Genomic DNA, 71,856 nt, shown 5'->3' with positions numbered 1-71,856 from the left:
TTTGTTAATCTTTTTGACAACAACTTTGTTTCCACTGTGATGTGGAAAGGCCTGGATGGCATTTGGAAAGGCCCAAGTTGGGCCCTGGGGACATTCCTTCCTAGGTGCAGATCCAGCAGTAGAGTTCATCCCCACAAGAGACATTTGTAACCTGGGGATCCAAGAGAAGGACCAGACAACAGTCCAGAGAGACCAGCCAGATGTCCGCAGCCCTTCAGACGCTGATGACAGCGATGCCCCTCCTGACCGTGACACCAGAGACACTAGACACAGTTCCAGTGTTGCAGCTGAAATGGACTGTTTTGGGTGATACGCAATATAAAGACTGTAAATGGACAATGGGCCTGCTTGCTTCTCCCGTGGCTACTTGCCATATGGTGGCCTGGGGAGAGGCTTTGCCCTATGCTTTCTATTGAAGGACTATGCTTTTAAATTAGTGGGTGAAAAACCAACGCACCCACCTGCCGTTGTTATTGAGACAATGTTATTGGACATGACTTTGCTTATGTGCACCTGTGAAACTAGAATTGCTCTAGGATTGTGAAAAGTGCAATAGAGAATTGTGATAAGCTAGAATTGTTCTAGGATTGTGACAAGTGCAACAGAAAATTGTAAGAAACTAGAATTGGTCTAGAATTGTGATAAATGTAACTAGAATTGTGACAACCTACCTCACTGATATTTGTTAACTAGAATTGTGATGTTTTACCTTGTTGACTTCCCACCTCAGTGTTGACATCCTACCTCATTGGCATCCATCCTCTTTGGCTTATTATCTCGAGTATGACTTTGATGAATGGGTTGAACACTTGGGCCACTGTTGAGCCTGGTTCTCATTGTCATACTTCTGTTTACTGATCTGCTGCTTTGTACCTCCTTGGGCATAACACTCTGTCATCTCCTGGATCAAGTGAACTATAGCTGGTGCTAAAAATTTAGCTTGGTGAGATGGGCGGTTCCGGCAAAACAAGAGAAAGGGAATTGTAAGGGGCCTTTAAATGGGTGCCACAGAGCATCGGGAGATTGAGGCCCGGAAGTAATTTCTGTGGATATTAGGACTGCCCTTGGGCAGGATCCTGGCCATATTGAGATAGCTTCGTAATGGGTGACTCTCTCGCTGATTGGCTGTGTGTGTGACCTCACAGGCCCTATATAAGCCCACTGCAGGCAGCAAGCGCTCTCTTTAACCTGGCTTTCTTCACCTTGGCTTCCTAGCCTGGGTGGCCAAGCCAAGATGGGTAGCCAAAAGAGGTAAGGGTTTTGGTAGTGAACACGTGGGTCTTCTGACCAGGTGTTCACTCGGGAACCAACAAGTCAGGGCATCAGTCAGGGCATTATGTGAGTAGGTATAATAAAGGCTTTTAAGATTACACGTGGTTGTTCTTGAGTGCGTTACCGGTTATTAAGCTAGTAATTGTAACTGCCAGGAGAGCACGTTACACTTCAGTATAGTTAAACTTTTAAAAATATATATTATTTAGGGCAGCAAGGTGGTACAGTGGATAAAGCACCAGCCCTGAAGTCAGAAGGATCTGAGTTCAAATCTGATCTCAGACACTTAATACTTCCTAACTATGTGATCCTGGGCAAGTCACTTAACTCCAATTGCCCCAGCAAAAAATAAATAAATAAACATATATATAATTTTCCCCCAATTATATGTAAAAATAATTTTAACATTTATTTTTTCTCAATTTTGATTCACAAATTCTCTTTCCCTCCATCCCCTCTTCATTATAGTTAGTGTTTTATATTAATTTTATTAGTCATATATATTAATATAATATTTGTAATATATATTTTATAATTTATGATATATACTTATATTTTAGTGTTTATTTAATTTATATTATACTCATTTTAATATTTTTTCTTCAACAGTGGTGCAGCTCACAAGTTTACAATAACAGTATCCTTCCTATAGTAATAGTATTATAGTAATAATATTGTTACTATTATAAATATTAACTCCTAACTTATAATAGTATAACTTATATAACTAATAAAAATAGCTAAGTGGCACAGTGAATAAAGGGCTGGTCTTAGAGCCAGGAAGGTTCATCTTCCTAAGTTCAAATCTGGCCTCAGACACTTGTTAGCTGTGTGATCCTAGGAAAATCACTTAATTTCTGTTTATCTCAGTTTCCCTGTGTATTAAATGAGCTGGAGAAGGAAATGGGAAAGCCTTTCAGTATTTCTGCCAAAAAATGGGATCTGGAAGAACCGAACATGATTGAATGATAAACTAAAACTTATAATAGGAGCTAATAAATAAATAAATAAATTGAGTTACAATTGATATTCAAGATACTTGAAAGAAGCTATGTCTCTTCCCAAAAGTCACATCTTTGGGCTCAATATCACATCAATTTGTCCAATTAATTCTTATATAATATTTTTTGAGTTCCCTCTCTAGCTTGTTCTCCTCATACTAGACAAGCTTCTGTCTGCATATAGCCTCAAATATGGGACCCAGAATTAAACACAATACTTTAGGTGTGTTTTAATCAGGCAAGACACAGTTATGCTACTGTTGACAGAGAGTCAGATCATATTAGATCTTTTGGCTGCTATGCCATTCTGTTTAGCTGAAGCTTAAGCTTCAACAATGTCCTTAGGTTTTTGCATTTAAGTCTCATAGGAAAATAGTTATAGGATTGGAAAGGAACCTTTTTACATATGAGGAAACTGAGGTCCAGAGAAGTTAGAAGATTTCACCAAAGTCACACAGTTTAATAAAAGGCACGGCATGTATTCTCCAATTTCAAATCCAGCATGTTTTTCCACTACATCACACTCTCCCTCCCCAATGTGTTTCTCACACAAACCTTTTTTTTTTTTTTCAAAGCTTTTTATTTTCAAAACATATGCACAGATAATTTTTCAACATTGACCCTTGCATAGCCTTGTGTTTCAGATTTTCCCCTTTTCCCCCCACCCCCTCCACTAGATGGCAAGCAATCCAATATATATTATACATGTTAAAATATATGTTATATCCAATATGTCACACAAACTCTTAACATTATTCAGTTTCTCTTGGCATCAAGGCAATTGTATTTTTATTAAAAATGCCCTATATATGCTCAAGGAAAGGATGAAAAGTAAAGGGTTTAGTCATCTCGCAAAGCACCCCAAAACTTTCTAGCTTCTAGCACTGCCACAGGCTCCTGAACACCCAATTTATCTGTAGTTAAGAAAAACATAGTCTGTGAATTCTTCAGCAAAATAAGACAATATAATGATGGCATATTATTATGATATATGTTTATGCACTACTTAAAAATCTTATTGATGTAAGAATAAGGAATAAAGTTCTTACTAAAGTTTAAGTGAGATACCAAATACAGTAAAAAAAAATAATAATAAACTTGTATTCATAGACTTATTTGGTGGGTCATAATTCTTTCTCAGGAATTTAAGTTTATTTTATGCCAAAAGTATGACAATAGTTACTATACTTCAGTTGTAGACATTAGACCATTCTATGAGTTCCCACAACCAATGAGATTCGACCCCCATTGGTCATCCTTCTGAAGAAGAGCCCCTCTGTACTGAGCTGGCTGCTCTGAGGAATCCAGGTGACACTCTCCTGCCCCTCTGACCCATCACTCCTTCAGCTGTTCATCCCATCTGCTCTGGCTACATGCTAAGCCCAGCCCAGTCTCTGCTTCTCTACATTGTATGTATTTTGTACGTACACAGTTGTTTCCATATGGACCCTTCCCACCGAAATCTGAGTTCCTTGCAGTTAAGGACCTTGTTTTACTCATCTTTGTATCCATAGCATTAACTTCAGTACTTTGCATATAAATACTTACTGGCAAATTCAGTTTTCTTATCTATAAAATGAAGAGGTGAGACACAATGATCTCTTAGGTCTCTGCAGTCTCACATTTCTGCTGCTTGGAGCCTTCCCTTGTGTAGGACCCAAGTAAAGGTGAACTTGGCAGGTACACTTCTCTTACCCTCTGAAAGAGATAGGTAAAGACGAGATGATAATAAGACAAAGAAAAATTCACATTTGGGGCATATAAAAGACATGGTATAGATTCCATCAGTAGCAAAGTCTCAGATGATAAGGAATTCAGCTCAGGACCTCTGATTTTTCAAATGGACATGTATCCATGTGAGAAAGATGATAACTAAATAGTATGGTAATGAGAGAAACTGTCTAGGATGATATTCATTACAGACACCAGAGTACTAATAACACAAACATGGAAAACAAAGATTACTTTGTGCAAAAGTAATATTGCTTAACCAGACTGTTTATATAATTTCTTTACTAAGTACCACATAGAATGGTGGTAGAGGTGGTTGCCCTTTGTTTTCAAAGAGGACCAAAATATTATGTTAGAATAGAATTATAGTGAGTCTGATTATGGCTGATGAGACCAATACAAGCTAGGAATATTCTGCCACAGGTGGGACCCAAATAGACCCTATGAACATTTGGGGTGGATATTTCACCTTTCTTCTAAGCTAATTCAATTTTGTTTTGCTCATAGAGCATAACACCTTCTCTTAAGAGGGCACATCATGCTGTGCAATCCCATGCTAGTGTCTCCCATGTCATTTGATACTAATGTGTTAGGTTCTTACTAAGTGCTAAGTCGGTACTTGACAATTTTCTAGTTCCGGCCTTTCCTGGGAGTTTGACTTGTGAATTCCTGGGGAAGAGCTTGCGTGCTTGGGAGGAGCAAGTTCATTGGTTGAAGTGGTTCTTCCCAGAAGCCCTTGCATTATCCCACTCTCATTCTCTGGGAGGATAAAGAGGGCAGCACTCCAGAGATAGTCAGTCTCTGCTCTAGACCAGGCTTGACGCGGCTCTCTGCAGGAAGGGAAGTCACTTCTCTGGACGAGAGTTAATGGCAACTGTCTGGAGACAACGGTTTTCTATAGGAAGAAGAATCTGTCCAAGAGATTTGAGTTGACACAGCAGATCTCCCCCCAGAGAGTGATCGGCAGCTTCTGGAGACGACAGCATGTTACATTAATAGACTTCCAAAAGGTCCAAGGGCTAAGCACAGCTTCATTAGGAAGAACTGATATCATGACAATTTACTGTCAGGTCCTGGGTCAAGAGCAGATATTGATGACACTTTTGATCTGTCAGAAGGCATCAATCATCAGTTAATCTACTAAGCTGAAAAATGAATTGTTTCACTTCTCAGTACACTCTCACTATAGTAGACTATTCCTGGATAAATTAGCATCACAGATTTAGATTTTGCGGTCATCTAATTCAACACCTTCAGCAGAAGAAGAAATTCATGCTATCCTGTGTTGGCTCTAAATGGGCCTTGTATATACAAAATGTCTCCCTCTTAAAAACTCTTTTTTTTTTTTTTGCATACAAACTCCTTTTTTATATATTTTTAAAATCAATTTTATAATTATAAATTTTTTGACAGTATATATGTATGAGTAATTTTTTTATAACATTATCCCTTGTATTCATTTTTCCAAATTTTCCCCTCCCTCTTTCTACTCCCTCCCCCCAATGACAGGCAATCCCATACATTCTACATGTGTTACAATATAACCTAGATACAACATATGTGTGTAAATACCATTTTCTTGTTGCACATTAAGTATTAGATTCCGAAGGTGTAAGTAACCTGGGTAGATAGACAGTAGTGCTAACAATTTACATTCGCTTCCCAGTGTTTCTTCTCTGGGTGTAGTTATTTCTGTCCATCATTGATCAGCTGGAAGTGAGTTGGATCTTCTTTATGTTGAAGATTTCCACTTCCATCAGAATACATCCTCATACAGTATTGTTGTTGAAGTGTACAGAGATCTTCTGGTTCTGCTCATTTCACTCAGCATCAGTTGATGTAAGTCTCTCCAAGCCTCTCTGTATTCCTCCTGCTGGTCATTTCTTAGAGAACAATAATATTCCATAACATTCATATACCATAATTTACCCAACCATTCTCCAACTGATGGACATCCATTCATCTTCCAGTTTCTAGCTACAACAAAAAGGGCTGCCACAAACATTTTGGCACATACAGGTCCCTTTCCGCTCTTTAGTATTTCTTTGGGATATAAGCCCAATAGCAGCAATGATGGGTCAAAGGGTATGCACATTTTGATAACTTTTTGGGCATAGTTCCAAATTGCTCTCCAGAATGGTTGGATTCTTTCACAACTCCACCAACAATGCATCAGTGTCCCAGTTTTCCCACATCCCCTCCAACATTCATCATTATTTGTTCCTGTCATCTTAGCCAATCTCACAGGTGTGTAGTGGTATCTCAGAGTTGTCTTAATATGCATTTCTCTGATCAGTAGTGATTTGGAACACTCTTTCATGTGAGTGGATATAGTTTCAATTTCTTCCTCTGAGAATTGTCTGTTTATATCCTTTGACCATTTATCAATTGGAGAATGGTTCGGTTTCTTATAAATTAGGGTCAGTTCTCTATATATTTTGGAAATGACCTTTATCAGAACCTTTAATTATAAAAATATTTTCCCAATTTGTTACTTCCCTTCTAATCTTGTTTGCATTAGTATTGTTTGTACAGAAACTTTTTAGTTTGATGTAATCAAAATCTTCTATTTTGTGATCAATAATGATCTCTAGTTCTCCTCTGGTCATAAATTCCTTCCTCCTCCACAGGTCTGAGAGGTAGACTATCCTCTGTTCCTCTATTTATTATCTCCCTCTTTATGCCTAAATCATGGAACCATTTTGATCTTATCTTGGTATATGGTGTTAAGTGTGGATCCATATCTAATTTCTGGCATACTAATTTCCAGTTTTCCCAACAGTTTTAAAAACTCTCTAAAAAAATGAAATGTTCATGGTAGACCTGGGTTTAAATGTGGCCTCAAACACAAGTTGTGTGACGCTGGCCATTTCTAGGGAGCTTATGTAACTTGCATGAAATAAAATACAAGACTCATCAGAAGTGCTGTTAGGGTAAATATCAATCTTTGAGTCAGAGTTAATTGTGACAAGAAGTTGTAGTTCTGCTCCAACAGTAGACTTACCTGGACTCTTAGAATAGCCAAAAAATGTAATCACTGTAGCTGTGTTGAGAAATAAATTTAAACAAGCTGAAGAAACAGCTTTGTAGGCATATTTTAAATTTATGAATACAAACAAGTCATCAATAATACAGGGTTCAACTAGCCTCCCTCAAATTTTTCATTTTGTTACTGGACCACCTTCTATTATTAGCAGCCAAATCACCAGAGAACACAGTTTCACAGAAACATTATTAAATATTAATCATCAAGGAATTGTGGGAAAAGGCCTGAAATCCTAAGCCTCCAGGTTATAAAATCAAGCAGCTAAGTGGCACAGTGGATAGAACAGCAAGCCTCAAGTCAGGAAAGACTCATCCTCCTAAATTCAAATCCAACCTCAACTACTTCCTAGCGGGGTGACCTTGATGAGTCACTTAATCCTGTCTGCCTTAAAAAAAAAAAAAAAAAGAGCTAAAAATGAAAATGACATTTCACCCTAATATCTTTGTCAAACTCCCATATGAGGTTATAAAGAATTGGAAATGGAGTAACAAAAAAAAAAAAAAAAAAAAAAAGGCACTATATATACTCCAGCCAGAATTTGTTTTTTACATCTTAGACAGATATTTGTTTGACTATTTGAATATATTTTATGACAAATTGATATCAACAAAACAACAGTGTGGGTGCAGATTGTTCTATCAGCAGCTAGTTTCTGGATATAGAGATTAGAGATTAATTAGAAATATTTCATAGGTGAGATTATGATTAGTTTTTAAATACAGCATTGGAATACCCCTTTTATTTATTTATTTTTTAAATCACTACTTTTATCGCTTACTCAAGTTTCATCTCTGTGGCTGTTACCTAATTTAGCAATCACAGAATCAGAAATAGGTCTAATCCAGCTAATTTCTGAAGCATAAATCTCTCTGTCTTGATAAGTGTTTAGAGTTAACTAAACTTTCCCAGAAGGCCTCCAATGATGAGAATCTTCCAGCCTTCCTAAGCAGCCCATTTCTTGGAGTCAGGGCAATCCAAGGGGAGTTTTCCCTGAGCTAAAACTTGTTCTTTTTAGTCCTTTCTAGTTAGTGCTACCTGCTAGAACCATGTACAATAAGTTTCATCTTATTTCCATGTACCAGTTCTTCAATAGTGGAAGTCTATTCCACATCAACTTTCTTGTCTGTCACTATACCATTTATTCTGGTATTTTATCACTTTTAAGTATAACAAAATAGCAAAAAATAGATAGTGGAAAGTGCAATGAAATCACAAAAAGACAATGTCATATTGGGTTGAAGGCCCTGCTCTGACACTTCCTACCTACATAAATGTCAATTAATTTAAGTTTACTTACTCATATTTATTTACTTATCTTACATATACCATAACTGTTGGCGGGCACAAGGCTGGTGTAGACTGAGTGCAAGGATTCCATTTTTTAGAACTTCCTTTTATACATAATTAGGGTCATAAAAACAACGTTTGCACAGAGATGTTATCCAAGAGGTTCCGCAGATATTTGTAAATAAGACAGGAATTTCTCTTAATCATTTGTGTCTCAAGTTATCTCCTTTTACCCCTCCTCAGACAAGAATTTCCTGTTAATTATTTTTATCTTGAACTATCTCTTTTTTGACCTTATCGATATCTACATGCTTTATCTTCTAATACCATAATAATTCAGATTTCTTTTCATGTGTGAAGGGATGGCACACATACCTAAACCCCTTGATGTAGAAGGAATAACTATATTGAGTATTGCAAAAAAAGCTGATCTGTTTGGATAATAGAGTGTGTGAAGGATGGTGATATCTAATAAGGCTGGAAAGATAGGCTGGAGTCTGCTGTGAAGATCTCTTTACATGTCAGTGATTTTATTGAGTGCTATATTACTACTGTTGTCACTTCACTGCCGGGCTCACCTTCAACCTGCTCGAAAGCAGCCTTTTTCTACTTTCCCCCTATCCCAGCCATTTCAAATCTCTTATGTTTTGTCTTATTTTTTTTTAGGATCCTTCAAATGGGAACCACCTTGTTTTCTTGTATTTTATACCCAAATACTTGGCAATCTCTGGCACAAAGGACTTAAAAATGCTTTAACTGAGAAGACAAAGACAGATGCAACAGAGGCCAGTCTCTAATCTAATGGGCTTTGCTATTAATGTGAATTCATCAAGGGCAACACCCATGTCTTCCAATTCAATTCTACAAGTATTCATTAAGCTTCCAAAAAGTGTTAAGCATTAGGAAAAGAAGATAGAAAAATGTTCCAGACTCTGCCCTCAAGGAGTTTAAATAGGATGATAAGTTACTTGCATAAATAAAAGTTAGAAAAAGAAAAGTGCAGAAAAGAAGACTGGAAGGATTTAGCCTTTAGCTCTAAGCTTCACTTGCTGACCAGAGACAGCTTCTCAGAGCTCCAGGGTAATTATGGACACAGTTTGTTCTGGCTGTGATCCTTATTGAAGCTCTCACACGTATAGTTTGTGGAAGATGTCCCCTTCTAATACTGAGATTCTGGAGGCTAGAAAAAAGGTTTTTTGGGGGGGAAAGAACTCATGACACATTTATAAGTTTAATCTGCTTTGTTATCATTTCTCCATTTCAATCAAAAAGTCAATCAAAAAAAAAAAAAAACAAAATTAAACCTTGATTTGTTGCTTTGGGTGGTTTTTGAGGTGTAAATGCTCACAATGAAAATTTAAAAACCAATCCTGAGGAGCTAGTCTGAGCTGGCTGCAGTATACTCTTGATTTTAATATGCTCTTCATTTTAACGAATCTCTCCATGTTGATCAAAGCTGCTTCTGATTTGTCTATATTTCCAGGCTTGAATTTGAAGCCAAGAGGTTGGTGTTCTGCAAAGAGATCTGGCCTGAAATTTGGGAAGCCTGAGGTCTAGCCCCGATGTTGTCACAGACTCAATTTCTTTACCTGTAAAATGGAATAGATACTATTTAATGTCTCAGCTCAAATTTCTTTGATCTGTGATTGCGTCTTAAGGACAAAGTTCTCTCCTTTCCTTGTCTTTAAAAAAGAGTCACAGATGGATTTTTATTCTTTATTTTTCATTTTCTTTTTACCCTCTAGATTCCATATCTTGTTCCTGATTTCTGATGCAATGCTTAGAGAGAGGACTGTGTATCACAACATAGTCTTTTCACTTTTTTTGTTCGCTTGCATTTTGTTTTCTTTCTCATTCTTTTCCTTTTTGGTTTGATTTTTCTTGTGGAAATATGTATAGAATGGCAGGAAAATAAAAGCCAGGTTGTAAGTGGGTAAAGGCTTATATGACTGCTGATGGATCTTCCCCTATACCAGTCTCAATAGATACACAGAAAGAAGAGGAAGAAATGGCTTAGAAATAGCAGAAAGATAGCAAAAAACAAAAAGCTAAAGAACTATTGTTGTTGATCCAAGAACATCAATAATCATAATGCCTTTTAAAAAGAAAATATAGGTCCTCTACTGATTCATGGAGTAAAGATGGTTGTTTGGTATCTGGGCCAGAGTTTTCTGAGGAAACAAGGACAGCTTTAACTCTGGCTCATTTTGTCCATGTGGCCTCTCTGTGGGATTAGAAAGAAAAATTTTAAAAAGATGTGTTCATTTGGGGAGTAAATTGGTTCTTTTGCCAATCTTTTATGTATATGAGATCACCAGATTGGTAAAGATGGTTAGGTATCTTATTACTAGGCCCAGATAAAATTGAGTTGTTTGAGTTGGGAAGCTGAAAGATATAGATATAAGGATAAGATTCTATAGGCCTCAGCCCTCAGTTTCCCTCCATAACCATAGAGTAATTACAGTACAGTGAACTATTATTCACTCCTGTTTTGCAGCTGTTGAATAACCCTGGGAACAAACATAGCTTACAGAAAAACATCCTGGGTAGATTCTGGTCAAATCCACCAAGGACACATTATCTGTGTACTGGAGCTAGCCACTCCAGTAACAATTTTCTCACCCATGACAGGCTCTGGAAGAACTGGCCCCCCCTTCTAGTTTTGCTCAAGAAAGTGAAATTAGTCTTGCTGGCATGAAGCCTTCTTTGTTCCTATTTAAGTTACTTTAGGCTAATCCACAAATTGGAATCTCACCCATGGAGAGGAGGACACTCTGCCTGGGACTCTCCCTGTAGGGACTTTCAGAGCTGGGATTCCCCAGCCATAGATCTGCAATGTTGGTGCTTCCCGATTCAGTGATGTATTCTTTCTTCTTTTCTCCCTTTGTCTATATATTACTTTGTGTTATGGTAGTTATATTATGTATTAAGTGCTTTTGTTGTAAGGAATGTATTGTTGATTCCTGTTTTCCTTTTTTATAATTCATTATTATTAAACATTTTCATACTCATACAACCCGGTATCTCAAATCTTATTGTGGGAAAGAGCCATTCTGTAGGAACAAATTCATAAACTTTAACATAACAGAAGTGATGAGAATAAAACTACCTCAGACAGCCCTGTAAAGTTATGTAAAATCACCAATAAACAGTTATACAAGCTCAAATGGTCTTAAGACCCTCTGGAAATAGGAAGATGAGTCTTCAGAAAATGTCTTCTCTCATATACAAACTCAAATGGTCTTACATATTCTTAGATTCATGTATAAAATAGGTTTTCAGAAAATACCTCTTTGCAAAATCACTTCTCTCTTGAGAATGATATTGCCAGCCAAGGAAATCTTTCTCTTTGTGTCTTTTAACAATAAAAGCCTTTTTTTTTTTTTTTTTTTATCACAACCTTTGAGTTAACAAATTTCCTTTTCTTCGAACTCAGGCCTTGGAGAATAAGAAAACTCGCACCCATTCCTGCCACACCTCTCTTTCTGTACCTTGCCTTCATCAGAAGCATATGGTGAGATCTGAGTGATGTGTTAAGGAGGATATCTGTTGTTAGAAAAGTTCTCCCAAAGAGGAACTTAAAAGGACTACATTTAATATCTGTTCAGGAGGCTGTCCTGGTGCAGAGAAGGCAGATGGGAAGGAACTTGATCTTGATTCTTGACTTATTTGATTTCGGTTCGTTTTAGGGTTTGATTGTTTTCTCAATCTTTGCTGAGGATTGGGGGTGCCAAACAAAGTGCCTAGCTAATTAGATGCCTAATGCTTTGGAGATCCATTGAATAATTTGGAAGATAAATGATGGGTCACTATCACTCTGCAGGAATTGGGGGAGGCTGAATATAACAATAATGTCTTATAGGAAAATGTGAACTACTTCTACTTTTTCTAAATGAGATGGGAAGGCCTCAATCCAATTAGTAAAAATGTCGACTAGAACTAGGAGAGATCAGAAGTGGTTAACTGGAGACATGACAATCTGATGAATGACAATCTTCACCAGGGAAAGAACCATATCTTTGGATGGATTGGAGCAGGAGAAGGAGGTGAAGAGCACCCTCAGCTCAAGTTACATGGGACCAATGATTCAAGGTTCTAGAGAAGAAGATGCTCATCAAAAAGGGTTTAGCAGAGTTGGAAAGAGCTTTATGGCCAAAATGAGTGGTGTCATGGAAGAAATTTCCATTGCATATGCTGAGGAATGGACAGCTGACTAGTGGGATCTACTAGCCAGCCAGAATCAGGGATGAAATCCTTTATTCAACCTCATGTCAAATTATTGCTGAGTGAACTTAGGGAAAATGGCTATCTTTGGAAGGGAAAGAGGGAGAGTATTTGAGGAGAGAGCAGGGAAAATGGAAGAAAATCTTAAATTGGCAATCCAGGTAGCCTGGTCAGCAAGCCGGTTGCCACAGGACATCGAAGAGTTGTCAGTCAGTATCCCTTACAGTGCATGACAGAAACCTCAGAAGGGAGCTGGATAGCAGTGAGGAGCATGATTTGAGAGGCATGTTTAATAGGGAACCCCCTGAAAGTGAGGAGGCCTTGTTCTTTCCAACTATCCCCAAGAGCATGGAGGACATGAAAAGCATTAGGATCTGTATATAGAGATCTAGGCATTTATCTTTCCCCAGGATAAAGGTCCTTAAAATGTGTTAAGGGCTGAAACAGAGGGATGGACAGTACTTGATATTCTCAAGGAAGGAAACAACAGAGTAACTGAAGTAGTCTAAAGCATGAAGCATAAAGTTAGAATCGAAGAACATCGGGATTGATGAGAGAAAAATCATTTAAATCTGGTCTTGAGAGGTAAGCATGGTCCAGGATTTCTTCACAGGGGTGAGGAAGGGTAAATCTTGTGAGGGTGGGATTAAAGATAGAGCATAAGTGCTGATGCATAAATATATATACACATAAGTATGTACTAATATAAATACAGATTATATTATATATTATGTAATGTTATGTGATATATTAGTGTAAATATATACATATAAATAGTAGATAAATAAATAATATACATAAAGATGGGCCACAGAACTCCTAAAAACTGTAGCCCTTGAACCTTATTTATCTCTTCTCAGCAAAAGAGATTTCATTGAAGGGAGCAGTACTTCTTGAAAGCCTTAATGATAGAGACTTTCTTCCCCTTGGCATATTTCATTTATCTTGCTCATAGAATTGGTTGTAAAACTTTTCCTGGGAGAAGAGACTGGTGGAAATTCTGTGCTAGTTGGGATTCACCCATATCTGGGAATCACCCAGCTATTTTTCCATTTTAAATTGAGACCAGTCATTGAAGAAGGTATCCATTTTGCAATGCTTTCTTTTCAAAAGGTTTTCTTTTGGTAAATCAACTCATACAATATTGTGTTGCAGCAATGGGGGGTGGAGAAGAAGAGACCAAAGACATTTCAGTGGAAACAGCCACTAGAGGACAGTATATGTCCTGAGACTGGTCTGTCTTAAATGGAATCAGCAATATTCAATTATTAGATGCTTAATGTGTCTCTTAGAAAACAATATTCCCCCTGGTTTTTATTGTAGAATTGTGTGTCAGATTTGAGTCAGGCAGAAAAAATAGAAATAGTCTAAGTACTATAGGGAAAATCTCCTCCCTCGCCACCCCCCCAAAAAAAACAAAAAACAAAAAACAAACTGATTTGCTGGGAGTTTCCTTCTCATAAGACTTACAACAAAGCAGTAGTAGCACAACAACAACAAAAATGAAGACAATAATAATGACAACGACAATGTCAAGGACAAGGACTCTACTTTGGGTAGAGAAGAAAAGAGCTTGTGATTTCATTGATGTAGGGAACTTCCAGTGAGGAACTTTCTTTAAGAAATCAGACAGGTCTCTCTACTCTGCAACTTTCAATCACAGAGTACTGAGACTTTTATAGTTTATTTCAAAAGAAAAATACAAAATGCAAAATACAAACACAATGAAAAAGAAAAATACAAAAATATCATATAGTTTTAAATATAAGAAATTTACTTAGTGGAGACAAACCATTTAACTGAGAATGAGAAGTTAAGAACCTTTCCCAGGATCACTCAGTCAATATGGGTCAGAGATGAGACTTGAATTTTGTTGTTCTTGACTCTTAGCTCTCCAATCACTAAGCCATGCTGCTTTTCAAACACTTTTAGGGTACTATTCCCCTTTCAGGATTTAGCCTGCCAGCTAAGTATGTTCCCTAATTTCATGGGTGCTTCCTTTCTACTGGGTAATTGTGAGTTTCATTGCGGAATTTGTCTTTCCTGTGCTCTCACACTCTATTTCATATTTACCATTCCCAGTGTCTATTTTCTTTGTTTAGTCTGTAACTTCTTCCCTAAGTAAATTTGTTTATGGTATATGAATGTTATGCAATATTATTGTTCTGTAAGAAATGACCAGCAGGAAGATTTCAGAGGCCTGGAGAGACTTACACGAACTGATGCTGAGTGAAGTGAGCAGGACCAGGAGATCATCTTATAAGGCAGCAGCAAGACTATACGATGATTGATTCTGATGGATGTGGCCATTTTCAACAATGAGATGGTTCAGGCCAGTTCCAATGATGTGATGAAGAGAGCCCTCCACATCCAGAGAGTGGGAACTGAATGAGGACCACAGCATAGTGTCTTCACTCTTTTTGTTGTTCTTTGTTTGCATTTAGTTTTCTCATTTTTTTCTTTTTGATTTGATTTTTCTGGAGCAGCATATTTGTGGAAATATATGTAGAAGAATTGCACATGTTCACCATATATTGGATCACTTTCTGACTTGGGAAGGAGGTGGGGAAAAGGAGGGAAAAAATTAAGGTTTTGTAGGGGTGAAATGTTGAAAATTATCCATGTATATATTTTGAAAGTAAAAAGCCTTACATTTTCACTTCTTTTGTTGTTTGCTTGAATTTTATTTTCTTTCTCATTTTTCTTCCTTTTTGATCAGATTTTTCTTGTGCAGCAAGATAATTGTATAAACATGTATGCCAATATTTAATTTACATATTTTTACCATGGTTAATATATTTAATTACTTGCCATCTAGGGAAGGGGATGGGGGGAAATTGAACACAATTTTTTGCAAGAGTCAATGTTGAAAAATTATTCTTGCATATGTTTTGAAAATAAAAAGCTTTAATTAAAAAAATAAAATGATACTATCACCATCACCAAAAAAACCCCAAAAAAGCTTTAAAAAAAACCAATTCTTGTTCTCAAGCAGCTTGCATTCTAACAGGGGAAGACAATACACAAAGGAAGCTGAAGTGCAGGAGTTTGTTTAAGGCAGGGTACAGGAGAGGCATAGTGGAAAATTGTCTGGAGTTCAGGCTATGAGGAAATAAGACATCGCTGATCCTCTAAATGGAAGTTACAGAGGAGCCATCCAATCAGAGGTAGAGGACACAAAGGCAGAAGATATTTCCTTGCATAAATCCCAGGGCTGGAGTGAGTGTATAGACCAAGTGGTTTCTGGGGAATGATGGAAGAAGTCTATAAAGTACAGCTGGGAGAGGAATGAGGAAGAATATTAAAATATCTGCATTCCTGCAGCACAAATGTCTTTCTGAAAAATCATACTCACTAGCTTGGGCATTGCAAGCCATCTTGAAATCATCTGAGACAATTACAAATGTTCTACAGAAAAAAACCCTATGTTCCCTCTTATTGCAATGTTGAAGGCTGTTTTCCAATTTAAATTTATTTTCTACTTATATGATTATTCTATTTGGCAAATTTTCAAATTTTTGTAAGAGCATAGCCAATGGTTAGAAGAGAAGACAAATCAAATATCTAAAGACTGTCCATTCTTACAAAGACAAATTTATACATAAACATTGTTAAAGTCAATGCAATGTATACAATTCAGCTTTAAGTACATTTATCCTTTCATATAGCATGTGGACATCATTCTCCAGATTCCCTTAGCCCAAGTGCTTCATGCTCCAAAATTGTCTACATCCCATCAAAACTTCCATTCTCTCAGAGAAACTTCTCAGGTGTATATTAAAGTGGGCTGACCAAATTAGACTTTTGAAAAACGGATAGCCTCCGAAGTTTTTCAGAGACACTTCTATTTTTGAGTAAGAATGCTTAACTGAAGAATTCCACTATGTAAGTAGAACAACTATTCCTGATTTTCCCATCTTTTCTCAATTTCTGAATGTGTATTTTATCTAAATTTTCCAAGTTCTTTTCTCTGCCTTCAAAGGTCTCCATGAGTCATGATATGCTACCTTTAACTGTAAGGGAATAAGCTTCTCAGGATCTCACAGCTTAGGTTTCAAAAGTCACATGTAATAAGAGAATTAATAGATGGAGACTATAATAAAATATTTTGACAATGATAAATTTTATTTGTAAAAATGTATAATTCATTTCAATATACATAATTTCAAAATTAAGTTGATCACAGCACAAACATTAGCAGCAATGATTTGGTCCCCTTTCTGCTCCTTGGGCACTTCACATTTCACAATATCCAGTAAAAAGAGGTTGTGCTGGTACTCCACGTCTATTAAAAAAAAGAGAAAGTTAGAAAAGCAAAAATGAAGGAAATATTTAAAGACAATTTTAAAAATATAAAACTAATTGCCAGTTGAGGTTGTCTCTGAAGAATGGCTTAAGCCATAGTTGATATTTTTTTGAGCAGAAGTTTAATTGCTACTACATAAAAGTTATTCGGGGGAAAAAAAAAGTATAATTCAATCTGGTTATGGGATTATTCAATCTGAAAATGACCTCAGGCCATCTAATATTACTCCCTCATTTTCCAGATAAGGAAAGTAAATAGAAGCCTAGGGAGGGAAAATGATTTAGGCTCCAGATTAAGAAATAATACTGATCTTAGAGGCCAATTAGTCCAGGCTCCCCAATTTTAAAGTTGAAACTGAAGGACAGAAGTTAAGTGACTTGACCAGATGGTAAGTAAGCACTGGAGGTGAAATTTTAACCCAGATCTTCTGACTCAAGAGCCCCACCCCCTCACCTCCCTTATGAATGATGCAATAAATACTAAATGTTTTAGGCTTTTACTATATGGCCTTAGAAGCAAAAAATAAACAAACAAAACAAAACAAAAAAATCTATTTGTACTTTAATGTTCCAGATTCTTTTCCATATGGATAACAACTTCTATCTCTAAATTAAAGTCTGCATTTCTGAAGTGTCCTTCATTTCTACTGCTAGTGATAACTGTTTCTCACCTCTCACACTTAACTTCAATATCCCAGTTTGCAACACCAGAGGCTTACCTAACCATCCGGCATCGATGTTCTGTCAGTCTCTCATAAGCATCATTCAGATCTCGGACATTTTCGGGGCTCCAAAGCCGTTCCCCTACAGCACTTGCTCGAGGCCTACAATATACAGCCCCAAACAAATGAACTATTAAATAAGATAGGTCTAAGGTAAATAATCCATATTAAACAGATAGTGCTAGTCCTGCCCCAATTTAGAGATAATTGAACACCTTTATTATTTCAGGTAATTGCTTAATATTAACTCTCAACTTGCACTTGACCACATTTAGCTTTAACTACTTAAACCAAATAGCAATGAAATTATCCCATACCATAATCTGGGAGAGAGATTAGTTGCATCCACAAATTCTCCCCACAGAGCAGCTGTTCCACCAATTACAAGGTCTTTCTGACTTTTAGTGCCTGAAATGATAAGACACAAATTGCAAGTAAGTTAACTGCTGCATGATAAATATGGAAATGTATTTGTAAGAGTTGCACATGTTTGACCTATTGGACTGTTTAGGGAGGAGAGGAAGGGAGAAAAATTTCCAAGAGTGAAACTTTGCATGCATTTTGAAAAATAAAAAGCTATTATTAAAAAAAATGTACATGAGGGTACAGAAAGCCTGGATTATTACTTGATAGGTCACTGAGCTTGGTCAATATTTGGCCTGCTTTGCTTTCATTGTCCATTAAAAATACACAGAAAAACTCATCCCTGTTTTGTCTATTTGAAAGGTATATAGAAAAAAAAAAAGTACAAATTTCTTGGAATCCAATAGAAACATTAATTTCTGGCTTTCTGGAGGATATGTCACAACTTGTTGGCAAAGCTTTCGGGGATTTTGAAATGGATTTTAAATCCATGTTATGATGTAGCATTCCAACACCACTTTAATGGAAAGTAATATTTTAAAAACAATTACAAACTAATAACAATGCCTGACACTGCTGTGGAGCTTTTAAGATTTTTTTTCTCCCTAAGGGAATTGGGGTTAAGTGACTTGCCCAGGGTCACACAACTAGGAAGTGTTAAGTGTCTGAGACCACATGTGAGCTCGGGTCCTCCTGACTTCATGGCTGGTGCTCTATCCACTGCGCCACCTAGCTGCCCCTGCTTTTAAGATTTGCAAAACATTCTGTATCTTACTCAAGTCAATCTGACTGTTCTTAGGCAGCCCAGAAGCTCATCATGATAGTGCTATATTTAGCACCTGATTTACTATACTTCAGTACTCAAGAGCTCCAGAGAGTCACCAGCCTCAGACTCTTCAGTAGGAGGAACAGGGATAATAGGTGTGAGGTACCACCATGGACAGCTCAAATTCATCTTAAAATATCTACAACAATATTAGCTGTTTTCTAATGATTAAGTTCCACTGGGTCAAAATCCTAGAGTATAAGAACTGAGGAAAGGCAAGGGTTTCAATAGTATTAGCTCCTTAAGAAATGCATTTCTGAGAGCCAACAAAGATAACAGTGTAAATGGATAGGTAGAAGCTGCAGAAATCCATTTTTTCAACCTCTTTGAAAAGGCAATTTAAATAGTACCTATTTTATATTCCTAAACCAAGTAGAGTTATGATTTTTTTTTCCCTACTAGGTAAAAAATACAGCCAATTCAGTGAAAATTTAACCAAAACCACATTTAACCAAAAAAAATCAACAACTGCTAGGGTAGTACCATTATCTGATCCATGTTTTAGAAGCATAGCTTTGGCAACTTCATGTGTAGCTATGACACTAAGACACTTATGTCTTAAAGAAAACGTCTCAAATGTACATCTTACACATTACAAAACATTTTACAAATATTAGACTTACCAGAAAAATCAAGGGGTTCCACATTATAGTATTTCTTCCAATCTTGTCCATAACTAATATAATCTAGGTACCAAGGGGCTGCAAGGACTGCATGATACCCAGCTGCTGTAACTTTCTGTAGCTCCAGATTGTAAGAAGAGCCCATCCAAACTTCAATTATAGTATCTTGCTTAAGCTAGAAAGATTATAGTAAACACTGATGGAATAAGTAAATACAAAATGAATTTTTAAAAATCACCGGCAATACCCAAAAATTCCAACTAATGATCTTAAATTTTGCAGGTTATCCCCAAAATCTTAATGCAGTTAGGTTTTTAAAAAAATAGTTTTCCTGATTATACATAAAAATCAATTTTAACATTAATTTTTAAAAATTATGAGTTCCAAACTTTTTTTTCTCTCTCTCCTCTAAGTTATAGGGTTTTAACACTAAAAACTCAGTATAAAGACTCACACATGTGCTTGACAACATGGCCAAAAAGGACTCACGGCTGAATTCAATTCCCACCCCTACCATTTATCTTCCTGTGGGGCCTAAAGGTGTCAAAACTGTGATTAAAAAGTAGATCTGCTAAAAAAAAAAAAAAAAAAAAAAAAAAATCAGTGGCCTCTGAAAGAAGAATAAAGAATAAGTGATATTCTTGTGGGGCTAGAAGATATTAAAATTGTGATAAGAGGTATCAAAACCACAGTAAAGAATACTGATGACATTAAATTTCTGTATTTTTTTCCCTGCTAAAAGGCACTGGCTTAAAAAACAAAACAAAATAAAACAAAAAAACCTTACAATACAGATTTAAACCAGCATCTTTAAAAGAAACAAATTTTCTTGCTAGGTTGTATAAGTCATAAGTAAAAAGTGCTCTGAATCCTCCCCACAATGACAAAAGTTAAATGTTCCCCTTTTGCTGTGTCTCCTTCCTCCCTTGAGTCTCCCATCAGAAAAATAAAATGCCAGATACTGCCTACTTCAATCCACAGCATATCAAAGGTTTTACAATCAAGAGAGAACAACATGAAATGGACACTTTAATGGCTCCTTGGGATGGGAGATTCTGCCACTGCGGATACCCCCTTTAATCATGAAGATCCCACTCCCTCTCCATCTTAGCAGAGTTGCTCTGGGCAACATGGTCATTATCCCAGTGTCAATGTGGTGAGGACACACAGATAAAATACAGACTCTTTATCTTGGTATTTTGAGATCCCTTACAATCTGGCTCTTGCATTTAAAGACTTCTTTCAGTCAAGCAAGAAGAATTGTTAAGTGTCTACCATGTTTCAGATACTGTGCTAGGCACCAAGGATACAGAAATTGGACTGAATAGCGCTGGTCTTCTCCATTCTGTCTGATTCAACTCTTCCCATGCATGTACTCCATGATTTGGCCAAAGTGGACCACTAAGTGCTCCCTGTCCTCCTGTCCTTTCCCACCTCTGTGAAATTGCTCAGTCCATTCCTCTCACCTGGCACCCCCCTCTTCTTTACCTTTTCCTTTAAGGTCCAGCTTAGAAGCCATGTCCTCAGGAAACCTCCCCTGATCTACTCCATCCAGTTCAAGGTAATCTCCCCTTTCTCATGATGTACTTTGTCTAGCCCCTTCTCCCCTGCCCTTATCACTTGCTGTCTAAGTCATATTTATAAGTGCACAGGTCTTTGCTTTTGACCTTAGTATTCCCTGTGTATGCTTAGGGGCACAAACATTTAAAAAACAAACAAACAAATTTCAGTTATAGGGACTGCCTGCTACACTTTCCAGGTAAGGAAACTCCCTTTCTCAAATGCAGACTAGCCCTTTCTTTGCATTTCATAATCTTAAGAGATTTGCCTAGAGCACTAAGAGATTAAATGAATTTTCAGGGGCCACAGAGCCAGGCTTGAAACCCACTTCTTCCTGGCTTTGAGAAGGATTTTCTGTCCACTGGGTCATGCTGTCTCTCTGCTTGTGTTAATGACTTCACATGACTTCTTTCAATCCATGCCAGTTGCTCCCCTGATTAGGGATAGGAATGGAGGTGCTATTTCTTTGACAAAAGGCGCTCCCTTTGAGGAGCTAACTCTCCCAATGCAAGCTGGTGCCTTCTCTGCAACTTAAGATGATCAATGGGATTGGGAGGGGTGGCCAGGGAAGGGTTAAGAGACTGACTGTCCAGAGTCACACAGCCAGTAAAGACTAAGAGATGAAAGTTAAACCCTCATCTGCCTGGCTTTGATACCAACTCCCTATCCACTGACAAGATACTCAGGTGTACCTCCCCTCTGTTAAGAAAAAAGCAAAAAGACTGATAATAAATAAGAATTGGTAATGCAGACCAACACTCCTTTTAATACATGGATCTTACCTTTACTTCATTATCAAACACTTCTTGCCAGACTATATATCCTTTGTTTGCAGATGAAACAATATCTATAAGCCTAATATTTAAAAAAAGAGTCACTTAGATCAGGATGATTATGTTTAATAATATTAGAAACCTGTCCCTTTTTTATTACAGCTAAACCTTAGACAAATGGATCTACTGATCCATTATCTTGGGCCCTACCTTCTCTATCTACCTCTTTTCCTGTATATCAGACATCTAACTGTCTGCCAAATTATATTGATTCTATCTCTGCAATATCTCAAATAGTATTTAACTTTAAGTTCTAACACCAAGCTTCCTTCAAGTCCATTTTCCACCCAACTACTTTTTTTCTCTAATGTCAAGTCACACTGTGTGTATCTTCTAGAATGTTTACCAAATGAGTTTGTACTCTAAAAAACCTCTTTATTAGAGAAAAGATCAAATGCTGGTTGATGCTTTCTTTTTGCCTTTCTGTAGCAACTTTTACATTGGTTAAATTTCTCTTAATGTAGTAATAATAATAATAATAATAACAATAACAATAATAATAATAAGTAGCATTTACACAGTTTGCTTCTGTGCTTTACAAATATTGTCATCCAATAATCCTGGATGATAAACCCATTTTACAGCTGAGGAAACTGAGGCAGACAATGGTTGGTTAAGTGAAACTCAATTTCCCAAGGCTATTAAATGTCTGAGTTTAAATTTGAAATAGAGTCTTCATAAATCTCTGCCAAGGGCTCAGTCCATTGAACCACTTACCAGCCTTAGCTTCACTTTCGTGTGTATACTTTTATGTTTTTGTATTTTCTGTTTTTTAAGTTTTGTCAACCTGCTTAAATACATAAAGACAGAGATGCTAAAACTGCATTATTTGTCTTTTTATCTTCTGCAGTACTGATCTTAAAACATGCCATAGCCAGTCAATGATTGGTATATCTACAGGCAGCTGATCTGAATGACCTCACACATTAGGAACCAATTATTTCCTGTTTCAGATATAGTCAAATTCATGATTTGGATTTTTTAAGAAGTATATTCAAGGGGCAGCTAGGTGGCGCTGTGGATAGAGCACCAGCCCTGAAGTCAGAAGGACCCCGAGTTCAAATCAGATCTCAGATACTTAACACTTCCTATCTGTGTGACCCTGGGCAAGTCACTTAACTCCACTGTTATTTTGACAATGTTTAAACTCTCTTCTTAGAATAATAGCTCATTTCTCTATAGTTCCTTAAGGTTTGCTAAGCACTTTATTTGGGAGAAAGTGAGCTACGAGGGTTCTGAGTAATCCACAATCCTTTGGCCTCTTTCATTTCTATATTCTGAAACATTTTCCAACTATTTTATTGCTGCCTTCCCTGTAGCAGCATTTCTTTTTTTAAAAAAAAATTAATTTGTTTACATGTAAACAAAAATTTATCATTCTTTTTAAAAAATGTCAGTTTTAAAAGAAAAAAAAGAAAAATAAATGTTCATAATAAAAAAAAAATCCAGTTTTAAATACTCACCCTTCCTCCCTTCTCTCCCCTCTCCTTGAGACAATCAGGCTACGATTCAAGTACTACTACTACATGAAGCCCATACACAGTACTAAAAAGTAAATGGATATTTGGAAATAATCTAAGAACTCCATGATTCTCAGCACCTTCTTTGCCCTTTATGCCTTTTTAATCACTTCATTGCAGAAGCTGAAAAGAAGAGCGATGGCCCAGGATTGTGGATACCATTTAACTTTTATTTATTTTACTGATGTTGGGCATCTAATAAGCAGCTTTTAGTAAAAGGTCTCTCTGGATTTAGCTAGGCTGCTTTGAAGGGATAATTTAAAGCCATGGGAGTGCATGAGATCTTGCTAAGAAATCCTTTTATTTTTCCAAACTTTTCTAACATGAGATTTCCTTGTCTTCAAGTAATACAGCATGCAGAACAAAGAGGGGATACACCATTGGTGCATATATTTGGTAATCCCTAAGTACTGATTATTTCCTGAGAATTTTATAAACTGTATGATGAAAAACCAAGAGAGAGATTAGATATTCAAGTAACTTACTTCTGAATATAGTAAGATTCAAGTTTCTCATAATCTTGACCAAAACCTTGTTGCTTCATGAATTCTGTTATATTTGGGTTTGATTTCCTTTTAAAAAAGAAAAAGTTAATTTAATTTGGCCCTTATATTAAAAGGAGAAAGATTTCCCTATAAGGCCATCACCATGAACATTGTTTTTTAAAGTATAACTTTAGACTGGAAACTGAGTGGATGCCCATCAACTGGAGAATGGCTGAATAAATTGTGGTATATGAATATTATGGAATATTATTGTTCTGTAAGAAATGACCAATAGGATGATTTCAGAAAGGCCTGGAGAGACTTACATGAACTGATGCCAAGTGAAATGAGCAGGACCAGAAGATTATTGTATACTTCAACAATGACACTGTATGAGGATGTATTCTGATGGACGTGGCCATTTTCAACAATGAGATAAACCAAATCAGTTCCAATAGAGCAGTAATGAACTGAACCAGCTACACCCAGCTGAAGAATTCTGGGAGATGATTATGAACCACTACATAGAATTCCCAGTCCCTCTATTTTTGTCCACCTGCATTTTTTATTTCCTTCACAGGCTAATTGTGCACTATGTCAAAGTCTGATTCTTTTTGTACAGCAGAACAACTGTTTGGACATGTGTACATATATTGTATTTAATTTATATTTTAACATATTTAACATGTATTGGTCAACCTGTCATCTGAAGGAAGGGGTAGGGGGAAGAAGGGAAAAATTGGAACAAAAGATTTGGCAATTGTCAATGCTGTAAAATTACCCATTCATATTTCTGGTAAATAAAAAGCCATATATAAAATAAATAAATAAATAAAGTATAACTTTAAACATTGCAAATACATTCATAAGATTCTAGCATAACTGCCTCTTTTGACACCTGTTCAGACTTAAAAATGTAAAAAAAAACAAAACCAAAAACTATGCAAAGCAAAGTTGCCCTAAAAACTTTTGTTGATCCTACCTATTCCTTCTCAAATTGAAAGTGACTTTAAAGATTTTTCCAAATTAATTAATTAATTAATTTTTACAAAAATTTTATGCACACTTCCTAGCTGTGTGACGCTGGGCAAGTCACTTAACCCCTGCCTCAGGGGGAAAATTTTTTTTTTATGCATAGGTAATTTTCCAGCATTGACAATTGCAAAACCTTTTGCTCCAACTTTTCCCTTCCTTCCCCCTACCCCTTCTCTCAGATGGCAAGTTGACCAATACATGTTAAATATGTTAAAGTATAAGTTAAATACAATATATGTATACATGTCCAAACAGTTATTTTGCTGTACAAAAAGAATCAGATTTTGACATAGTGTACAATTAGCCTGTGAAGGAAATAAAAAATGCAGGCGGACAAAAATAGAGGGATTGGGAATTCTATGTAATGGTTCATAGTCATCTCCCAGAGTTGTTTCGCTGGATGTAGCTGGTTCAGTTCATTACTGCTGTATTGGAACTGATTTGGTTCACTGCATTGTTGAAGAGAGCCTCGTCCATCAGAATTGAGACTTTAAATAAAGACTTTTTTTTAAAAAATCACAAAATTTTAACTTTTTTCACTGAAGAAATTTTAAATTTTTTGATTAATTAGTCAACAACAAAATTCTATTTCACACAAAATGCACAAGTGAAAAAAGTGTAAAAGGGGACAAAAATAAATTAGATAATGCTTTTATCAGTTTGTTAAAATTTGATACATACTCTTTAAAACAAACTAATAAGTCTCAGAGATACTTCTTTTTGTTCTTTACTTTTAAAATTTTTTTTTATGTTTTTGCTCATACTAAAAAAACAAAACAGAGAAAATGCTTATTCAAAAATTCAATTTGGGGCAGCTAGGTGGTGCAGTGAATAGAGCACCAACCCTGAAGTCAGGAGAACTGAGTTCAAATCCGATCTAAGACAATTAACACTTCTTAGGCTGTGTGACTCTAATCAAGTCACATAACCCCAATTTCCTCAAGAAAAAAAAAATTCAAATGAAAAACTATTCACTGCCCCTGATGCCTGGTACTGGTGGTTAAAGAAGAAATACAAAGTATAAAGGAAAAAAAAATCAAATACTGTCTTCTTAACTAAAAAGCTTAAACAAATATCTCATCATCTTGATTCTGCTTTGTAAGCTGCCGCTCAGCCCACAGAATCAGATTGCATATTCTACATAAGGATGTATCTTCTGGAACTGAGCTGCAAGGATTCTTTAGAGGACTTACATTACTCAAAACCCACTTTCATAAAGCCGAGCCTCTCCAAATTACATCAAGGGCAGTAGTTTAGAAAACTTATTTCAAAATTCATTTTAAAAGAAGTCATACCAACAAGTGAAATCTACTTCATCTCCTCCCAAATGGATGTAGTTTTCTGGAAACCTTTTGCTAACTTCTTTGAAAAACTCTGACATGAACTCATAAGTTGTATTCAAAATTGGATTTATAGGTCCAAAAGAATCAATCTTTATTCCTCTTTTATAACAAGGTGTCAATAAGTCATTCCGTCCTGCAATCAAAGAAGACATGTTATTAATGAAACTTTCCATCCAAAAGTATAGTTCTATTCTTCCCATAAGAGTGAAGAGACATCTGTTTCTAAAGTATTTTGTTCAGTTCTGGGCATCACAGTTTAAAAAAATAATGATAACCTGGAACTTATCGGGCTGAGTGCAACCAGGATAATGCAGGAGCTTGAGCCCACATCATGTAAAGAGCATTAAAAGTACTAGATAAGAAGGTAGAGCAGAGCTGAACCAGGGATGCTGTCAATTTGAAAGAGGGGGATTGGATTTGTTCCCTTTGGCCCAAAGGACAGAACTCTACTTTGCTACCCCTACTTGGTCTCTACTCCACAGAACAAGAGGTCTTTCCCAGGATAAGCTGACCCCCAGAAAACTCAAGATGTTTAACTCCACCTTGGATATATTCAATACCATCTCATCTCCCTTAGCCTCCTCTCTCAATTGAAAACACTGAACTCCATCCAAAGCTTTACTTTATAAAGGACAGACTTGAACTTCATAGCTTATTTGATCAATTTTTTTTTTTTGTCCCATGTGGGACATTTATGATTTCTTGAAATTGAGCTCTGAGAAACCAGGCTCTAATTAAGCCCACTGGGATTCAAATGGAGCTACTTGACCATGCCTTAAACTCAAATCACTCCAGCTCTCATTGACTGGTTTATAATGGGTCCCAGTGCAAGCCTCACTTGGTCATTATTTGGGCTGATGGTTCAGAGAGTGTAAACATCACTTATTTCATTCTGGTCAGAAACCTTGAGAGTCTTCCTCTCCCAGTTTGAGATATATATATATCTGAAAGTCCTTTTCCTTAAGTCAAGGTCCCCTACTACATCTGGGGTCATCTCTAGTTTTCCTGACCTATATGTCTTTTCACTGGACCCCAAGACCAGTGGAGGAGAGAGTGAGGCTGATGACTTTGCACAGCCCTGCCTCAAATCCAATTCACTTTTACTTCAAGAAATCACCTTCCTAATGTGAAGGACAAACAAACAACAACAAAATAATCTGTAGTCCTCTTTGTTCTCAGAATGAGATGCCCTTGCTTCAATCACCCCTTAGTGTCCATCCTTTTCCAACTTCCCCTCAAGTATTCTCTCTCTCTCTCATATAATCTGTCTCTCTTGTCTTTCTCTTTTAGATCATAAACAATTTAGGGCCTCTCTTCTTTTTCTTAGATTTTTCCCAGCACAACACACAGGGTCTGGTACAGAATAGGCACTTAAAAATGTTTGAGTTGAATTAAACAACTAGGAACAGTGAGGAGTTTTCAGATTGCTGTTGTTTTGTTTTGTTTAGGCAGTTAAATTACAAAGAAAAACTGTCAGGACAAATTTCTTATCAATGAGAATTGTCCAGGAGTGGAATGGATTGCTTCAGGAATTAGTCAGTTCACCCTAATTGGAAGTCTTTGAGCAAAGGCTGAATTACTACTTTTAGGACATATTTTAGTGGAGGTTGCTTTTTGGGGGAGGAGTTTCATTCTAACATCCTATAATTCTAAGAAATGGCAGGGCAACTAGGTAGTGCAGTGGATAGAGCATCAGCCCTGAAATCAGGAGGACCTGAGTTCAAATCAGATCTCAGATACTTAACACTTTCTAGCTGTGTGACCTCGGGCAAGTTACCTAACCCCAATTGCCTCAACCAAAAAGAAAGAAAGAAAGAAATGGCTATGAAATCTGTAGAACACCCAAACAGTCAACAGGGAGGATAAGGCTGATAAGTAATCAATCAATCCATCTCTCCAAATGTCTGTATTGAGCATCTGCTATGTGCAGGCTCTGTGCTAGGAGCTGGTGACAAACATATCAAAGGGAGTCAGTGCCTGCCTTCAAGGAACGAATAACTCAACCAGAGGAATATTAGAAACACAGTCTTAAAGGGGGAAGATCTCAGACATGGGGTTCCTGTTTATGAAAAGGCCCTGAGGCAGGAGATGATAGGATGTGGGGCAGAGGAAAAAGTTTATAAGCCCCAGGTGAGGGAAGAGGAAGAATAATGAATAAACAACTTGAAAAAATAGGCTGCGGCCAGATTTCAAAGTTGAAGTTTCTTCATTAAATAGTTAAGATTTTGAAGGAAAGAAGAAAAATTTCATCATAGCAGGTGATCTAATGATCTCTGGGAATCTGATTTACTAGAAGGATAAGAATGATTCTAAAAAAGAGTTGTACAAATACAGTGTTTTTTTTTTTTTTTTTTTTTTTTAGGATCCACATCAGAAATGAAATGTTATCTCAGGGAGAATAAAATGAGAGGAAATTATAAAATTCATGACATAATTAAAAATAATTAAAAATTCAAGGATTATAAAATGATAAAATGACTTGAAAAAAGTTCAAATTGCAACTTCTTTGAAGCCACAAACTTTTTACCTTTTCCCCAGGATTCTGTATGGCCTGGAGTATCAAATTCTGGGATAACTCTGATTCCTCGTAATCGAGCATATTCAAGCACAAGTTTGATATCAGTTTGGGTATAAACATGGGCAGGAGAATAGGCTCCCTGTAAAAGTTATATTTATTAAAGTTAAAAACCATAAAGTTGGTTCAAATATCCTAATATTTTCAGCAATCCAATTTTTGCTGTTTTAATTTAATATTTTAATTTTTCCCCAGTTAAATATAAAAAAAAAAAGTTTTAATACTCATTTTTTAAAATTGCTGAGTTCCAAGTTCCCTCTCTCTCCTTACTCCCCCCAACTGAGAAGGAAAGCAATTTAATACAGATTCTAATTTTCACTTCATAAAAGTATTAAAGAATTAGATTTTCTTCAAGAATCCAACACACTAGATGGTCCTCTAGTAACATAGAATCTTTACTTTAAAATACATATTATAAAAGGTGATAGAAGAAAAAAGTCTGAAGTGTTTTCACTAACTGTTAGTCAATCACAGTTTTATTAAAACATCTATCCACCCCCAACGATTGTCTTCTGTTTTTTGTAATGCTTGCCAGCTCACCCTTTCTTTATAGCAAGCCAAGTGAAAAAAAAATTTAAAAGTCTGTGGTCACAAATTATAGCCTTTTAAAACCTGATTCTATAAAGATGATCTTATCATACTTAAAATTTAATTCATAATTAAACAATTCATAACACAAATTGAAACTTTATCTCCAAAGAACTAACTTGTACTCATTGAAAAAAATAATCAGCAAAAATCTACTATTTTCTCTCTCACTGTACTCCTTCAGTTGAGAATGGGATCTTGTCTAGCAACCTTACTGCACTCCATCTGCTAGAGTGCACAATGTCAAGAGCCTTCCTGGCTAGACCCCATACTCAATACCTGCAGACCTCTCTGTCTCCTTAGGCTAACCTGGGCTAGAAAAAATGACTTGACTTTTGTTGGATTTCCCCCATCAACAGTTAGTCTGATGTGTTTCTAGATCTGTTTTGAGAAATTGTAACAAGGAGCTCATTATTTTCTTTCTGATACTCTGACATTTTTGACTCTACTTTCTTGAGCACTTCTTTTCCTGCTCTAGTTGCAGCAATTTTTTACCTAAGACAGAGTGGTGAAACTCTAAGATGATGAATTTTAAAGCATGATAACTTGCCATTTCTAAAAACAACTGTGATTACATGGTAAAGGATTACTTGTTGATGGTAAATTGTCATATTTATAGCTAATTTCTGTTATTCACCAAGAGCTCTGTTTTTTAATTTAATTAAAAGTTTTATTTTATTTGTATTTTCCCCCAAAATTCATTCAAAATAAAAGCTAATTTAAAACAATAAATACTCAAAGCTATAATCCATAAAAAGGAATGCAAAGAAATTATACTTTCAATTGTGAATTTATATATAAAAGGGGATTCATTCAAGATTCTAATTCATAAGCATACTATACTAAAGAGCTTTGTAGACAGAACTGTATAAATTACTTACTTTGTTGCTTAACTCAGGAAAAGTTATACTCTGATATGGGAAGGATTGGTCATCCACTATATGCCAATGCAGAACATTAAATTTGTTAAATGCCATGGCATCCTGCAAGGGAATAGGGTGAAGATTATTCTTCGTACAGACAACATCTACCATTCATTAGAGATTTCTCCCTGTATTTCTGGGATTTCCACATATATATATATATATATATATATATATATATATATATATATATTCTTTTAGGAAAGACATCTATTAGCTGGGTGACCCTGGACAAGCCACTTAACCCAGTTTGCTTCAGTTTCCTTATTTATAAAAGCAGCCAGAGAAAAATTGGCAAATCATTCCATTATCTTAACTAAGAAAACCCAAACAGGGATCATAGATGAGTCAGATATGAGTGAAAAATGCCTGAATGATACAAGGAAAAGAAAGTGTGGAAGGAAAAAAAAAGTACCACTCTCCAAGGATAGTTTCTACATAGCCACCACCCCATTCAACAATAGTTTATAAAGTTTCTTCATTATCCTGTACAGGAATTTCAGTTCTTTGAACATATGAGAAGACACATGTAAACTTCAGTAAGACTAGGAAATGGGAGAAAGATGGGTGTGTGGGAGAAGGACAGAAAAGCTCTCCCCTCAATCTCTGAAAATGCCATGTGGGAATGAGGCAAAGCCCAGTATTGTAACTCAGCAGACAGATGCAAACTCAGATACATTTTGAAAATTTTTTGGAAAAAAAAAAAAAAAGAAAAGAAAAGAAAAGAAAAAAAAAAAAGAAAAAAGAAACCTTAAAGGGAAAATATGAAAAACTTTCTTTCCTAGAAATCGTTCATGGTGGGAAATCACCTTGTTTCAAAGCATAAAAATCTACTCTGTCTAAAGTTTTGATGAAAAGGAACAAAAAAATTCTCAGTTTTTAAAAACATGATTTTCCAAATTTTTCTGGGCCTTCGTGGGCACACCTTAAGGACACATAATGGAGAATAAAGAAATCATCCTTGAGAATCCTAAAAATGTCCTAGAACAGGACAAAGCCTACAGGGGCACTGGGGGCACCAGATACAGGAGTCCTCAAGCTAAAGAAGGCTGGGCACTGACACCCTCATCTGTCCTTTACTCTGCTGAAGGAAAGTTATGTTTCCACAGAGTCCATAAAGAACATCACAGCATGGTGGGAGAGGGAATTTGGAATTTGGAATAAAAGGACCCATCCTTAATCTTGACTTTACCACCCAGGGTAACCTGGTGACTGGGGATAAAGCACAAGCTCCCATAATGACAGAGCTGGACTAGATGGTCTCTGAATCTATGACCTCTGAACATATAGTTGGGGTCCAGGAGCCTGTGAAAAGCAAGCAGCCTGTAGTATAAAATCCTTCTTGGGGAACGGTTTGATAGTATGGACAGAACTAAGGTATTGGAGGTCAGAGGCCTGTGTTTGAATCTAGACTGACACTAGCTCCATAACCACTGGCAAGTCCTTATACTTCTCTCTGCTCAAGTTTCTGTATCTGTCAAAGGGGAACCTTATGCCAGCTAGATTTCACAGGGTTTCTGTAAGGAAAAACACTATTAATCTTGGAGAGGTATAGAAATTTGAGTTATTATGAATGTGAGCTGCAGCTACAGTTCCTTGTATGGTTTAAAAAGTAGAACAAAACAGTAACTTACCAGGGTTTGAAGAATGGTCTTTACTGGCAGATAGTGTCTGGATGTGTCAATTAAAATTCCTCTAAAATGAAACCTTGGATAGTCAATCACCTCTGACTCGTTGATTATATACTATGAATAAACAACAACACAGAATTAAGAAAATTTCCCCCTCAACTTGGTATTTCTACACTGGAAAACAGCTATGCTAGCTGCATGAGGGATCACTTAGGGCTCAAAACTAGCACCTTAAAAAAGTAAAACCTTTATTGTCATTTCTTTTAATGGCAATGTCTTTTCAATATCTGGTCTGAAGATCCCAGAGTTTCCCCAAGACCCTTTTAAGGTATCCTTGAGATCAAAACTATTTTTTATAAAAATATTAAGTTACTTTCTTTTTTAATATGGCAAATAGGAAGTTCTTAATTATAAGAACATAAAGGAATTCTGAGATGAAAGTTTAAGAACCACTGCACACTTGCAATAAATAATAATGGAAAAATGAATCATTCAAAATGCAGTCTATATAACAGCTCTTTTCAAGAATTTTCTTTTGTATGGATAATTATGTTACAATAAACACAAACATTTTAATAAATAAGGAATAAGAGAAAACTGTCTAAGAGACAGTGAACTGTAATACATAGTTTGTTTTTTAAGAAATAAATACATGGGGCAGCTAGGTGGTGCAGTGGATAGAGCACCAGCCCTGAAGTCAGGAGGATTTCAGTTCAAATCTGGTCTCAGACACTTAACACTTCCTAGTTGGGTGACCTTGGGTACGCCACTTAACCCCAATTGCCTCAGCAAAAAAAAAAAGAAAGAAAGAAAGAAAGAAAGAAAGAAAGAAAGAAAGAAAGAAATACATGATAATATACATAATATATTAGAAATAAATTATAATCATATAGCAATATAATAATGAATACAATAGAACAAAACTATATATCACTTCCATTAAATTTTATATAGAAATTACATTTATGTATAAAATATAAATGTAATATAAATATAAGTTAAAATGGTTTTATGTAAAAATATTGTGTAATAATATGTGTAATACACACACACACACACACACACACATTTTCTTGCTCAGTTGTTTCAGTCACATGTGACTCTGTGACTCCATTTGGAGTTTTCTGAGCAAAGATACTGGAATGCTACGCTATTTCCAGATGAGGAACAGATTTAAGTTACTTGCCCAAGGTCACATAGCTAGTCAGGCCAGATTTCAACTCAGATCTTCTGACTCCAGATCGGATACTTTATAACACCTTGCTGCCCCCACCCCTCATTTATTTATGTAATGTGAAAATTTTAACAAGATAATAAAAAAAAGCATTTTATTGTTTCTTTTTCTACATTTTAGGGTCTTACTTCTGTAGGTTTAACAAATCTTTTTCTCATGAATTTTTGATAATTTTGTCTATCACCACTTTACCTTAATAGAACCCTTCTACATTAAATATGTGGCAAAACAAATCAACTCCTTGGCCAAGTCCCAGAACAAAAATCTCTTTGTGCATCTTTAGGCCATTCCCTTAACAACTACTGAAAGAATTTACTCCTCCAGTGGGCCATGTATTTTGCTGCTTCTCCCTTGAACTCTCAGTAGAAGGCTTTACCCCTTTTCCTTTCCTCCCCCCATCCCTATATAACAGAGAAGGAAGAGCCCAGAGCAGGGTGTCATTTCCCTCTAGTTCCTTCTTTATTGCTATTCAGATAATACACTGCCCCCCTCCCCCCAATCAGACCCAAGGCAGCCAAACTGGAAGAGTGACAGAGCTGCTGATACTGCTCGGAGGAGCTGGGAGTCACTGAAGGAGATCCTTTTTTCTAAGATGGTAGATTATCAGGGTTTATCATCTGAAGCACGCAGGCCTCTGCCTCCCCACCCCCCCAAAACGACCACGTGCACACACACACACACACACACACACACACACACACACACACACACTTCCCTCCTCCCAGTCCTACTGCCACATTGACTTGATGATACACCCTTATGATCCCTGAGCCTTCTCATCTGCCCTAATGTTCTATCCTTAGTACATCTATCCTGAAGCTCAGACTCCTCTAAGTGTTGTTTCCCCCAATTAAAGTTTGAGTCCTTGGAATCAGAGATGATCATCCATCTTCTATTTATATACCTAAATTTTTGTCACCCCCCCCCAAAAAAAAAAAGCTTAATAAAGACTCTTCCACTCATTCACTCAATTATCCACTCAACTTTAGCACTAGCTCAATTTGCATATGATAGTTATACTTACAGCCCCATAAGGATCTCTGTAAACTAACTGGCTGAAAGTTTCCAAACCTAGAAAAAGTCAAGATGTACAGCTTAATAAATATATAGTTATAACACAAGATCACACAGACAGTATAAAGGGTTCAAATATCAGTCCCAAACTAGGTCATGTGTTTCTTTACACACACACACACACACACACACACACACACACACACACACACACACACACACAAATAGACCCACTAAATATATACCCGGGGTCAGCAGAACTCTGCTTGGTGTCCCTAGACAATGGTAGGTGCTTCAGTCTTTTCCTACTCTGCTGTCAGACACCCACACTGTAAGATGAAATTGGAGTGCAAGAGGATCCAGTTCGGTGAGAAGATAAAGGAGGGATTCTTGCCGGGGTGGGCAGGTTAAGAAATAAAAGGACATGGTAGTGGATAGAAGTAAAGCAGAGGAGTGAGGAGGGGCAGGAATTGAGTGAGAAGAATAGAGAGGAAATATTAGGAAGGAGGAAAGGATACAAATGATTATAGATTAATAATGTGAAAAGGATGAATTTACCTACATATGAATGAAACATAAAACACTTTTTATATAAATGAAGCTAGATCTAAATAACTGAAGTAATATTTGTTCTTTGTGGGTAGGTAAAGTCGATATAATAAGAAAAAATGACAACTTTACTTAATATATTTTTAGATAACACCATTCCAATTAAATTACTAAAGTATGAGTTAGAAAAATAAAAGTTTAATTAGAAGAACAAAAAGTCAGGAAGTTCAATGAAAGCAGGGGAAAAATATGTAAAAGATGCAGATTCAGTAGTATCAGACCTTAAACTATATAAGGTGAGAGCACTGTTGGTTTGTAAATGGATAATTATGAATTCAAATTCAAATTTTCTCTATAAATAAAACCTATGCAGCCAAGAACAAAAGGAATACAAAAACATGGTGAAAAATATTTGTAGACAATCTTTCAGAGAACATGTGATTGGATTGGAATATCACTGTGGTTTAGGAAATGATGGGCTGATTGATTTTTTTTTTTTTTTTTTTTTTAAGCTGAGGCAATTGGGATTAAGTGACTTGCCCAGAGTCACACAGCCAAGCAGTGTTAAGTGTCTGAGACCACCTTTGAACTTGGGTCCTCCTTGACTTCAGGACTGGTGCTCTTCACTTTGCCATATAGCTGCCCAGGGCTAGTTGATTTTGAAATAGAAATAAGCATAGCATAATCTTACGTATATGGATCTGAGTGTACATATGTATATATGTGCATGTTTATAGATATCAATGTTTATATGTAAACAGATAGTATATTTATGTCCAGATCAATATGTATGCGTATATATACACATGCATACATACCTAATTGACCCTAATTGTAGTCTTGAGAGGGGATGAGGAGGGGAAAGGAAAAAAAATAAAGTAAAAGAATAAACTGCAGAGAACAAAAGAAAACCTACAAGGAAGCAAAAAAAAAAAAAAAAAAAAAAATCTGGACAGCTTTGAAAACAATGGATAGCATTTATTATATAGGTTTTTTTGAAATAGAAATTTATTGCTTTATATTGAATCCTCATATTCTGATGTATACATGACAATTTTTATCTTTTTTTTTACTTAATTTTAAAATAAATAATAACAATAATAATAAAGGTCTTTTTGGACCACATATGTCCAGTTCAAAATATTAAAAAAATTTTAAAGGTGATACTAAATTTAGAAAGAGAAATACTCAATAGCTAGTTTTAATCATAACTATCCCCATCCACTGAAGAGATAAAAGGATAAGTGGTATGCTGGTAAATGTTTAATAATCGACTCTTCAAAAAAAAAATACTCAGGATATACTTTAAGTTTAAAATACAGTATTAATATTTTCCCATCATTTTCTTAAGTCTAGATAGTCAAAAAAATAAATCAAAACCCGATTTATACAGTCTTTGTCAATTTCCAGGGTGCAAATGTTTGCACTGAAAATTTAACAATCATTTGGCTTTGGCGCATCTGTGGTATATTCCACCTGAAGAGTACCTTCTTTCTCCATTTCTCAAAGGGATTAGGGGAGATCTCTGACTACTTCTGCAGAGATCTTGAGGGGAATAGTCAAAGAAGAATGCAGTAGTTTTAGGAAAGATGAAGTCATTGTTGTTCATTATTGGATGAGTAGAATGTTTAACTTTCATTTTATCTTATTGTGACATTTTTTTCTTGTTTAAAATTCCTATAAATATTACTTCAAAATATCTTGTGTTGGAGATATGTCCAAGGTATAACAAGATCCTGTAGGTCTGGATATTTTTCTTTACAATAACCAAGCAGAATGATTGTTGAATTTGGAATGATAGTAAATTAATAAAAATCAATTTCTGGCTGACTCATGCCTAAAACCTGGAATGGTAATAATTATGGTAATAATATTCTTACTATGATAAATGGTAACTCCTAACTTATATAACTAATAATATACAACTAAATAAATGGCATAGTGAATAGAGTGCTGGCCCTGGAACAGGAAGGTTTTTGAGTTCAAATCCTGCCTCAAACACTAGCTAGCTGTTTGAGAAAATCACTTAATTCTGTATGCCTCCAAAATACAAAACAAAACAAAACCCAAAGAGGTCAAGAAGAGCCAGAAATAACTGAAAAATGAATGACAAAGTAGAACTTATCATAGGAACTTCTAAATAAATAAATTGGAGTTAACAATTGTTATTCAAGATACTTGAAAGAAACTATTTCTCCTCCATAAAGTCCTATTTTTAAGCTCAACATCACACTAGTTCTTCCAACTAATGTTATATAGTATTTTTTGAGTTCCCTCCTGATCTTGTTCTCCTTACTCTCCTGTTTGTCTAGGACCTCAAATATGAGACCCAGAATTAAACTTTAGGTATGTTTTAACCAGGCAGGGCACAAGAGAAGAGGACTATGATCTTTCTTCTATTATGTTATGCTACTATAGACAGAGATTCAGGTCATATTAAATCTTTTGGCTGTTATGCTATTCTGTTCATCTGAAGCTTGAACTTCACCAAAGCCATCAGGGTTATATTTTTATTTTAAGTTTCATAGGATCATAGCTTTTGAGTTGGAAGGGAATCCTAATGATCCTCTAATCCAACTCCCTCATTTTACAGATGAGGAAACTGAAGTCCAGAAGAGTTAGATTTCATCAAAGTCACACAATTAGTATACAGCACAACTAGAATTTGAACATATATGTTCTCTACTTCAAATCCAGCAATTTTTTTTTTTTACTACATCACACTACCCCCTCCCCAATGTGTTTTTTACATAAACTCTTAATATTATTCAATTTCTCTTGACACTATAGCAATTGTATTTTTGTAAAGAATGAAAATTAAAAGGTTTACTTACCTCGCAAAGCACCCCAAATCTCCCTAGCTTCTAGTACTGCCACAGGCTCCTGAACAATCAATTTATCTGCAGTCAAGAAAAACATAATCTGTTAATCCTTCAGCAAAATAAGACAGAATATCCTTACAGCATATTATTATGGTATTATATATTTACATACTAGTAAAAAATCTTATTGATATAAGAAAAAGGAATAAAGTTCTTACTATAATTTATGTGACATTCCAAATACAGTAAAAGAATAGGAAACCTATATTCAGAGACTTATTTGGTGGCTCTTAATTCATTCTCAGGAATTTAAGTTCATTTTTTACCAAAAGAATGACAATGGTTACTATACTTCAATTGTAGACATTAGACCACAACCAGTGAGAGTCAATCATCATTGGTTAGCCTTCAGAAAAAGAGCCCCTTTGCACTTAGCTGGCTACTCTGGGGAACCAGGTGACACTCTTCTGCCCTTCATGTCCTGCTCATTATCTCCTTCAGCTGTTCATCCCATCTGCTCTAACTGCATGCTAGGCCCAGCCAAGTCTCTGCTTCTCTACATTGTATGTATTTTATATGTACACAGTTATTTGCATGTTGTCTCCTCCAATTGAATCTGAGTTCCTTGAAGTTAGAGACCACAATTTTACTCATCTTTGTATCCACAGCATTTGTATGGTACTTTGCACATAAATGCTTGCTGGAGAATTCAGTTTTTCATCTGTAAAATGAAGAGGTGAGACACCTTTTGGGTCTCTGCAGTCTCACATTTTTGCTGCTTTGAGCCTTCCCATTTGCAGGACCAAGGCAAAGGTGAACTTGGCAGGTTCACTTCCCTTACCCTATGAAAGAGACAGGTAAAGACAAGATAGGTAGGACAAGGAAAACCTCAGACTTGGGACATGTAAAAGATATGGTATGAGAGTCTATGCATGGCAAAGGAGTCTCAGTTGATACAGAATTGAGTTCAGGACCTCTGACTTTTCAAATAGACATGTATCCATGTGAGAAAGATGATCACTAAAAAGCATGGTCACAAGAGAAACTGTCTACAATGACACTCAAAATAGACAACAGAGAACTAATAACACGAACATAAAAAACCAAGAAAGATTACTATATGCAAAAGTAATGTTTCTTAATAGGATTGTTGTTTATTTAACCTCCATACTATACTTTTCTAATTATCATATGGCATAACAGTTAATATAAGCCTTTAATTAGTTTCAAGTGGATGTCATTGTTAAGTTTTATGTGATCACCACCCTAAAACTCATAGTTCATATAGTATATTATATAGTATGCAGCAAGGCCATTTTTTTTTTTTTTAAAGTTCAGACATCATGGCTGATTGTCCACTTAGCATTTCACAAAATGAAAAAAATAATGATGTACAGAAGCAACATCAGAAATGAGCCAGAAAAGAAACTTAATGGGCACAGGTAGAGACATCTTGGTATAAAATCCCCTGTGCGATGGGAGCAGGTTGTGTAACAATGAGACCAAGGTCTCATTTCAGCCCCAATATGGACTTACCAGAGGTCAAAGGGTCCTTTCTAGCTCTAGCATACTTTAAGTCTATGTGAAGTATTCTGTAAACTTTACAATACTATAACAAATATCAATTATTGTTTCCACAAAATGAAGCTGGGGTAAGGGATTAAGTGGTTTTTAAATCTCACTTAATATTCTATGATCACTCATTCCTCAAAATAACATAGCAATGACCATAATAAAAGTAATTCAATCAATACTTAACTAAATATCTACTCTGTGTCAAGTACTTTGCTCAGGACTAAATAAATAAAAAGTATCAATAATTATAAAAAATAAGTAGAAGTAATTATCAAATTGTCTCAAAACTTTATAAGATCACAGGCTCATAGGCTTAAATCTGGAAGTGATCCTTCAGCATGAAGGATCCACCTCATGAAATATGATTAGCACTGGGTGTATATAATGTACACTGGCTGTATACTCAGTGATAATCATATTTCATGAGGTGATGAAGGCTATAGTTATATTAGAAAAGGGCATTAATTCTACTTAGGGAATAAGTCATATATAGCAATAACTTCCAGTAAGAGAAGTGGATGATTACACAATTATCCAAATTTCAATTGAAAAAAAAAAAAAAATCCCATAGGTCAACCAAAATCAAAAACCAGCTTATTCTTCAAGGATGCAATGTTGCAACCATCTCCTGGCCTAGTTTCAAGATATCAAGCCATGGATATAAAGAAATATTTTCATTGTATGTGTTACAAAATCCAATCAGTATGACTGGAATTTAAAACAGGTAAAGACTCAGTGTAATCTTTAATGACCATCATAATCTCACACTCAGATTTCAAGACTCAGGACAAGAGGACAATACTGATGATATAGCCAAACATTACTGAATATTTCTCCCATGCTTAGGCACAGAAGAAATAATTAGGGATCATTTGGATTTAAGGAGCTAGTTAATTTTGTAGGTGTCTATCTTTTACCAAAAATCAACTCTGGGCAATCTTGGAGAGCCAGAGTCACAGAATCTGGCTTTCAGTCCTGACTGTGTATCAGCTACTGCCATGTGATCCAGGGCAAGTTATTCTAGGTCTTAGTTTTATTCTCTATAAAAATGAGGAGGTTGGATTAAATGACTTCTGATATATCCCCCAGTTCTAGATCTACAATTCTTCTAACACTTGAAAGACTGTTGGCAGACCTTGAAATGATCCAATCATTCTAGAAAACAAATGGAATTAGTAAAAATAATAATAATAAATAGCTAAAATGTTCATACCCTTCGACCCACTGATGAATATATGCCCCAAAATGGTAAAAAAAACAAAAAAAACAAAAAAAAAAAAACACACACACACACAGACACACACAGAGACACAGAAGGAAAGGCTCTCTATATAACAAAATATTACATTTATTGACTAGGGAATAGCTAAACAAATAGTGGAATGTGCACATAATGCAATACTCTACTTTGCCATAAGAAATACTGAATGTGGGAAATTCAGAGAAACAAGCATAGACAAAGGTGATGCAAAGTGAAATAGCAGAACTAGATTACTAGAGCAAAGTAAACATTTTTAAAACACACACACACACACACACACACACACACACCCCAAAAGAAGAAAAATTAACAACCAAGGCAGGTTACCAAACCGATAAAGAAATGCATTTTCCTACTTTCTAAGTAAGAGGAGGGGGACTATCAGGAAGGGATGTTACATATACCATAAGACACTCTAATGTACTTGTTGGTTCTGATGAATTGTTTTCAATCTTTCTTATTAGGGAAGGCTTACTAGAAATGGAAGAAGGAATATGTCAGGGAATAAATGCCATCTAAAAAGCAAAAGACATGATAAAACTTTTGAAAAACCAATTGTGGAGCCAACTAAGTGGTGCAGTGAATAGCATACCAGCCTTGGCCTTAGGATTTAAGTTCAAATTCACCTTCAGATACTTGACTCTTACTAGCTGTGTGACCCTGGGCAAGTCACTTATTCTAATTGCCTTGCCAAAAAAAAAAAAAAAAAAAAAAAAAAAAAAAAAGAAAAAGAAGAAAGAAAGAAAACAGAAAAAAAAATCAATTGTTGCTGAGATGAAGAAAGCTTTCTTCTGATTTGTGATGAATCAGCAAGAAGTCACTTCATTAGATTGTTATTTTTCTAAACTGTTTTTTTCTACTCTCTTGTAATAAACTCCATAACCCCCACTTTTATTTCCCTTCAGCATTTTCTAAAATCCTCACTATTTTTATCCTTATTTTCTCATTCTCAATCCCTTACATCTCCTACAGTCTATTTATTCCAACACACCCTCTCAAGATAAAAATATATTTTCCCTAATTTCTTTGGTTCTAAAAGAATTTAAATAATAGAATGATGATTTTTGTTTTTTTCCATTTATTCTTGAGAATTCAATAGTTTAAGAAACTTCTAATGGGGAAATTTCTCTACTAGTATAATATAAATTACCACTTGCCATTTACTTTCTTGATACCAATAGCTTATTTGTACCAATAGTATAAATTCCTATTCTCTAAGACAATGAGAGTTACAGTGACTTGTTCAGAGTACCCCAGACTTCATATATCCTTACTACTAAGCAAGCTGTTCATCCACTATTCTATATTGTTACTCTAAATAAGGATGATAGAATGATGATAGGGGCAGAACCTGAGTGGATAGAAGGAACTCTCAGATAAGTAACTTTTATTAATGCTGATTGACACCTTTTCTGCAATTATAGCCTTAGAGAAATCTTCAGGCCAATGAACAGCTATGGGTTGCCCAAGATCCTATAATCAGTGTCAGAGATGAGATGAATGATCATCAAATTTGGGACTGGAAGGGACCTTTGAGTGAAGACCCATCTTATTAATGAATTACCTAAGAAGGCTCAAAAGAAAATAAGTAAATGTCAATCCAGATCTCCTAAATCCTCAGTAAACTGCTTGCTACAGTAGACCGTTCTGCTTTTCTGGACAAACTAGGATCACAGATTCAGATTTTGACATCATAATTCAATCCCTTGAACAAACAAATAAATCCATGTCCAGGAACAATAGGTGACTTGTTTAGCCTGTGTTGGTTCTATATGGATCTTATATTTATAAGTTGTTTCCCTCTTAAAATGCAATCTACTTCTTAAATTGTTTTGCTTTGAAATTGTATCTCCTGCTTAATGTGTTATCTGAGATGTAAATTGGCTTGAGAAATGTTAGTGGTAATAAAAAAAAGAAAGAAAAGAAAGAAAGAAGCAAACAGAGAGAGAGACAGAGGAGAGGGGGGGAGAGACAGAGAGAGAGAGAGAGACAGAGAGAGAGAGAGAGACAGAGACAGAGAGAGACAGAGATAGAGAAACAGAGAGAGAGAGAGAGAGAGAGAGAGAGAGAGAGAGACAGAGACAGAGACAGAGACAGAGAGAGAGAGAGAGAGAGAGAGAGAGAGAGAGAGAGAGAGACAGAGACAGAGACAGAGACAGAGAGAGAAAGAGAGAGAGAGAGAGAGAGAGAGAGAACTCCTGATAGTGAAATTGAAGTTAGAAGGACCTGGATTCAAATATGGCCTCAAGTAGTTGTAGAACCTTGGACAAGTAACTTTGATAGAAAGAAGGAAGAGGAAGGAGGAAGGAGGAAGGAGGAAATGCCTGTGGTTTGTTAGATGATGATGGTCATTGTGCTAGGTGCTGAGGGCACCAAATTAGAAGAATGAAGCAATCCTTCTGTACAAGAAAATTATTTCTAATGGAAAGACATCAAATACAGTAAGTATATAAGGAAAATGAATGCAAAGAGATTAAGTATGCAGTACATTAAGAGAGATGACAGTAGCAATTAAGAGGAATCACATATTAAAAATAAATAGCAAAGGAAGACTGGATTCAACCCAAGTTCTTTGATGCCAAATACTACATCATGCTCACATGATGGAAGGGCACTGTTTGTCCTCTTTTACTTTCTTTGGCTCTCTGTTAATTGGATTAAGAATCCATGAAGTCAAAGTTAATATTTCATCTTTTTTTCACATGGCAACAGCAAGGGCGGACACTGCCCTTCCTAGAGAGCTTATAAAATTTGCATAAAATAAGATACTCACAAGACTCATCAGAAGTGCTGTTGGGGTAAGCATCACACTTTGAGTCAGAGGTAATTGTGACAAGAAGCTGTTGTAGTTCTGCTCCAACAAAAGACCTGGAATACTGATCTGGACTCTTGAAATAGCCAAAAACATACTCACGATAGCTGTGTTGAGAAATAAATTTAAACAAGCAGATGAAACAGCTCTGTAGGCATATTCCAAATTTATGAACACACAGAGTCATCAGTACCACAGGATTCACACTAGCCTCCATCAAATTTGCCCGTCTTCTAGTGGACTACCTTCTGTTATTAGCAGCCAAGTACCAGAGAACACAATTTCAGAAAAACATTATTAAATGTTAAACAGGAAAGAAATAATGGAAAAAGGACTGAAAACATAAGTCTCTAGGCTATAAAATCAGGCAGCTAGGTGGCACAGTAAATACAACAGCAGGCCTCCAGTCAAGAACTCATCTTCCCCAGTAGAAAGCAGACCCCAGTCACTTCTTAGCTGGGCAGCCCTGAGGGAGTCACCGCCAGGTCTGCCTTAATTTCCTCATCTGTAAAATGAGCTAACTATAGAAATGAAAAACCACTCCAATATCTTTGTCAAGAAAACCCCAAATGGAGTTACAAAGAACTGGAAATGACTAACAAACAATAATCTGTAAAAATAATGTGCCATACTCTAGGTGAATTATTGTTTATGTCTTAGACAAATATTTCTTTTGACTCTCTTCATATGCTTTATGATCTATTGACATCAACAAAATAATGTGAGTATAGATTGCTTCCAAATATATAGGTTAATTAGAGATTAATTAGATATATTTCATAAGTGAGATTGTAAAGTAAATTCTCTAGGTTAGTCTCTAAATATAGCCTGCAATACTAGCCTGTTTTTTTTTTTTCTGTTTTAGATTTTTATTTTTTAAAGCACTCCTCTCAAAACTTAACTCAGCTTTCCCATCTATGGCTTATCTAACTTATCACAGAATGCGAGACAGGTACTGGAGACCATCTAGTCTACCTAATCTCTGAAGCACACATCTCTCACTGAACTCCCCCCAGGCCTCAAGATGGGAATCTCCCAACCTGCCCCAGCAGCCCCTTTCTAGGAATAAGGACAATTAAAGGAGAGTTTTCCGAGCTAAAGCCTGTTCCTTTTAGTTCACTCTAGTTAGTGGTGCAAAGTTAATCTTATTTCCATGTGCAAACTCTTCAAAGAGTGGGAGTCTCCTCCACATCAATCTTGTAGTCCCTCACTATACCATTGTGTATTTCACCAATTTAATGTCCTTCTTAAGTATAACAATAACAAGACAGACAGTACGATGAAATCACACACAGTCATAGGTGGAAATCCCTGCTCCGACACTTTCTACCTAACATAGTTACAGACAAATCAATAATCTCTCAAGTTTATTTACTCGTTTTATATTTATTTACTCTTAAGTGTACCATAACTGCTCTAAGTGATCCCAGATGTTTCGGAAAGGAAAGCCCTTTACGCCATTGAGGATATGGCAGCAAGCACTGCAACCGCATTTTAAAATAATTCTCCAATTTCAAAGGCAGATGAAGCAGTCAATTTCACTTTTTTTTTTTTTTTTTTTTTTTTTTTTTTTTTTTTTTTTACAAAATAGCTCCACACCTTTTAGGAATCTGAAACTTCCCTCCCCTCAGCAAAACTTTCAAAACTCACTATATTTAGTGAGATTATCACTAAATAGGAAGTTAAATCACCTGATTGTTTCGGGAAAGGAAAAAAAAAACCCACTGATCTCCCCCACTATACAGACACAAGAGTGGGAGCCCCGAGTGGACCTCTAGATTTCCAGTGTGGCCACTCCTTCTGCACGCAGCTGTGCTAAGAGGAGAGGGGGACTTGGGCTAGAAAGGGGCAGAACCCGGCGCTCCGAGTCCAAAAGGAGCTGGGATCTTTCCCACTATTCCCGACATGGGGGGAGGAGAGCTGAAGCCTTTATCACAATCTGTCTCCTGGCTGGAGGCCTTTCTCCCTCGGCATCTTCAGTGTACTTTTAAACCTCCCGAAGGCGCTTTCACTGCTAACTTCGCCGGTGGGGAGGACCAGCAGGACCAGGGGGCAGTTCGTTCAGAGGGAGCCCCTGGGGAAGGCCAGTCCCGGCAGAAGGACGGCTCCCAGGGTTCCTGCCCCTGCTGCCGCTTCTCGGGCCGGGCCGCATTATCAGCCTCCGCTCACTTCCTAAGTTCAAAGCCGGCCCTTTGCCCTCCCCGCACCAGAAGTGGAGGGGCCTCGCAGAGCGCCGAGTCCTGGCGCTTACTTCTCCGAGAGGGATCAGAGCGGGCGGGGTAAGGGAGGCTCGAGCCCGGCGGCCCAGCCTCAACACCACCTGCTCCGGGTGCTCTCTCCTTCTAGAGAAGCGCGGCAGGGCGGGGGAAGATGCTGCGAACGTCCGCGCGCGGAGGACGGCGGGCAGAGTTCCTGGCAGAAGAAACGTGGGCGCGGTTGCCGGGTTCTCCCCGGCTCCCTCAGCGACGGGCCGTCCCCTCCCTCCCCCGCCCGGGGCGCTGCAGGGTTCTCACCGGCGGAAAGCGTCCTGCAAGAGGAAGCAACGAGGGCCCGCGGAGGATCGGGGGCCGTGAATGATCTCGAAGCTGCCGGGCGCGAGGTGCAGGAGGTTCGGTGACAGCTGCACGGACACGGGCTGCGGCCAGAGCGCCGGCTGGCGGGCGGCAGAGGCGAGCGGGGTCCCAGCCCCGAGCAGCGCAGGCAGCAGCAGCAGCAGCACCTGGAGCGCCATCGCCGAGCCCTGCTGCACCTTCCCGACCCCGGGCTTCTTATTCCCCGGTCCGGGGGGAAAGCCGAGATTCGGGAGCCGCCCCAAAGGCCAACCCCCGCCATCCTCCCCGGTCAGGCCGGCCCCGCCTTCCTCACGTGACCCATCTGGTGCTCGGATAGCTAAAAAGGGAAGCCGGCTCCCGGGAGGAAAGGGGCGTTTCGTAAAAGAGTTAGTGTAGAGAAAAATGGGAGTGACCTGGGACTGCTTGTGTCCCCCTGTGTCTCTGCCCCGAGGGACTAGGGTCTTCAATGCCGGGCGTGAAGGAGGACGGGATTCAGTTCAGTTAAGCAATTACCCAAGCAATTTATGAAGGGGTGCTCGGCCGAGGCAGGAAATTATAGCAAAACCCGTCTTTATCCGATTTGTGTTCTGAGACTTTGGACGTACGGTTCAATTCTCAAAACGTACACATTGCGTCAGAAGTCGCTGATCTGCAGTGATTATGACCTTCACCTGATGCTCCATACACGATAGAATCAAAGATAAAGTGAACTTTTTTTCCCCCTCCAGACACAAAGATTTGTAGTTAGCCCATTGTGGCAAACTGATTTTTAAATTTTCAATGTAATCTTTTTCACTGAGGCAGTTTGTAAGTACTACAACATCTGGGCTTGACATATTGTTCAGAAAAGAAATAAACAACAAATTTAAAAGTGTATTTTAAATACACTTTAAATAAAAGACTCCGAGAGTCTTTTTAAAAGCATTTACCTGCAGATCTCTGCTTACATTCTACTATTAAGTATTCTTGTCTTTTCTTCCTCTGCTGAAAAGGAAATGATCTTCCAAGCACATTTGGTGTCCTAGGCCCAGCCTGTGGCCTCTTTTTGTGTATTGTTCATAAGATTACACCCTGATGTCCACTCTCTGATTCTTGAAAGCCTATTTGAAGACTGGGCTCAAAATGCCACTTCCTCCTTGAGGCCTTCCAAGATCTAAACTGTTAGAGCCACCTTATTTTGACAATTGTTGAAATAGACTGGAAGAGGAGAGCATAAAAGTAAGTGACTCAATTAGGAGGCTATTACAATGACATATGTAAAAGGGGGGATAAGGTCCTATTTTAAGGTGGCACAAGTGTAAGTGGAGAGAGAATGGATTTGAGAGAAAGAAAAATCAGCTAAATGGCAGCTCTTTGGATATGGAGGGGAAGGGCCATGAGGAAGAATGGAGAATGATTCTAAAGTTATAAACTTAGATGACTAGAAAAAGTGTCTAGTTCATAGTAAATTCTTCAAAAGCTTACTGACAGATTGTACCCTCAACAGAGATAGAAAAATTTGGAGTTGTAGGTTTAGAGATCTGAAAACATTGACTTTTGCTTCAAATATATGTTGAGTTTGAGAGTTGTGCAGGATATTTAGAAGATTTGTAGCCAGAAGTGATGATCTGAAACTTGCTTTCAAAAGATTAAGGCTTTATACAGATTTAAGAGTCATCTGGATAGTTATAATCAAACCCAGGAAAACAGATAAAATCTTAGAAAGACTTAATACACACACACACACACACACACACACAAACACACACACACACACACACAGAAAAAATGACCCAGGATAGAATCTTGAATATATAGTAAGGAAGGGGGAAGTAGATAATGAACCAGGAAAGAAGAAGGAATCAAAAAAAAAAAAAAAAAAAAAAAAAAAAAGAGAGACAATCTAGTGGGAAGTAATGGTCTACAATACAAAGGAAACATTCTTTTTTCTCTAACATTTAACAAAAATAAGCTTAACAAACATGAACATTTCTAAATACAAAGGACAAAAAATAGTGTATTTGAAACAATTGACTTATTATACAGCTTGTTTTTTAAAGTACATATTAAATTTAGTACAGAAGTATACGCATTGATTTGCCTGTCTTTCTGAATTTTCTTTTTTTCTCTGTTTTGAAATATTTAAATGATGCTCTTTTCTAGGAATTACTGACAGATGATTTTTTTTTAGTAAAAAAAGGTAAAGTACCTATTGAGAATGGGAGCCAGAGGTAGAGATGATATTGGAAGTATAAATAGGAAAGGGAAGGTTTGGAATAGTCACCATGAACCATGTGATAGCATTAATCATCAATGAATAATAAAATTATTATTGTACACTGAGGACCCCAGTTGAAATTCCACATCATGAGTCTGTAGCATTTGTTATAGAGAGTGTAAGCACAGAAGGTAGTTGATGGGTATGATTCAAGACTGAATTTTGCCAAAGTCTGAATAAGAGAAGCCAAGTGAGCAAGGGAGTCAAAGATTGGAAAGAAGGAAAGTAAAAATGATGAGGTTTATATCCCCTCAATTCCCAGTGGTGATGAGCTTAGTGGCAATAAGAGAGTTGTTAAAATCCCCTCTGGTCAGCCCACAGGTTCAAAATGAAAGAATTCACTTATCCCACATTATTAATGGCAAAATGAAAGTTTATTGTTAGATAGAAACCAATTTGCTAAAAGACTGACTTCTATAGTGGCAAAATCCTATTAGGGAAATGGAGTCTGGCACTGAGAAGAGAATGCCTTCTTAGCATTCTGATTGGGCCTCTAAGGAATGAGTCCAGAAACTGCCCTTTAAAAGGAGTCCTGAGGCTTCAAGAAGTCAAGATTCCCAGCCTAGATGCTTATCAGTTTCCAGCTCGGATCTCCTATTGGAATTAACAACATTTCTAAGAGATGCTTTTTGACCAGGATTTCTAATTGAATCAAAGGCTCTGGAATCCCTGAAAGATAACTTAACTGGGGGATATGCCTTCCCTAGGAGAGGCTGAGACTCCAAAAGGGATCACAGATCAAAAGGAAATACAGTTTCAGAGTGATAATCTTAAAGGGAATACAGCTTCAGTAAAGGGAACAATTTCCCTCCCACTCCAAAACCATTGTGTTACATACTGCAGATATAAGTTAAAAAAAAGACAATTATTGCCCTCAAGGAGGGCACACAAGTGTGTGTGTGTGTGTGTGTGTGTGTGTGTGTGTAGAGGGAACCTGCCAGAGGGTATTCTGGAAGCTATATCTTCTAGAGAAAGTCAGGTTATTTTAAGTGTGTGAACATTTAGAAGAGGTTTTCACCTCCATAGACAATAAATGAATTCATAGGCTTAGGGAAGAATTTAGGATAATTAAGACCTGTCAACCTTTAGGATCTGTAATATTGTAGAGTGGGTTGAGGCGGGAGGGTGGAACCCAGCAGAGCAAGGCAGAGGGGTGACAGGGCATTTGGGCTAGAATGTTGGGTCAGTAAATACCTGGATTTGAGGACTCTATATATTTTGCTGGACTCATACATGGCACCAGATGGCAGGGGATAAGCATAATCAGAAGAATATACATTTGCTCTGAGGACATACTCAGTATTTGAGGTTTCAGGTATGTCATCACTAAGCCCATTTCTAATTTTGCAATATTTGCCTGTGTTTATTTTGTAATATTTACCTGTATTTTTGTTGGCATCACTACTATATTGTACTCTCTTTGAGTTATTTTATTTATTGTTGCATTTCTCTCAGGATCTTACACAAAGTTATTTGGCAAATGAATATCTCCTGTGAAACACCCTGCCTACTTTTTGTACTTGTGTAAATAGTTAAAACTTTATTTATCTAATCTAGCTAGGAGGCAGTTGGTAATGAGACAATACTAAAAAGCCCATAGTTTGAAGATAAATGGGAAAATCAGCATGGAACCAAGAAAGATGGCAGAATTTCAGAAATCTAACTCAAACTTGTTCTCCTATTCAGTATGCCAAGCCTTGTAATAATAAATAAGGTTTTTATAAATAAGATTTTTTTTAAAGGAAGAAAAAGAAACCAGTTTGACAAAACTGATTGATATCAACTCTAACAGTTTATGCAATTTTCTAAACTGAAAGTCTTCTCCTCCCTTTTCTACCTTCCCTTCCCAAGCTTCTATAGTGTAGGAAGAAGACTTTGAGATAGAATGGTTTTACGGGATCAAAGTCTATTTTCAACAGACAAAGGAAACTTCTTATTAGCTTGTTAGTATATTGGTGGTGGGCATCAGGGGCATGCATTCAGCTCATTTGTTTCTGATGTTACTTTATATTGTTTCCATGTTCTATACTGTATATGAATATAATGCAGACACCTATACCATCAATTATGGCAATGTTCAAAAGATCCAGTTAAATTAAATAAGAATTTGTTCTCTGGAACAAAATTAACCAGAGTGTCAATTCATTTCCACAAATATTTATTTATGGTTCTCAAAGTATGGTCCAGGGTCCCAGAGGTCCCCAAGATCTTTCATGAGGTACCCAAGGTCAAAACTATTTTCATGATAATATTAAGCTGTTTTAATTTCTAATATCATAAAATTAATATCTATCTACTTAACTACAGAAGCAAAAGCTCTTGGGTACATCTTCAGTAATTTTTAAATGTTTAAAGCAGGGCTTAGAAAAACACTCACAACCCTTATTTGCCCTAGACAAAAAGTTGTGACCTGGGATATATAGTATATAAAATAGATATACAAATCAAACATTCACTGATATAATAAAATCATAATTCATTTACAAGATCCCATGTGAGGTTTAGACCTACAGTTTAAGAAGGTTTGGTCTAAAGGAATTTGGAGACCAAAACATTTGAGAATAATTCAATCAGTCAACCAAGTATTTATTTAAAATCCCGTTTGGCACCTCATATTCTACTGGAAGCTGGAGATACAAAGACAAAAACTTATGAGGCAAACATGTACATATACTTAAAGATACTGATGGGGTTCTAGTGGCAGTCAAGAGAGTTGTAGAAATCCCCTTTTGGCCAGCACATCCTTCGTGAAAGAATTCACGAACTGGAAATATTAATATAAAAAAGGAAGTTTTATTGGCACTGCAAAGGTCAGCTTTACTAGGAGACTGACTTCCTCAGTAGCAGAGAAATAACAAAAGATTTTTCCTTGGAGAGACATTCTCAATGGGCAGGGTTCTGGCAGCTATGCTAATGAGGCAAAGCATATTACTTTGTACATTCTGCAAAGAAGTGAGTTTAAAATTGCCTTTTAATAGGAAATCTTGAGGCTTAGGTTTCAGGTTGAAAAGAAAGCCAAAGTCACCGGGCCTAGATCTCCAATTGAATGGAATTCACTTTGAAGGCTTCTGGAATTTGGAATTTCTTGAAAAGGGTCTGCATCCCCAAAAGATCAATGGGGTGATTTGCCTTAGAAAAGCCCAGCCAGGAGGATAAGCTCTCTCATAGGGTCTCTCTGGAATCTGGGAGACTCCAATCTCTCTTCTTTTGCAGATCAAAAGGGGACACAATTTCAGAGTGATTAATTTTACAGATTAAAGGGAACACAGTTTCACACCCCTCTCTCCCTCAATACGATAAACACAATGTAATCTGGAGAAGTATTAGTTGAGAGAAAAAAATCCTCTTGGAAGGTAGCATCTAAAGTACTGAAAGGATTTTAAGAGGAAGAGGTGAGAAGGAAGGGCATTGTAGGCATGGGGGACAACCAGCAAAGGTACAGAGACTGGCAGTAAAGTTATTCCTTCTGATGTAAATTGTGTCCCTTTTAATCTGTGAGGGAAGGGTTAGAAAGGCCTTGATGTAAACTGTATCCCTTTTTTGGGGAGAGGGTAGTCCTGACTCTCAACCCTCCCCGCCATACCCTTCCCAGATTTACTGGGATCAAATGGATCCATGGTTTGGTCCCAGGGCTAAATAAGACTTTTTGCCTTCAAGAATCCAGCAAACAATGTGAGTTCTCAATGACATATATATATATATATATATATATATATATATATATATATATATATATATATATATATATATATATATATATATATATATATATATATATATATACATATATGGCTCAGATACAGGGGTAGACTGAGGCAGGTCCAGAGTCACAGTGCTGAGAGTGGGAATGGGACTAACAATCTAGTTCTGGCAGGGTGAGGGGAGGCATGGGGGACATCTGATAAATTGGGGTTATAGAAGGCAGAGGCACCCAACATTCTGATAATGTCTAAGACAGAAGGTCTTTCTCCTTATCTGGATCATCATGATTAGGAAGGAAGGGTGGTGTTGCAGTATTGCCCAGAACAATTAGAAACTGAGGCAAAACAATTCAGGGAAACTGAGTCAGGACAATTAGGGAAATTAAGTCAGGACAATAAAAGAGAACTGTGGCACAATACCTCCTTCCTTCACCCCATCCTATTTCAAATCTGTTTGATATTTAGGCTTTCTCTTTTAGAATGTGTAGTCCCTGAGAGTGGGCACCATCTTATTTTCCCGTATTTTATTCCAAAATGCATAGCAGAGTCTCTAGCACAGAGCAATTAATAAATACTCTATCTCTCTGCAAGGCAATGCTAAATATTGAGGAAAACAAAGATAGATGCATTAGAGACCATAGTCTCCAATCTAATGGATTTTTCTTATTTTGTGAATTCATCTAGGTCAGAACTAGGTTACTAGTATTTATTAAGCTTTCATTAGGGCATTAGAACAATACTAAGGGATATAGAAGAAAGAACAATGTTTTAATCCTTGCACTCAAGGAATTTAAATAGAACAATAAGTTAGTTGTATTAACAGAAGTTAGAATAAGAAAAGTGCAGAAGAGAAGACTGGAAGGATTTAGCCCTTAGCTCTAGGCCTATCTAGCAACTTTTCTGGGCTCCTATCAATGTGGCCTTGATCTCTGCTCTAGACCTTTTTATCTTCTGTTACCTCTTAAATACCTGCTGTGATCCAGCAGACCAGTTTTGGTGCTTTCTTCTCTTCCTATTTTAGCTTCAGGGGTTCAGAGTTCATAAGTGAATAGATTAAGATCTGAAAGTGAACTAAACCATCCTAGCCCAATGCTCTCATTTTATAGATAAAACAGAAGTCCACCAAAGCTGGGTGACTTGTGCAATGTGACACAAGTAAACACAGGCCCACTGATTTCATATCCAGATTTTTTTCCTCACTCTATGACATCTGGAATCCTAACTACTCCTTCATTTCTTTTGCCACTGCCAGCAAATCTTGATGCCCACTTCCAGTGGCTCTTTGCTTCTTTCCCTTTTATCTAATTTCTTGACACCCCATACAAGCTTATTTCAAAAGAAAAATACAAAATAGAAATTACAAACAATGTACTATGATAGGGTAAGGTAACTATAATTTCAAATATAAGAAATCTACATAGGTGGACAAAACATTTAACTTTTAAATAGCTGCATCAATTAACAAGCTTTTATGAAGTAAAAATCTATTCAGGTATATGACCTAGTATCCATACTAGGAACTCCTTGAAGGCCTCCCAGGTACTGGATTCCTTCCAGTGCTCATATCTTCATTTTATGCTATCCAATAAACTCTCAGTCAACAAGGAAGTCTCTTGAGCCCCTGAGCAAGGTTTTGTCTTTTCCTACCTATTTTATCAGTAAATCACCCCTAAAAGAAAACAAGAAAATATAAAACAGTTATAATGTTTTAATTAACTAAAAAATCCAAATAATTAGGACAATAATATAGAACAACCTCAAAGTTCACACACACACACACACACACACACACACACTAGAATTAGTGTTCCTAATTCCTCACATTATGTGTAATCAAGAAGATATAAACTAGAGGCAAAAGATGATAAAATTCAACACATTTGTTGCCTTGGCCCTCTTCCTTTTACTCCATCCAGTCATTATCTCCATTCCTGCCCCACTAAAAAATTGTACTATATCCTTGGAATCACCTTGGGCTTTGATAGGCCAACTTCTGTCTTATCTGTTATAAGTCTCTGCATGAACTGATGCTACATGAAATGAGCAGAACCAGGAGATCATTATACATCGCAACAACAAAATTATATGATGATCAATTCTGATGGACATGGCTCTCTTCAACAATGAGATGATTCAGGCCAGTTCCAATTGTTCAGTGATGAAGAGAGCCATCTACACCCAGAGAGAGGACTGTGAGAACTGAGTGGATCACAACATAGCATTTTCACTCTTTTTGATGTTGTTTGCTTACATTTTGTTTTCTTTCTCAAGTTTTTTTCCTTATTTACCTGATTTTTCTTGTGCATCAAGATAATTGTATAAATATGTATATATAGATACTGGATTTAATATATATTTTAACATTTAACATGTATTAGACCACTTGCCATCTAGGGGAGGGGATGAGGGGAAGGAGGGGAAAGTTAGGAATAGAAAGTTTTGCAAAGGTCAATGTTGAAAAATTACCCATGCATATGTTTTGTAAATAAAAAGCTTTAATAAAATTTAAAAAACTTAGTTGTAAGTCTCTGAAGTTGTCATGAAAGTGATGCTATGATATGCAAGTGAACTGGATTTAAGTGAGCTGGAAGCTGTGCAAGGTCATCCACCTGATTTTTCCCTCTAAAGCCAATCAGAGGGCTCTGATTTAGCCCTCAGTGGCTAGATATAGATCAGGAGGATTGGAGATGACTCTGGATGCAATGGGAGATGTTGGCCTAAAGCTAGGTAGCAATTGAGGCAAAGAATCTCCTCTTTCACCAAAACATCTTCAGCTAAGCCAGTCTTCCTACCTTCCTTTCTTTCTTTATTGTCTTCTTGGAATAGAATATAAACTTCTTGAAATCAGGGACCTTAAGGTCCTTAGGACCACCTGACTTGCTTGTGTTTATATCACAGAATATAGTGAAGTAGCTCTGGTGTCTCTCTCTCTCCTCTTTCTCTCTCTCCCTGCCCCCCTCTCTGTCTCTCCTCTCTCTGTCTCTGTCTCCTCTCTCTCTCCCTCTTGTCTCTGTCTCTTTCTTTCTTTTTCTCTCTGTCTCTGTCTCCTCTCTCTCTGTCTCTCTGAAAGACAGATGCAATACAGACTATAGTCTCTATTTTCATTGGATACTGTCTGTTTCCTGTGGATTACTTCACTTCCTGTAACTTCACTAACCTCATCTTCTGGCTCTGGAAATAGGGATCATGTGACTTAGTTTCAAACTGAAAAAATTTCATCCAAAAGGTCCTATTTATGTATATGTGAGGAGTGTTGTGGATTTTTAAAAATTTGAATATATTACTTTACTTCATTCATTGAGGTGTGTAGTTGGGTCTTACAGTTTAGGAAGAGGAAATGAAAAGAGGAGTTTTCAAAACTATGTTTCACTGACTTAAGTCAGAGTAAGTGGGGGAAGGTTGGGGTATAGCTGATACTTCCCAGATGTAAGAGACAGGGGAGCCTGCTTCTAGAAAGATATTATGGTCCTACCTCTGGATTTGGAGCATGTGCAGATAAGTTATAAATGGTCTGCTAAATAAATGCTAAAGAGATGAATTGTAGGCTGCCAGCATCCAGAAGTCTTCAAAAGGCACTAGCAAGCCCCACAATGCAGAGTGGCGGGTTATAGGTCTTTAGCTGGAATATAGAACCCCCTCTAATCCAGAGCTAGTATGGTGCTGTGAATATGTGATCTTGATTGTTTCTGTCACTGTTTGTATCTACTAATTACTACTTTTAGATAAAGGAGATTGGAGATGGCTACAAACTTGTGAACTCTGGAAGGTTAGGAAAATAAATACCCACCAGAATTCGGATAATTGCAGCACAGCCTTACATGCTGAGACAGAATGACCTGAGGAATCTGGTTTAGCAGCACATCCTGTGGCTATCCTGCTTTTGGAACTCAAGTCAGGACAAGTGATATAGGGGAGTGCTATGTGGAAATCATTGGGTCTAAGATCACTTCCCAGAAACAAGCTTATATAGGAGATAGTATTTCCTCTAGTGTTAGGAATAGAGAGGGAAATCTTAACTTAAGTGACTTAGTGGCCAAGGAGACCAGAATTCACAACCTTCTTCAGACACTAGCTAAGTGACAAGACATTGAATCCCTATTTATCTCGGTTTCCTCAACTATATAATGGAGATAATCCCTATATCATAGGATAATTGTGAGATAAACTGAAATATTTGTAAAGCATTTTGCACAATGTCTGGCACATAGGTTCTACTTATATTATAGCGATTATTATTTTGAAGGAGTCCAGTGATTTTTAAATTATCTTTTTTTTTTTCAGGTCAAGATATTTTCTTCATTTCCCCCCCAATTTTAAATTTTGTTCTGACAACAACAATAATAAAAAATCACTATTGATTTATTTCTATTTGATTTCTTCTAGTTTTCATTCCATTACTAGAAAAAGTTTGCTACTGAGTCATTCTCTTTTGAATTCTTTTTTCTAGAGCTTTCATTTTTTATCTTTTGTTCAATTCTTTGTGGAAACAACCTATACATATTTACATCTACCTAATCATCTACCTGTACTTGAACATGTAATCCCATATATTTTATGCATTTGTTAAAAACATCATGAAGAGAGGTTCATAGATCTCACTAGGTAGCCAAAGGGATTCATAATATAAAAAAAGATTAAGAGCCCTTGTTTTAGGGTTTCTTGATTTACAGTAATTTTTTTAATACAAATCCATATTTTCTTCTGTTCCCTTATCTGTCTCTCTTATTCTTAATTTGGGTTTTTTTGCCAAGGTAAGACTCCACCTCCTCCTATGTTTTTGGTTGGGGAGGATGGTCTCTTGTCCAGCTATATTCATTCTCCACTTTGTAGAGTTTAAAGCCCTTGAATCTTCCAGATTTTGAATGCTGGATCTTCTGGGCCTTCTGGGGTGTCATCCAACAGTATTAGGGACCTTGGAGCCTATGGGTTTAGGTCTTTAAGTTTGAGGGCTGAAGTGCCATTCTTCACCCGACTATCACCATTCTGCAACATTTCCACACTGTAGCTCTCTGCCTGCAAAAACTCCTTTTTTGGGAGTTCCATTTGGATACAAAATCATTATAATCAATATTTATGTTTTTCTTCATTTATACTCATTTTGACATTATAGTTGGGATTGTTTTAATTACATTCCATAACTTTCCTCTTGCTTTTTACTAATTTAGACTATTTCTTTAACAAGTTGGTAGTTTCCCATATAATCAGCTGACTTAAGAATGATTGATGAGTAAGCAATGAGTAATTTTTTTTAAAAAAGAACTTTTAGAATATTTTTTTCTCCCTTCCATTACTCAAATTGGAAAAAAAAAAAGGAAAACAATATCTGTAATATGCACAAACAAAATAAATTCCTACATTAGTCATTTCCAAAATATATTTCTCATATTACTTCTCAAGTTCAACACCTATCTGACACAAAACATGTGATAGTGATGTTTCCTCATCAGTATTCCTAAATTGTGGTTGGTCAAGCAATGAATAGTTTCCTTTCTGTTATAATCAATCTCATTTTTATGCTATTATTTAGTAGTCACCATGCTAGAACTGTCCCATTCTGTACCCCAGGACATGGAAGTTAAGAGCAGCTTAGTGATCACAAGACTAGCAGGAGATAAAGCAGATACAATGGGACAAAGGATATACATTTAACACCCAAAAGAGAGCAGCATGTCATCACCAGAGAGTATAAGTAGTTCTGCAGCATCAGATGCTACATTTGCCTTGAGCCTGTATGCATTTATCTTAATTACATATGTACCTGATAATTATTATATCTGTCCATATTGGTAATATGCATTCCTAGTATTCATGCATTACTTCATCATACCTACACATACATATTTTTTCCATGTATTTTTCTGGTCGAATGTGTTCTCTCCATGTATGTTCTTATACGAGAGATGTAGAAATCCATGTGTGTATTACATGTGTGTGTAGGTGGATCTTATGTTATTTGCTATAGCTTTTATTTAAAACTCTTTTTGCTTTGAAGTAATGCATACCTTTGATTGGGTAGAATTAAAATCATGAATGATGGCTCATGAGCTATGATTTTGATCGAGTGGTGTACTAAAATTGTGCCTCTAGAATAGCAATATTTAGAGGAGAGATATAATTCGAACTCTGTACCCTTTTGAGGGATAGGCAAGGAAGCAGCAAATGCTTTATTATATCCCTTCGCCTACTACCTTTGAGAGAAAGATACAAGTCATCTTTGGAATGAAGTCAATCAGATTCTAGAAATACCTGTCTTTGTCATCTGAGAACCATGTTTACCAAACAACCCCTATGAACATGCATATCTTATCTGGACACTCACTCACACCTTATATATGATTTTTTTTATATACTCATGGAAATTGTGTTCCCTCACAGAATGAAAGCTTCTTGAGAGGACTATTTCCTTTCTTTGTATGTTCAGTTTCTAGCAGAGAGATTGGCACAGAGCTTAATAAACATTTTTTAATCAACTCTCTCATCACTGCTCTTATGTGCTAGTGAATATGTTGTGTATGTGTGGGAGAACAGTGGGAACTGAGAATGAGGGTCTGGGCTTCATACACAGCTGGAGAATATAAGTTCCACAATCACCATAGCAGCAAACCATTCATTTTTCAGTTCACACTCAATCTACTCCTAATTTTGTTCTTTCCAGACTCCCGGTATCACTCTAAAATAATACCAGCTCACAAATTTAAAGAATCAGACTCTCAAATGGGGAAAAGGTCTCTGAGATTATGTTCTAATTATCTTCCCAAATAAATGGCTGTCCAATTTTTGTTTGAAGACTAGGGAAAGGAGTTCATTAACTCAAGTTATCAAATATTAAGCACCTATTATGTGCCAAGTATCAAGATAGGTGCTGAATATACAAAGACAAAAATGAAATAGTTCCTGACCCCAAGAACTTACATTTTAATGGGGAAGAGGAGAAAAACATGTCTGTCATCAATTGAATACAAAAAAATAGCAGATAATTTCTGGCAAGGGATAGTAGCAACTTAGGGAATTCACATGGGTTCTTTATAAGAAGTAGTATTTGAACTGAGTTTTTTTGAAGGAAGTTTGGGATTCTAAACGGTGGAGTTTATAAAAAAGAAGTTCCTTCTAGGCATGGAGTGATAGAATCTCATGTACAGAGAACAACAAATGAGTTTGGCTGGATGGATAATGCATAAAGGAAAGCAATTTACAATGAGTCCTCTAAAAAAAGTTTGGAGCAAGATGAAAGGCCTTAATGTTGAATAGAAGTTTGTATTTTATCTTAGAGACAAGAGAGCTACTAGACTTTATTTAGCAAGAGTGAGAAGATCACTTATTGATGTTTAAGGAATATCAATTTGGCAGTTTTATAGATGAATTGAAAAATGAGAATGGAAGCTTAGAGATAAATTGGGAGTTTCTTGTAATACTTCTGGCAGAACTGATTAGGGCCCTGAATGTGAAGATGGTATTTTCATGAGTGGAGAGAAGAGAAAGGATAAGCAACATATTGTGGATATGAATGATTGGCAAATGCAGCCTCCTGAAAGCATGCTCTCTGTTGCATAGCTCTCATTGTTAGAAGTTTTTCCTTATATTTAATGTAAAGTTGCTTTTGATAACTTCCAACCACTCTTTCTGGAGCTAAGTAGAATCTATCTCCTAATAGACAGATCTTCATATACTTGAAGACTTCTGACATATTTTCTTTAAGTTTCTTTTCTCTAAGCTAAGCATCCTCAGTTCCTTTTCAAGTAATTCTCATAACATGTTCTTTAATCTTCTCACAATTTTAGTTGCCCTTTGCTGGACGCTCACCAATATATGTTCTATGTTCTTACTAAGAGACACAGAATTGAACACAAAACCACAAATGTCCTTATTCTGTACATTGTTTCTCAATGCAATCAGTGATAGCATTATTATTTTTGTCAACTGTCACAAACTGACATCTTTTTTTTTTTAAGAGGTGATTTATTCTTACACAGAAATGCTAAACATGAAACAATCATACATAATAACAGAATTAAGAAGTTGAACAGAATCCAATAACAACTTATAACTATAGTTACTATAAGTTGGGAGGCTAATATTTAAGCATCATCATAACAATTTAGCAAGACCACAAATAATGCATTTTAGATTTCATCATACAGGCACTGCACTGGGTAACCCTTCCTTTGCTGATAAAATGGGCCAGGTCTTTTGTTAGTGGCCCTACTATCTGATATAGAAACTTCTGCTGTCACAAGTCACTGTTGCTTTGAAAGTTACCATAGTTGTTACATTGCAGGCCCAAGGGACCTTCAGACCTTTTGGATTTACAAGGTCAATGCTAGTCTTGGATGCATGCACTATGAGATACTTGTTTATCTAAGATCTGGAAACAACAGACAAAAAATAAAGGACGGCCACATCTTCATGGCCGCATGGGGGCCGGATGGGAGTCAGGACAAGTGCCCCTTCTCCCACCCAACTCTGGGGACCCAGATGGAATCAAATCTAGATGATTCACACCTGGGAGGGAAGAAAGCCCTTTTCTACTATTGTCTGCTGAGCTCTTCTGGCTCAGTAGAAATTGGGGGATTTTTAAAATCAATCAGCAAGTATTTATGAAGTCCTCACTATGTGTCAGGCACTATGCTAAGTGCTGGGGATACAACAAAATAACAAAGACAATCCCTGTCTGAAGTTACATGCATAAAGCAGTACATAAAAAAGAAAAATACAGTTGATGAAAAATGGTTAACAGTCCTTGCTCAGTGAGTCACATATGGGCTAAAGCTGGACTCTCAAATCTATACATAAGTGTTCTACTAAAAGCAAGCAGAGGATATCTGACCATGCCCTGTCAAGCTCACACTACGGATATGTATCACACATAGAAGCACAGAATCTTAAGATAGAAAACCACTCATGGCATCTACTTCAACCTATAACCCTAACTTGAATCCCACGTACACTATATCCAACAAATGAAAACCGAACCTTTGTTTAAACTTCCTAAGAAAGGGACCCCATTACCTCCAAATAGAGGGCATTCGGGAGCAGTACAGGAAGGAGGGAAATGGAAGGGGTCAGGAGTTTTGGTGGCTCCTCCTCTTTCAAAATATGGATAGAATGAATAATATACTCCTGGTGATTATGGGTAGCCTAACAGTAGTAGGGGCGGAGATGCTGCCTTGTTTCTGAGGATCATTGGGAACTGTGGAGAGCGAGCTCCTCCGTGGAAAGGGCTGTCCCTACTTATTCTTTCAGACCAGAGTTTAGCTCCCTTCCATTCCCCTTTGCTTTCCAGTTTTTCAGTGGGAAGTATGTCACAAGCAGTGACTGGGAAGTAGACCACAGTGAAAATAGTGACTGGACTTGGGAGGTAGAAGGCCTTGGTCCCCATCCTATTTCTGCCCATAACTTAACTGCCTATGACCTGAAAAAGGCCACTTGACTTATTTTGGGTCTCAGTTTTGTTATCAGTAAAATGAAGAGATTAGACTAGATGGATCACAAGGTTCCCTCTAGCTGTTACACATGCTTATCCTAGGCAAGGAGGGAAAAAAATAAAACAACAACCGGCTCCTTAAAGGCTTAGTCTCCAGCACTGGACATATAGTAAGCACTTGATACTTGCTGAATTGAATTAAGTGAGAGGGGAAGAGATAAGGAGGGTAACACACGTGGGAAACTCTAGATTCTAAGAAAGGACAAAGGGATAGAAAAGTCTCCTGGTGGTTCTTCGGAGGGGAAGGAGGGGAAATAGTAACCTAACAATTTACAGTCCTTCGGCAGGATTACTCCTCAGGGGCACGGAGAGAGTGCTTCCCTTTTAGTCATTAAATAGATCCTTGAGCTTAAGGAGAAGGGTCCTGTGCAGGGTGCAGAGAAGAGCAAAGAGATGAGACCAGTCCCCTCCAGGTGCCAGGGGAGAAGGCTGCACAGTTGGTGAGGAGGGTTCAAGCGGGGTGACTGAAGGTCTCCGTCTGGAGGAGGAGGAGAGTGGAGATGGCGAGGAGAGGGCGGTGGGGCAGCAGGAGGCTGTCCTTCCCTGTTCCGTGCTTTTATCCTGGTGACAGGAGCAGCCGTTGGGAGCTGGGATGTGTAAGGATGAGGAAGCGGGCAGAAAGGTGAGGATTTCCATCGGCCAGATTCTGAGAAAGGCAGGCCCTGGGTGTCGGGACAGGGCCACAGCGGGGGTGATCAGCACAAGCGGGCCGGGAGTCATTCCGGCTGGAGCGGGTCAGCTTGTGGAGGGGCTCCACACGAAGTGCCCTGCCCAGAATGGATCGGGACTCCCGCGGCATCCACATGGCCGTGAGCAGGGGCGGTAGGCAACACTTAGCTGTTTCCAGGCGCTTTGGCCCCATCTCTTCCTGGCCCCTCTGGAGGGCCCCTCACCCCCGAGCATGCGCCCCGGGACCATCCCTCCTGCGGGACTTGCTCTGCACCTGCCCAGGCTCTCACCTTGGCTTCTTTCCTGGGTGGCAGCACGGACGTGGTCCGGCCCTCACTCATTAGGGCCCGGTCCACACGAGAGAACCAGCTCTCAATTTCTAGGTCAAGGCGGCAGTTGTACCCTGGGTCCCTGCGGAAGGTGGCGGGGAGGGGCAGGGATGCTGGGAAGGATCTGGCTGGTGGCCAACACTGGGCTATGGGCGCGGGAATCCTAAGGAACAGCAGGAAGTGATCGCCACCACCGCAGCTGCTTGAAGGGCCAAAGCTGAGGCTTGGGTGTGGCTGGGGAGGGGTGTGGCGGCGGGCGTGCTGGGGGGGGGGGCAGTGAAGAAAGGCCGGAAGGCGTGGCGTGACTGACTTGACAGCTCCCCAGACCCCCGGACTCCGACCTAGCAGGAGATGGGCGTGCCGGACAGGAGTCAACCCCTCCCTGCCCCCATCGACTGCCTCCTTTGCAGCGTCCTCGGCCAGAAGCCTGCTTCAGCCGCAGCCCCGAGGTTCCGAGGGCGGGGCCTTCTCAGAGCTGGGCCCGTCCACGAGGCCGGGGTGGGGTGGGGGGGCACGGCAGAATAGAGAGGTCGCGGGTATAATTGGGAGAGGAATGCCCGGGAAGGACGAGGCGGGGGAGGGAGAAGCAGAACGGGGGCAGTGGTGCCCCGGCAGGAGAGGGTGGGGCGAGGCCCGGGCGCCTTACGATGCAAAGTGTGGTAGTAGCAGCAGTGGCAGCTTCAGTATCAGCTCCAGGCGGTTCCAGGTTCTGCAGCCTCCCCTTCCTCGAAATCGAGGCGGTCAAGAGACCCGGGCGGGGGGGGAGTCACTCCAAATTCTATCCCCCCTCCCCCCCCGCCCGCCGCGGCTGCCCGTCGGGGCGCCTCCGGTAGCAGCCGGGTCTGGTCCCCACAGCAATAGACACGTCCTCTCTGCCGAAAGTCTGAGGAGGATATGGAGGACCAAGACAGGAAAGGGGGGGGGGAGCGGCAGGCACATCACGTGGCCCCTTAAAGGGACTCACTACACCGAGGGCTTAGTCGCCTTGGAGGGGAATGTCTAGTGTGACCCTCGGCCGCCGCCGTCTTTTCGAGTGCGCTGCGGTCGCCATGGAGACGGGATCCTTGGTCTTTAGAGATACCCAAAGGAGGGTGGGGGAGGAGGTGGTCGGACCACAAAGACAATGGGAAACGTGCTTCTTTCCCAGCTAGGAAAGAAAAATCGCGCCATGAACGACCCCATCTTACTGAGTTTTATATATAGATCTGCCCACACTTCCCTCATCTTGTGCTCGGGAACGGGCCCAAAGATAGGATTTTGTATGTATAAATGTCTATTTCCTTTATTTTGATTCAGCCCATCCCTTGAGATGGAGAAATGTGAACCATCGTAATCCATCAGGTCAGCTCCCCCACTCCCCCAGCTTTGTATTATTTGTCAAGTGTGTCGTGATGGCCCCCTCCAAAGACTGGTAAAAATACCGAATAGACCAAAAATGGATTCTAGGAACGCGTCACCTTTTTTTCTAAATGAGCGTTGAACCATTACTGACTCATTCTGAGGGGCTGCTCATTGAGCAGCTTCGGAATCCATTTTCTGCGCAATCTCTGTCTCAGCCACCTTATTCACAAGACTTGCTTGAAAGATATTTTCCAAATGCTTTGCCTTAGGAAAACGATTTCTTTCTTTCTTTTTTTTTAAATTTTTATAATTATAACTTTTTTTTTTTTTTTTAACAACATTATCCCTTGTACTCCCTTCTGTTCCTAATTTTCCCCCTCCTTCCCTCCACCCCCTCCCCTAGATGGCAGGCATTCCCATACATATTAAATATCTCATAGTATATCCTAGGTACAATATATATGTGGAGAACCGAATTTTGTTGTTGTTGTTGTTGCAAAGGAAGGATTGTATTCGGAAGCTAAAAATAATCTGGGAAGAGAAACAAAACAAAACTAAAAAAAACAATGTTCACAGTTTACACTCATTTCCCAGTGTTCCTTTTCTGGATGTAGATGATTCTGTCCATCATTGATCAATTGGAATTGGATTAGCTCTTCTCTATGTTGAAGATATCCACTTCCATCAGAATACATCCTCATACAGTATCATTGTTGAAGTGTATAATGATCTCTTAGTTCTGCTCGTTTCACTCAGCATCAGTTGATGTAAGTCTCTCCAGGCCTCTCTGTATTCCTCCTGCTGGTCATTTCTTACAGATCAATAATATTCCATAACATTCATATACCATAATTTACCCAACTATTCTCCAATTGATGGGCATCCATTCATTTTCCAGTTTCTAGCCACTACAAAAAGGGCTGCCACAAACATTTTGGCACACACAGGTCCCTTTCCCTTTAGTATTTCTTTGGGATATAAGCCCAATAGCAGCAATGATGGGTCAAAGGGTATGCACAGTTTGATAACTTTTTGGGCATAATTCCAGATTGCTCTCCAGAATGGCTGGATTCTTTCACAACTCCACCAACAATGCATCAGTGTCCCAGTTTTCCACATCCCCTCCAACATTCATCATTATTTGTTCCTGTCATCTTAGCCAATCTCACAGGTGTGTAGTGGTATCTCAGAGTTGTCTTAATTTGCATTTCTCTGATCAGTAGTGATTTGGAACTCTCTTTCATATGAGTGGATATAGTTTCAATTTCATCATCTGAGAATTGTCTGGTCATATCCTTTGACCATTTATCAATTGGAGAATGGCTTGATTTCTTATAAATTAAAGTCAATTCTCTGTATATTTTGGAGATGAGGCCTTTATCAGAACCTTTACCTGTAAAAATGTTTTCCCAATTTGTTACTTCCCTTCTAATCTTGTTTGCATTAGTTTTGTTTGTGCAGAAACTTTTTAATTTGGTGTAATCAAAATTTTCTATTTTGTGATCAATAATGGTCTCTAGTTCTCCTTGGTTACAAATTCCTTCCTCCTCCACAAATCTGAGAGATAAACCATCCCATGTTCCTCCAATTTATTTATGATTTCGTTCTTTATGCCTAAATCTTGGAGCCATTTTGATCTTATCTTAGTATGTGGTGTTAAATGTGGGTCCATACCTAGTTTCTGCCATTAGGAAAACGATTTCAATCTCACAAGAATGTAAACAAACAAACAAAAACCCCCCAAAAAACCCAACACCTTTTTATTGATGTATTTTATTTTTATATCACCTACAATTACCAACGTTTCACCCCCTCCCGAAAAGCAAGCCTTTATAATTAGTAAGGAAAAAAAAAAAGCCATTTCAGCAAAGCTTTTAAACAACATAACCAAAAAAATCTGACATATATGCTGTTCTCTACCGCTCATCCCTTCATAAAAAAAAAAAAAAAAAAAAAAAAAAAAGGTAGGGGCATGACCTTTTATTTATTTATTTATTTATTTGTTTGTTTGTTTGTTTGTTTGTTTGTTTGTTTGTTTGTTTATTTATTTATTTATTTATAATCATTTCTTATCTTCCCTTTCCCCTGACATTCTTCTCACACAGTATTTATTTAAACCACTATGGCTTCCTAGAAATGCGCATAATTCCGCAAAACAAATTCCTTTGTTGGCCATGGCTTAAAATGTAGGTTTCATTGTCCATTTTAAACCCATCACTTCTTTATTTCCTATGTGATACTTTAGACTCATGGCTTAGCATTGAATTGATCATAGTTCTAAAGCTTTTTAAAGTTTACTTATAATAGTTGTCATTCTATGAATTGTTCTGCTAGTTCTGCTCACTTCACTGTGCTCAGTTCACAGAGGTCTTAGCAGTTTTTTTCTAAAATTGCTCATTTTATTATCTCTTATGATAATGTTCCATTACATTCATATACCACAATTTATTTAGACATTCCCTAATTGATGGGTACTTTCTTAGTTTCCAGTTTGAGAATGCTACCAAACAAGAACTGCTATTCATTTTTTTTCTATGTATATGCTCTTTCCTGTTTTTTTTTTTTTTTTTTTTTTTTTTCATTTCTTTGGAATATAGATCTAGTAGTGGCATATCTGGGTAAAGGGATATACACAATTTAACAACTTTTGGAAATAATTACTTCTGCTATAATTTGACAAAAATGGCATGTAAAATTGTGCAGTAAAACTCATAAGCTTTATGGGGGAAATGGAATTGGGGCACAAAACTAAAAAATTTTCCCATTGACATATTAAAAAAAGATAGGAAACTAATAAAAACAGTAAACATAGTTTTATACATGGTAAATAGTTTAGAAATATATAAAAGCATGGTAGATAATGGCAGCATCCCAGCTACCATTCTACCTGAGCCCAGTTTCCTAGAGGGATTAAATAGTAAAGTCCAAAAAATCAGGTAGCTTTGTAAGCCTGAAACTCTGGGGTTTGGATGCTTTAGCCTAGTTGGGGAGTGGAGTAGGGAGAAATGGAATGCATAGTTACTGACCAATCCACAGCTGTTACTGCCCCAGAATGTATATAATGAGTATGGCACTTAACCTTGAAAAAAAAAAGTTTACAAAAAAAAAAAAAAAAAAAAAGAAAGAAAGAAAAAGTAAAAAAAATTTACTTGTGGAAATGTAACTTGTGAGTTATTGTAATGATGTCAAAGGAAGATTATCTGAAACTGGACAGAAGTCTGTGATTATTGTCCTCTTGCTGCCTTTTGTAGTTGAAAAAAAAAGGTAAGAAAATGCCATAATATATCAAGTTGGATCAAATTTTCATTTTCAAAGCAAGTGTTATAGTAGAATTTTAATAGTTCCAAATTGCCTTTCAGAAAGTCCCACCAACAGTCCTCCACTAGCCAACACCAAACCATCCATACATGGAACCCTTGTCACAGTGAATGGAAAAATTTTGAATGTCTTAGATGAGTTTACTTGCTTTAATAGTATACTCTCCAGGGCTGGGTATCTAGATGATGAAATTAATTTCAGTCTTGCCCAGAGCTAGCTCAATCTGTCTCTTTAGGGTCCATGGGAAGATGGTGATCAAGGTAGTAAGGATTTGTGGTACTTTGACTAGACTCTACATGTAGTCTCCCTCAGGGATCTTGCTTCAACTAGAGTGATTCTTTTGCCTTTTATGTAGTAGTTGGCCCCTTATCTATAGGAGTCACTTCTATTGTTGATGACTGAGGGCTGGAAGGAGAAACAGTGATCTTTGGAATACTGCCACTCCCAAAACTCCTGTGCTTTTTTTGCCTGTTAGCCTGTTTGCTAGCAGGTTGTTGCTAATAGTGATGAGAAAGTTTGGCCCTGTTCAGTAAGGATTTCTCCCTTCAATGATGGTTGTGCGGGCTTATCTGAAAGGAGGTCTGATGGGGAGGGCCTCTATTCCCAAGGTTTTTTGGCTTAGGGTCTTGAGCTATTCTCAACAACATATGAGAGAGATGTGGTCAATATGGTGATGGTGGTGGTTTGACTTACCTGTCACATGTTGCCTCCGGCTTCTCCCTTATGGAGTCTTGGAACTTCAGCTAGTTAATTTGTCTAACCCTGCATATGGTAGTTCTTTGCGGGTAAGGATAGCTGGTTCCTCTTCCACAGGAGTTGCTTCCCAGCATGATGACTCTGAAGACACATTAATGGCATATTAATAATATAATACAATGGGAATCCCTTTGTTATCTTTGATGTTATATTTCTTACATTTTCGTCTATATTTTTCTATTTTAATTTTATTTTAATATTTCTTATTGTTTCATTGCATGTTTTTTCTTTATCTCATCCAAACTTTCAGGGTATTTAGTTATTGTGTGAAGTTTTCCCCTATTTATTCTAAGATATCAATTTTCCTTGTAATTCTTTCCTTCCTAGCTACTACATTTTATATTTTTTGTTTCATTTTTTTCTAGATATTCTTATAATCTTTGTGGCCAAAGATTTTTTTCCCCTGGGAGGCTCTATTTAGATTTGCGGGACTACTCTTTTCTCTTGGGTTTATCTCCAGTTATCTCTCAATCTAATGTAGTTCTGAAGAGGAGTAATTGGAGGCTCTAAGCCAAGATAGATCAGCTCTTCTCCTCCTGGGTCTGATTAACCTCTCTCCTTCCCCAAAATATCCAAGGGCAGGTGCGAATGAATTCACTACTCAATGCTGTATCAAAACAAAGTCTTTATTGATAGTAAAGGGATAGACAGGCATTTGGCCTCCAGGAAGGCCAAATTGCCTGGCAAGGGGACGCCAGTTGGGGGGCACAAGGCAGGTGTAGACTGAGTGCGAGAAAAACAATTTTAGACCTTCATTTTATACACAACCAGGGTCATAAAAACAACATTTGCACAGAGATGTTATCCAAGAGGTTCCAGAGATATTTGTAAATAAGACAGGAATTTCTCATAATCATTTGTGTCTCAAGTTATCTCCTTTTAATCCCTCCTCAGATTTTTCCTGTTATTTATTTTTATCTTGGACTATCTCTTTGTTTGACCTTATCATTTCCTCATAGTATTTGGTGTTTTCCTTAGTTTGTCCCTCACAACAGCCTTAGTGTTAAGGTTGGAAATAGGTCTCTCTCTTTGTGTCAAGCTCTACTTCTGTATTTATTAATGTTCTGGATAATCTTTTCTTAGTCTTGGGACTAATGGACAAGAATAGATCTCCTCCTTCAAGAAGCATAGGGCTGCTCCAGTGCTAGACTTTACTTCAGTCTGTCCTTTTGCTTCAGGGTTCTGGAGCCACCTAAGATTGATATTTGCCTATGGCCCTTCATCAAGCACTATATCTATACTACTGAGCTTTGGGCCAGGCAGCTGTTCTCCAGCTGTCCTGGAGATGTTATTCCCAGCTACTCCAACTTGTCTACTTCAAGCTTTCTGAAAAATTTTATTGTTCTTTCTATGCATCCTGGAAAGACTACAGTTGAATGATTTCCTTATTTCTTTTTTAATTGGTGCATGTTTAGGCTTTACAAAAAGGTGTTTTTAGGGATTCTTTAGGTCCTAACATGCAGTTTAAGTATTATGATCTGTTCTTGAATCAATAATACTGATTTGTTAACCATGTAAGAACTCATAAACCATTTCCTAATAATAGTTTTTTATTTTTAAAAAATACATGCAAAGATAGTTTTTAACATTCACTTTTGCAAAATTTTGTGTTCCAAATTTTTCTTCCCTCCCTCGTCCCTCTCCTAGATAGCAAGTAATTCACTATAGGTTAAACATGTGCAATTCTTCTAAACATATTTCCACATTTATCATGCTGCACAAGGAAAATCAGATTAAAAGGGAAAAAATGAGAAAAAGAATAAGCATGCAAACAACAAAAGTGAAAATACCATGTTGTTGATCCACATTCAGTTCTCATAGTCCTCTCTCTGAATGCAGTTGGCTCTCTCCATCACAAGTCTATTGGGATTACCCTGAATCATCTTTTTGTTGAAAAGATCCAAGTCCATCAGAGTTGATCATTATACTGTCTTGTTGCTATGTAAAATGACATTGTTCTACTCACATCACTTAGCATTAGTTCATGTAAGTCTCTCCAGGTCTTTCTTAAATCAGCCTGCTGATCATTTTTTTTTTCTAATCTCTTTAATAATGTTTTAGAATTTCACCAGCAAAGTCAAGCTGCAAACTTGCAAAGTCAAACCTATAGTTTACAGACTATCTTCTTATGTTCTTCCAAAATTGGGACATTTGCCCTTCATTTTTATGGTTTTCCAAGATATTTCCAAGATTTTTGATGCTAACTCTACAATCACTATAGAATTTAACTCAGTAAGATTTGATAATATTAATTCAATAAAGGTTACTAGAGGCTATCTTACTGACAATTTGGATTCCCACTTCCTGCTAACTGTTTTTTTTTTTTTTTTCTCTACCCTTTCTGGTCTAAAGATCATCCTCCTTTAAAGAGAGAGCAGAAGCAAGAGTTGAATGGTTCTCTTTATTTTTTTGTTTTTAGCATCACATTTACCCTAAGCAACAGCTCTGGTTCTTATTTGATCTTCTTCTGCTTGTTCGAAATATAGCTAAAAACAAAACTCATCTTGACTTTCATCACCAATCTCAATTCATCTTGGGATTTAAAAATTCTGACACTCTTCTTTTAGAATCATACCATTCCTTTATATTCATCTTTAGTTTCTTGCTCTTGCTTTCAAGTCCCATCCACATCTCTTTAAAGATGTTTAACGTCTGTTAGTTAATGAGTTCCTGCAGCTGTATCAGTCTCTCTAGGCCATCTCTCCTTATTCTTTGTCCCTGAAATAATTTTTTTTGGTATGTTCAGAATTTCACTTTTAAGTGCTTCTCATCCTTTTGGGGTCAACTTTCCTACCAAAATATTAGGTCTTGAATGGTTTGAAATTTGCTATCTCAAAATCTAGTGCTCATGGCAGACTATGATAGGTTTTCCTTTACTTCCATATGACAAATTCTGTACCACTATGGTCAATTGCCCTATTATGCCTGTTGTTTCTATTATAGTAGTTAGTTCTTCCTTGCTAGTTAGAATCAAGTCTGGAATATTTGTTCCCTTGTATTCTTGAAGAATAAAACCTGGCAAGGTTACATTTTGCTATGTACATGCTGCTTTGTCTTTGGCAAAGAACAAGCTCTGGCTAATATTCAAATAGTCAAACTCCCCCATTACTATTTTATCATTCCTCCTATCCAGGTTTGCAATCTATTCTCCAAACTCCTCATCTGATTCTTCCTTCTAGAAGTTCAAGTGGTCTTTTGTATAGCAATAAGGCTTCTTTCTTCCTCCATTTGATAGGGGTTGAGATCCCTTTAAGATTCCTTTCTGATTCCCCAACCCCCATGGCTGAACTTGAATTTTCCCAACCCCCATAAACAGTTTTATCTAAAAACTCATTGAATTCTATTCAATGCTGACCCTGGCTGAAAACCCGCCTGGGACTCCACCCACCATCAAGATCACCAAGAGCCCCCATTATAAAAAGGGCAACCCTGGAGTCCATGCTTTGCAGAAGTCCTAAGCATGGCATCCTTATGTTGGTCATGTCAAGGGTTTCTGCCCACCGGACCTATTCTGGTGCCCTTTTATCTCTACCCTCAACTTTTCTAACTAAACTTTACTTACAAATCCCTACAATAAACCTTTTTATCAATCTAGGTTTTGGACCTGTAAATTCCTTTACAGGGGACTCTGCGCCATCAGGGGACTATCCTTGAGCCGATCCAAAAGGGGTTCACCCTTTCCTAACTCTTATCACATTGATCCTCACTCAGATATTCTTCATTATTTTTTCCCTTAGGTTTCTTCATTTTTGCATATGAAAACACTTTTTAATATAAAATCTTGCCCCACTGTTTCTTTTCTTTTATGTTCTTTCTGAATAAGTTATACCTTCCCAGAGACTTATTCCTGGAAGTCATGTGACTCATCCCAGCAAGTCTTAGTTACATCTACTTTATGAAGTCAAATCTGTCTCGATCTCTTAGAAATTTTAATTAACCATACTTATTATTTATACTACATTTTTTGGTAATTTTTTAATTGTTATTTACTTATTTATTGCTGAGGCAATTGGGGTTAGATGACTTGCCCAGGGTCACACAGCCAGGAAGTGTTAAGTGTCTGAGGTCAGATTTGAACTCAAGGTCCTCCTGAATTCAGGACTGATGCTCTATCCACTGCGCCACCTAGCTGCCCTTTCATTCATTTTTAAGTAGCCAAATGAGGCCTTGTATTTTTACTGCTAGCTGTCTTCTTAAATCTCCTGTGAATTACTTGTTCTTTCTTGTTCTCTTTTTCCTGTTTTGTGCCTGTTATGTTCTATGGTATTGGATCTATTCTCCTACTTTCATTT

The 71,856-nt window shown here is 37.5% G+C and overlaps 1 protein-coding gene across 3 annotated transcripts; it reads right to left on the bottom strand.

Annotated features, from left to right (window-relative positions):
• Positions 1 to 16,667: 16,667 nt before the first annotated feature.
• Positions 16,668 to 63,026, bottom strand: HEXB (hexosaminidase subunit beta). Of its 3 annotated transcripts, none has more exons than XM_074282275.1 (14): positions 62,796 to 63,026; positions 43,122 to 43,267; positions 37,525 to 37,590; positions 34,152 to 34,198; positions 31,897 to 32,007; positions 30,221 to 30,322; positions 28,704 to 28,833; positions 26,129 to 26,309; positions 23,799 to 23,885; positions 21,743 to 21,815; positions 19,401 to 19,575; positions 17,906 to 17,996; positions 17,586 to 17,690; positions 16,668 to 16,846 (listed from the first exon to the last, which is right to left on the bottom strand). In XM_074282275.1, exons 6-14 carry the CDS (start codon positions 30,314 to 30,316, stop codon positions 16,798 to 16,800), a joined length of 987 nt encoding a protein of 328 aa, XP_074138376.1. In that variant the 5' UTR covers positions 30,317 to 30,322; positions 31,897 to 32,007; positions 34,152 to 34,198; positions 37,525 to 37,590; positions 43,122 to 43,267; positions 62,796 to 63,026; the 3' UTR covers positions 16,668 to 16,797. The 3 variants fall into 3 exon arrangements, with proteins under 3 accessions (XP_074138376.1, XP_074138377.1, XP_074138375.1); XM_074282276.1 differs by lacking the exon at positions 62,796 to 63,026 and adding an exon at positions 62,111 to 62,231; XM_074282274.1 differs by lacking the exon at positions 62,796 to 63,026 and adding an exon at positions 45,674 to 46,017.
• Between the last annotated feature and the right edge of the window lie 8,830 nt (positions 63,027 to 71,856).

Source organism: Sminthopsis crassicaudata, chromosome 1, assembly GCF_048593235.1.
Source record: "Sminthopsis crassicaudata isolate SCR6 chromosome 1, ASM4859323v1, whole genome shotgun sequence".
NCBI classification, from domain to species: domain Eukaryota; kingdom Metazoa; phylum Chordata; class Mammalia; order Dasyuromorphia; family Dasyuridae; genus Sminthopsis; species Sminthopsis crassicaudata.
The sequence above is the reverse complement of the archived record's forward strand: the minus strand, read 5'-3'. Positions and strand labels throughout refer to the sequence as shown.

Coding starts and splice junctions, on each gene's coding strand:
- HEXB (XM_074282274.1), bottom strand. CDS start 45,891: ATGGCGCTCCAGGTGCTGCTGCTGCTGCTGCCTGCGCTGCTCGGGGCT. Junction 32,008..34,151: donor ACAGAGATCCTTATGGGGCT/GTAAGTATAACT, acceptor GTTTATTCATAG/TATATAATCAACGAGTCAGA. Junction 28,834..30,220: donor TTCCTGAGTTAAGCAACAAA/GTAAGTAATTTA, acceptor TAACTTTTACAG/GGAGCCTATTCTCCTGCCCA.